General features: G+C 41.7%; 2 protein-coding genes across 2 annotated transcripts; both read right to left on the reverse strand.

The window, feature by feature from the left end:
* Positions 1–13018: 13018 nt before the first annotated feature.
* Positions 13019–25545, reverse strand: LOC129857904 (putative monooxygenase p33MONOX). Its single transcript, XM_055926590.1, has 4 exons — positions 25381–25545; positions 15243–15382; positions 14881–15071; positions 13019–14605 (listed from the first exon to the last, which is right to left on the reverse strand). Exons 2-4 carry the CDS (start codon positions 15371–15373, stop codon positions 14397–14399), a joined length of 531 nt encoding a protein of 176 aa, XP_055782565.1. The 5' UTR covers positions 15374–15382; positions 25381–25545; the 3' UTR covers positions 13019–14396.
* A 9851-nt stretch (positions 25546–35396) lies between these two features.
* Positions 35397–36857, reverse strand: LOC129856716 (C-X-C motif chemokine 11-1-like). Its single transcript, XM_055924445.1, has 4 exons — positions 36626–36857; positions 36343–36460; positions 36138–36215; positions 35397–35936 (listed from the first exon to the last, which is right to left on the reverse strand). Exons 1-4 carry the CDS (start codon positions 36687–36689, stop codon positions 35855–35857), a joined length of 342 nt encoding a protein of 113 aa, XP_055780420.1. The 5' UTR covers positions 36690–36857; the 3' UTR covers positions 35397–35854.
* Between the last annotated feature and the right edge of the window lie 35232 nt (positions 36858–72089).

A 72089-nucleotide genomic window follows, 5' to 3' on the forward strand; every position in this document is an offset into this window, starting at 1 on the left:
AACCTTTTCTAAGTTAAGATCATTTTCTAAGTCAAAATGCTAGCTGAGATCTACCGCTCAGATTTTTTTTTTAACATGACCTTGAACAATAGCCTATGTAACATCAACCAATTAAAAACAGTACTGTAGAAATGAGGTTTGTGCAGTGTAGGCCCAATACATTATCACCACATTTTGGCTTTGCTTGAATTGCCCTGCCAATGCATTGTTGTTTAGGACGTTTAAAAATATATATATTTCAAAATGTGATGTAGGCTATATGATCACACCAGTAATAGAGCCGTTATTGTATTACTTGTGAGGCACAGCTGAGTGAGCATACATTTAACCCTTGTGTGGTGTTCATGTCTTTGTTATTCACCCAATGTTCACGGGTCTGATGGACCCACAACATTATTGGGTTTTTAAAACAATACAGCCATAACAATTTACATAAAAATACTTAACCCTCCTTCGTTTCATGTTAATTCATTCTGTGTTCCTGGTCCAAAATGACCGCCCCCGTTATAGCTGATTATAAATCCATAATAATACATATATTATCACCTAATGTTGTGTTAGATCTTTTTATCAACTTAAGTTATTGTGAACATTACAAGGTTTGAACTTCTATTTGCTATTTATGGCCTGCAGGCCTCATTTACCTGAGCTCATACAACTCGTTTTTGAGTAAAAAAAGCATAATGTATGGATTATTTTGACTATATCAAATACTCAGATGAAACATATTGTGCTATTTATCACAGACTACTTTGTGTCAAAGTTTAACAAGGACATTTTTAAATAGTGTTTAAATAGTGGCACAAGATAACATCTGTTGTCTTTCCTGGTCAAAACAGACCGGTATGATTTTATTAGTAAAGAAAGGACATAGGCCCAAAACTACACATGAAAAATGTCTGAACACATTAAAGAACAACAGTAACAATAACAGTATTACTAACAATAACAAAAACATTAAAATGTTCACAATCTGTCAATCCATAGTGGTTACATTTTGTGTGTTCTCATGCACATGTTAGACAATACGTGGTGGTTGTTGCATGTGCCTTGCAAATATATGCACTGCTCGTTTTGACATCTCTTTGTGCACACGGATTGCACCTCTTCTTTTTGTACCTTCTGTCTCTGGTGGCCGTAGAGCTTGCTTCTGGCCCTTGTACATCTCTCATCAATCCAGTAGAGGATGGTGTTCGAGGAAGGTGTTGGCGCCTTTGAATGAGGGGTGCCACCATGACTTTCCCCAACTCTTCTAGGAATAGTCTCCTCTTGAAGAATTTCCCTTGCTTCCAGCCTGGATTCACCTCCATCCACACCACAAACACGTTGTAGCCCGACACATCTAGGATGTTGAAGAACACCACCACGGGCCAACGGGCCGTCATCCTCTTATGTGCCAGTAACCTGCAAAAGTGCAACCATCAGTAAATAAAATAATGAGTATATACAAGTGAAACTTCATGTCTTGCATAGTAACGTGAAAAATTGCATCAAAGTGTCGTTTTAATTTATCACGTCTAAAACATATTTACACATCAAATGTATGGAAATGACTCCATATTGTTCACAAATTCAATGAGCGTTTCGCCAAACAACTACATCTTATTTTTATGGTGCAGATAAAACAATCTGGTAATAGAAGAAAAAAATGGCATGAGACTTGAAAGATAAAAAGTAACATACCTTATCAAGGTTGTCAACTCCCCCTTTGTTCCTGTTGTAATGCAGGACAGCGTTGGACTTCCTGTCCTCCCTGGTACTCACCGCGGCATCCCTGCGCAGAGTTGTCATCAGGAGCACATTCTTCCTTTTTCTTCGGGCAGTAGGACACAAGAATGCGTGTATCGGTGAAGACAAATTTAGAGGAAAAATGATCCCTGTCCTTGGTAGTTAGTAAGGTAGGAGGCATCTCAGGCTTGTTCCTTCTGACCATCCCCACCGTGGTCATTTTATTTGGAGCAGCCCCTGACCATGAGCATATGAGGTGAATAAATTGTCACGTTATGTTGTGCCCTTGGAGACTTGCAGTCATTTCCAGGACCACCCGCTTCCCCTGGTTCCTTTCGGGAACACCGTCACAAGGTTTCCTAGTGTAAACCTGCATGTTCCAGGCATAACTTGTCCTGGCGTTACATGCTGCCCATATCTTCATTCCATATTTAGACGGTTTGCTCGGCATGTACTGTTTGAATGGGCAGCGTCCCCTAAAAGTGACCAGACGCTCATCCACTGTGATGTTTGGACTTGGGTTATAGATGAGTGGCAGGCGCTCCACCCACTTGTGCTAAATCTCTCTGATCGCTGCCAGCTTGTCTTGTTGATGGAGGCCTGGTCTTGTATCACGGGTGTCGAAGCGAATCACTCGTGACAACGCGTGAAATGTCTGGAGTGACATAGTGGCACGAAAAATTGCCCGACCAGACTCTGCATCCCATAAACTGGTGGTAGATTTGTTTCTGGATCTGCACACACCAGCCAAAATCAAGAGATTATGCTTGGACGTCTGTCCGGTCTACTTCCTGTTGTCTTTGTAAATGCGTCTCCCCTCCAAGTTGGTCATGTTTATGACTATAGTTTCGATTGACTCTGTCAGGAACAGTTCGAAGCAGGATTTTATGTCATCAACCCGGGATATGGCGTTTCTCGTTGGCCCTGGGGTAATCCTGATAACATTTTCAGCCGACAGCCGACCTTTCCTCTCAGGTGGGGATGAAGACCAGGACAAATTCCCATTCTTTGACCGGAATGTAACAACAACCTCAGCAGGGCCCTCTTCCTCATCACTTGATTGTTCCACATCGGTTGTCTCTTTTTCTGGATCATATTCTGTGTTGTCTTCAACTTCTGACACTTCCTCCTCTAATGCATCTTCACTGTCAGTTTCCTGGCTTCTCTCCTCCTCACCAGTGTCATGATCAAAGATATGATCAAGAGCCTCACATACAGTAAATCGTTTGGTCATTGTGCTGCCACAGAATAAATTACGAGCAAGGCCTCAAAAAAGCTTTATTTAACAGAGCTGCGAGAAAAGTTCAATATATTATTGAAACAATGTTGCGATTGTTTGTGAGAATGCCAACAGGTGTGGTTCTCGTGGGGGAAAGATTCTATTGGGTAAAGGTTCCCGTGGGGTTGCCATGGAAGCCAAGAATGGGAGTGAGGTGGGTGTGTGTGCTCAAACACACATGCATGTGGGGGTCTGGGAGAGGAGTGGGTCCATCTGATGAATGTGCCTGAACTCAATTGTATACACTAATTGTAATCTCACCCATTCATTTCTAATGACCGGTCATTTTTGACCGGGAACACCACAGGTTTACAAAAGTTAAATAAAACACCCATTTATGAAAATCATCAAAATTAATATTGTGTGTTCAGATGCCCTGTGTGGACAAAGTCATGGAACCTTATGACAATCAGATTAAATGAACTCCATTTTTCAGAGAGAAAACTTGTAAATCAGTCCAATTCGACCAGAACACAACAGGAGGGTTAATACTTAGATGTTGACTTATATCAATTACAAGCAATATAGACAGCACACATTGTTAATATTTGCCATTTTCTATCAGGAATCAAGGGAAGACCCAAGTGCAGACTGTGTGAAGTAACAATGTTTATTGTAACCACAGGGGCAGGCAAACGACAGGTCAAGGCAGACAGGGGTCGATAATCCAGAGCAGAGGCCAAGGTACAGGATGGCAGGCAGGGTCAGGTCAGTTAGAAGTCGGTAATCCAGAGGTTATAGCAAAGGTACAGGACGGCAGGCAGGCTCAGGGTCAGAGACAGGCAGAGGTCAGGCGGGCAGGTACAGGGTTAGGACAGGCAGAGGTCAAAAACCAGGAGGATGAGAAAAGAGCGACTAGGGACAAACAGGAGCTGAGACAAACTGCTGGTAGGCTTGAACAAACAAGACGAACTGGCAACAGACAGACAGAGAACACAGATATAAATACCCAGGGGATAATGGGGAAGATGGGTGACACCTGGAGGGGGGTGGAGACAAGCACAAGGACAGGTGAAACAGATCAGGGCGTGACATTTACCTCTGCTAGATCACATTTATCAATAAAAGCGCTATTCGTTTTTTAAATTACAATTATAATCAAGACATGGGTGGAATATATCATGTTGATCTTGAACAAATAGAAATGAAACAAGGTTTTCATCACTATTGACGTTTACTGCTTTGAACTGAACAAATTGGAAGGACAAATTTTACATAGTATTTTTTGGAATTGATAAAAATGTGTGTGTGTTGCAAATGTATTTCTTGCACTTGATGCATGCGTACTGTGTCTTCCTGTCCTTTTTGGGTCCACACACATCGCAGCGTTTCTTCTTGTTGCTACCGGCTGCAATCTAGAATGATGAAAACACTTAGTTCAGGAATTTTACTAACATCTCACTCACTCACTCACTCACTCACTCACTCACTCACTCATTCACTCACTCACTCACATATATAGTTTCAGCAGGGCAAGGTAGGAGAGTCAGACACACACATATGCAACAACATCACTCACACTTACTTCCGGTATTGGAGATGTTGGTTCTGTGGGTCATGCGGATGGGGCACCAGCATCCTCCTCCTGATGCCTGCAGAAGCTGGGATCCTTGGGATATGTTGCCTCCTCTGGATTTGAGGTCTTACCTATGCCTCGCCGAGCTCCTCGAGAAAGAGCCGTCTCCTCTGGAGCTTCCCTATGTTCCAATCTGGATTTAACGCCATCGAGATGACAAACGCGTTGTACAGTACTCCAAGACGTTGAAGAATATCACAAGTGGCCAGCGTAGGGTTCTTCTTTTGCAGTTGTAGCCAGTCAGTTTTATAAATTGTCCACCCCTCCTTTTGTGGCATTGTAATCCATTATGATTTCTGTTTTTTTGATGTTCCTGGCCACAGATTCTCCCATCCCGCATGAGTACCGCATTTTTGCCTCTCTTTGGCACGTAGGACACTAGGGACGTGTTGGCTGTGAACACAAACTTAAAGGAATTGATAGGCCTGTTCCGTGCATTCAACAGCTGAAGTGGGAGCTCTGGCTTGTTTTTTGTACTGTTCCTATCATCGTCAGCTTCCTCTTGAGGAGCTCCTGTCCCAGCTTGTGCGAAGTAAAAAAAGTTATTGCATGTGATGTTGTGGCGACGGAGTCCCTGTGTCACGTCCAGGACAACCTGCATCCCTTGGTTCTTCTCAGGGGCTCCTCCATCTGGCTTCCCCATGTACACTTGCAAGTTCCACGCATAGGATGAAGCAGTATCACAGGCAGCCCAGATCTTGATTCCATATTTTTACCGTTTAGACGGTATGTACTGCCTGCATGGGCAGCGACCCATTAGTGGCATAAGCTGCTCATCAACAGTAACATTGGGCCCAGGGTTGTAAAACAGGTGAAGGCGGTCCGCCCACTTGTCCCACACTGACCTGATTGCAGCTAGCTTGTCTCTCTACACTGACCTGATTGAAGCTAGCTTGTCTCTCTACACTGACCTGATTGCAGCTAGCTTATCTCTCCACAATGACCTGATTGCAGCTAGCTTGTCTCTCTACACTGACCTGATTGCAGCTAGCTTGTCTCTCTACACTGACCTGAGTGCAGCTAGCTTGTCTCTCTACACTGACCTGAGTGCAGCTAGCTTGTCTTTCTACACTGACCTGAGTGCAGCTAGCTTGTCTCTCTACACTGACCTGAGTGCAGCTAGCTTGTCTTTCTACACTGACCTGATTGCAGCTAGCTTGTCTCTCTACACTGACCTGAGTGCAGCTAGCTTGTCTCTCTACACTGACCTGAGTGCAGCTAGCTTGTCTCTCTACACTGACCTGATTGCAGCTAGCTTGTCTCTCTACACTGACCTGAGTGCAGCTAGCTTGTCTCTCTACACTGACCTGAGTGCAGCTAGCTTGTCTCTCTACACTGACCTGATTGCAGCTAGCTTGTCTCTCTACACTGACCTGATTGCAGCTAGCTTGTCTCTCTACACTGACCTGAGTGCAGCTAGCTTGTCTCCCTACACGGACCTGATTGCAGCTAGCTTGTCTCTCTACACTGACCTGATTGCAGCTAGCTTGTCTCTCTACACTGACCTGAGTGCAGCTAGCTTGTCTCTCTACACTGACCTGATTGCAGCTAGCTTGTCTCTCTACACTGACCTGATTGCAGCTAGCTTGTCTCTCTACACTTACCTGAGTGCAGCTAGCTTGTCTCTCTACACTGACCTGATTGCAGCTAGCTTGTCTCTCTACACTGACCTGATTGCAGCTAGCTTGTCTCTCTACACTGACCTGATTGCAGCTAGCTTGTCTCTCTACACTGACCTGATTGCAGCTAGCTTGTCTCTCTACACTGACCTGATTGCAGCTAGCTTGTCTCTCTACACTGACCTGAGTGCAGCTAGCTTGTCTCTCTACACTGACCTGATTGCAGATAGCTTGTCTCTCTACACTGGCCTGATTGCAGCTAGCTTGTCTCTCTACACTGACCTGATTGCAGCTAGCTTGTCTCTCTACACTGGCCTGATTGCAGCTAGCTTGTCTCTCTACACTGACCTGATTGCAGCTAGCTTGTCTCTCTACACTGACCTGATTGCAGATAGCTTGTCTCTCTACACTGGCCTGAGTGCAGCTAGCTTGTCTCTCTATACTGACCTGATTGCAGCTAGCTTGTCTCTCTACACTGACCTGAGTGCAGCTAGCTTGTCTCTCTACACTGACCTGATTGCAGATAGCTTGTCTCTCTACACTGGCCTGATTGCAGCTAGCTTGTCTCTCTACACTGACCTGATTGCAGCTAGCTTGTCTCTCTACACTGACCTGATTGCAGCTAGCTTGTCTCTCTATACTGACCTGATTGCAGCTAGCTTGTCTCCCTACACGGACCTGATTGCTGCTAGCTTGTCTCTCTACACTGACCTGATTGCAGCTAGCTTGTCTCTCTACACTGACCTGATTGCAGCTAGCTTGTCTCTCTACACTGACCTGAGTGCAGCTAGCTTGTCTCTCTATACTGACCTGATTGCAGCTAGCTTGTCTCCCTACACGGACCTGATTGCAGCTAGCTTGTCTCTCTACACTGACCTGATTGCAGCTAGCTTGTCTCTCTACACTGACCTGAGTGTAGCTAGCTTGTCTCTCTACACTGACCTGATTGCAGCTAGCTTGTCTCTCTACACTGACCTGAGTGCAGCTAGCTTGTCTCTCTACACTGACCTGAGTGCAGCTAGCTTGTCTCTCTACACTGACCTGAGTGCAGCTAGCTTGTCTCTCTACACTGACCTGATTGCAGCTAGCTTGTCTCTCTACACTGACCTGATTGCAGCTAGCTTGTCTCTCTGCTGCCGAGCTGGTCTGGTGTCTCGGTTATTGAAGCGGATAATCCTGGAAATAATGTGGAAGTTTTCCAGACACATTGTTGCACGTAAAAGTTATCTGCCAGTTTCTGCATCCCACCGGGATTCTGTGGATTCCCCATTGAATCTGAAAACACCAGCAAGGATAAGAACCCCAAAGTGCGCATGTACATGAGTTTGGTCCATCTCCTTCCATCTCTCTCCATAAAACACGCCTTCCCTCCAAATTAGTGCAGTCCAGAATTATTTTCTGGATGGTGTCTGGGAAGAACAGTTCAAAAGAAGACTTTATGTCCTGCACATGAGTAAACACCACCCGCATCGGCCCTGGTTGCATCCTTATCACATTAGCAGCCATGAGGTGTGGCTCATTCCTTGGGCAAGAAGAGAATTCAATATCATAATTTTTTTGACATCCATATTTCTCCTCTTGCAGGCTGCTGGTGACCTGGTCCTGATGGTCAATTTCACCCTCTTCTTCCAACTCACTGTCAGACTCCGAATTGACAGAGACATGATCCTCATATTAGGAAAATTCTTAATCTTCCAAAGTGGAAGACGCTCCTTCCACGCTAGCCCTCTGAGCAGAGATTATTTTTACCATACTGATTTATTGTGATAAGGGGCCACACATGCAAAGCTATTTATTTGTTGTTTCCTTCCCCCAATTTGCACCTGGCTGGGGTAGAGTGAAGGAAAATACTGAATATTTTACAATTTATTGAAATAATTTATCGAAATAACATTGTGCAGGTTCCCGCTAGACATTGTGTAGTTTCACACACTACAAAGAGTAAAGAGTGCAAGAAAAGCGGGAGACAGGCAGACAGGCAGGAAGACAGACAGGATATTGGTGCTTTGTTGATACAGCAGGCCCAGGGAGGAGGAAGACAGAGTGAAGGCACACAGCAAACCTTTTCGTAAATGTTTTACTTGTTTTCACCTACACACACACTTTCCACACTTTTATTACCCTCGGGTCCAGTGGACCCGAACACCACATATGTAATATAAATGTGTAGGGGAGTGCACAGTGTAAACATTGAAAATGGGTCCCAACGACCCGAACACCAGACAAGGGTTAAATAATTTGCTTTTTATTTTACTAGGGTGATGGTGCCTGCATTGGCGGTCTGTCTCAGCTGAGGGAGAGAGCAGCAGACTGAGGGTCCGACTCTCAACATCACTCAGCTCTCCCTTTCCTCCACTGACCAAAAAGGGACACCGTCTTCCAGCTGATGGCGAAACTCGAGGTGCACCACATTAATTCTGCCTCATGCACAAATTCATGTTGTTACTCCTATGAAAATAGGAAGTGAAATATTCCTCGATATTTAAAAAAAATACCCAAGCCGCGAATAATAACAACAAAGCAAGCCCATAGATACACTTTCCTGCTCATTCATTACTGCTGCAGTGCTTGTTGTAGCGCTGAGTGGAAATAGGAAGAGCAAGCATTTTATGGTTTATAAAAGTGTTGAATACAAAGTGTTGACAGTGCTGAGCAAGAACTTAAACATGAACTCACTCGTAAACACAGCAGCTCTTTGCTGTATTCGTTGACAGTCTCTCTCTAGTCATGGTTTTAAAAGTTTGAAATCTTACGGTATCAACTTCACTGTAGCTTTCTTTTATGCCTGCTATGTTACTGCAGACACGTTAATTAAGCTGAGCCATTTGATTGGCCAGCGATAGGCCTGTAGTGCACTTGATTTGCACTCTGGGCTCGCCAGGAAGGTGGAGTTTGTACCTTCAGACACATAAAATGGTTCAAAATGGCAACAGTTCGCCTACACGGCGCAGGCAGCTGGATCGGGTGCACCTACCGCCAACAGCCAAAGACAAATTGACCTGGTGACCACTGGTCTAGAAAGTTGAGTGAAGTTCAATCTCATGCTTCTCTCTTTGGGCTGATATTTACTCTGTGCTGCAGTCCCAGGGGAGCTGTGTGGCAGTCTCGGCTACGCATGTGCGCAGTTTAGAGGGAACATTGCTCTATACCCACTAGGTTTTCTGACTGTAACCAGAGCACACCTGCAACCTATTTGTCATTTCAAAGTGTATAAATGCACCAGTCTGACAGGGACACACCCTCCTGTAGTCCATTTCCTTGTGTTAAAGGGCAGAATCCCTTTCCTTCTCAGCCTGACTGAAACATGAGCTATTCTGTTTATTTTTATTTATTTAACCTTTATCTAACTGGGCAGGTTTATTTTATTTATTTTTTACTTCACCTTTATTTAAACAGGTAGGTCAGTTGAGAACAAGTTCTCATTTACAACTGCGACCTGGCCAAGATAAAGCCAAGCAGTGCGACAAAAACAACAACACAGAGTTACACATGGGATAAACAAACGTACAGTCAATAACACAACAGAAAAATCTATATATAGTGTGTGCTAATGTAGTAAGATTACAGAGGTAATGCAATAAATAGGCCATAGTGGCGAAATAATTAAAATGTAGCATTAAAACTGGAGTGATAGATGTGCAGATGATGATGTGCAAGTAGAGATACTGGGGTGCAAAAGAGCAAAATAAATAACAATATGGGGAAGAGGTAGTTGGGTGGGTTATTTACAGATGGGCTGTGTACAGGTGCAGTGATCGGTAAGCTGCTCTGACAGCTGATGCTTAAAGTTAGTGAGGGAGACATACAGTTGAAGTCAGAAGTTTACATACACCTTAGCCAAATACATTTAAACTCAGTTTTTCACAATTCCTGACATTTAATCCTAATAAACATTCCCTGTCTTAGGTCAGTTAGGATCACCACTTTTTTTAAAGAATGTGAAATGTCAGAATAATAGTAGAGAGAATAATTTATTTCAGCTTTTATTTCTTTCATCACATTCCCAGTGGGTCAGAAGTATACACACACTCAATTAGTATTTGGTAGCATTGCCTTTAAATTGTTTAACTTGAGTTAAACGTTTTGGGTAGCCTTCCACAAGCTTCCCACAATAAGTTGGGTGAATTTTGGCCCATTCCTCCTGACAGAGCTGGTGTAACTGAGTCAGGGTTGTAGGCCTCCTTGCTCGCACACGCTTTTTCAGTTCTGCCCACAAATGTTCTATTGGATTGAGGTCAGGGCTTTGTGATCTCCACTCCAATACCTTGACTTTGTTGTCCTTAAGCCATTTTGTCACAACTTTGGAATTGTGCTTGGGGTCATTGTCCATTTGGAAGACCCAAGCTTTATCTCCCTGACTGATTTCTTGAGATGTTGCTTCAATATATCCACATAATTTTCCTTCCTCATGAGGCAATCTATTTTGTGAAGTGCACCAGTCCCTCCTGCAGCAAAGCACCACCACAACATGATGCTGCCATTCCTGTGCTTCCTGGTTGGGATGATGTTCTTCGGCTTGCAAGCCTCCCCCTTTTTCCTCCAAACATAACGATGGTCATTATGGCCAACTATTTTTGTTTCATCAGACCAGAGGACATTTCTCCAAAAAGTACGATCTTTGTCCCCATGTGCAGTTGCAAACCGTAGTCTGGCTTTTTTTATGGCAGTTTTGGAGCAGTGGCTTCTTCCTTGCTCAGCGGCCTTTCAGGTTATGTCGATATAGGACTCGTTTTACTGTGGATATAGATACTTTTGTACCTGTTTCCTCCAGCATCTTCACAAGGTGCTGTTGTTCTGCACTTTTCTCACCAAAGTACAATCATCTCAAGGAGACGGAATACGTCTCCTTCCTGAGTGGTATGACGGCTGCGTGGTCCCATGGTGTTTATAGTTGCGTACTATTGTTTGTACAGATGAACGTGGTACCTTCAGATGTTTGGAAATTGCTCCCAAGGAGTTTGTTTTTCTGAGGTCTTGGCTGATTTCTTTTGATTTTGCCATGATGTCAAGCAAAGAGGCACTGAGTTTGAAGGTAGGCCTTGAAATACATCCACAGGTAAACCTCCAATCTTTGGTCTTGGCCATAGTGGAGTTTGGAGTGCGACTGTTTGAGGTTGTGGACAGGTGTCTTTTATACTGATAACAAGTTCAAACAGGTGCCATTAATACAGGTAAAGAGTGGAGGACAGAGGAGCCTCTTAAAGAAAAAGTTACAGGTCTGTGAGAGCCAGAAATCTTGCTTGTTTGTAGGTGACCAAATACTTATTTTCCACCATAATTTGCAAATTAATTCATAAAAAATCCTACAATGTGATTTTCTGGATTTTTTTTCTCATTTTGTCTGTCATAGTTGAAGTGTACCAATGAGGAAAATTACAGGCCTCTCTCATCTTTTTAAGTGGGAGAACTTGCACAATTAGTGGCTGACTAAATACTTTTTTGCCCCACTGTATGTCCCTTAAGGTCCTTGTGTAATGTGATATTGTACCCCCTAGCCCAATTGTCCTTTGTATATTATTTATATATACTTGTGTTCCCACATGTACTTCCTGTATTGATTTGTTGTTATTAAAAAATATATTTAAAAATGTTTAAAAAATTGCAAGGTTCCGCATAGGATATTTGGATTGATGTGATTGGGTAAGACGCAGTCTCTTGTATTTGCATATATCCACGTGATTGAATTAGAAGGGGCACTAGTAGAGGTGAGCGTTGCGTAGAGAGAGAAAGACAATTGTGTCTGCTGCACCCGGTAGATTTTTTTTAAAGCTGTCTAAAAATTATTTTACTTTTATATAAAAAAGTGCGATGTTGTCCGGTCCGGATTGACCCTTCTCTGGTTCCGGACTCGGACCACCAGTTGTTTGGCTGGCCTACATTATGATCAAATAGCCACAGTAGCCTACATGGTCACTGTTAAAACTGTAACTTAAAGCAGGTACAGCCTGTGTTCACAGTAAACGCACACTAGAAGTTGCACAGAATTTTTACAACATTCAGGTTTGCGCTCAGCGGACCTTTTTTATTTATTCATTTATTTTACCGTTATTTTACCAGGTAAGTTGACTGAGAACACGTTCTCATTTGCAGCAACGACCTGGGGAATAGTTACAGGGGAGAGGAGGGGGATGAATGAGCCAATTGTAAACTGGGGATTATTAAGTGACCATGATGGTTTGAGGGCCAGATTGGGAATTTAGCCAGGACACCGGGGTTAACACCCCTACTCTTACGATAAGTGCCATGGGATCTTTAATGACCTCAGAGAGTCAGGACACCCGTTTAACGTCCCATCCGAAAGACGGCACCCTACACAGGGCAGTGTCCCCAATCACTGCCCTGGGGCATTGGGATATTTTTTAGACCAGAGGAAAGAGTGCCACCTACTGGCCCTCCAACACCACTTCCAGCAGCATCTGGTCTCCCATCCAGGGACTGACCAGGACCAACCCTGCTTAGCTTCAGAAGCAAGCCAGCAGTGGTATGCAGGGTGGTATGCTGCTACCTGAAATTTGTAGTGGCAAAAGAAATTAGAGGGAACGTTGGTTGAGTGCTATTGTTGATTTTTGCCTTTAGAATGTGCTGGAAATACAGAATCCTTTTAAACTATTGTAACAAATTCAATGGCCGTGTTCGAGAGCATCAAAACCTTGATGGATCATGGGGAAATTGTGACTGCCTGATCTACAAATCACTACTCATTATTTGTAGATCCGTCAGTCAATCACAATTTACCCATGATACATAAGAGTTTTGATCCTCTCGAACGCGGTTAAAAACACTGAATGTAAAAAATTAATGAGACACCAACAATAATATCTTTTGAGTCCTCTTTATTTCACCCTCAGAGCTTCTTGTGCCATCTAGTGTCCATAAGATGTAATGGTCAAATCAGCAACATTTTCAAAACTTTTATTTTTAACCCAACATTGTTTTCTAATGGGGGCAGGTATCCTAGCGGTTGGGCCATTAACCAAAAGGTCGCTGGTTTGAATATCCGAACTGACAAAATGAAAAATCTGCCAATGTGCCCTTGAGCAAGGCACTTAAACCTAACTTGCTCCTGGGGTAACGTACTATGGCTGACCCTGTAAAACAACACATTTACCTGCACCTATCTGGTGTATGTGACAATAAAAAATCTAAATGTGGGATGTTATAGTACTGTGCGACGTAAAATACACAAGCTAGTAACCCCATCCCAAAACACCATTTAATTCTTAGACGAAAGCTGGATCATAAACACATACAGTACCAGTCAAAATTTTAAGTGGCTTTCATATGGGGGGTGCCGGTCCTTTAAAGTTAGCAATTAAGATAAATAATTAACCAGAAACATTGGAATACTTTTGTTAGTGTTGAAATTATTTACAGCCAAAATCAGTGGACCAAGCTATAGTTATTGGAATTCATCTTGGAACATCTTGCAAAAACAAAACAGTATTCATTCTAAAATAATAGTCCATATAAAAAAGCTTTTAAAATGACAATTTCAAAGCATTGTACTTCATATCAATATATTCTTAAAGCATTACAGACTGATATGACAAATATCATGACACTTAAATACTAATAACAAACAATATCTGGATGTTATGAAGAAAAACAAATACAAATAATCCTGGTTAGCAGGAACCACTCACCTTTAAAAAAAAAAAAAAATGTCAACTGATGTGACCAAGATGCCAGAAGCAGGCTTAGGCACAACATCAGTAAAACCACACTCACTGTTAAATTTGTAAAAAAAACTAAAGCATCAGAGACGATTGAGTATAGTTGAGTGAAATGACACTGGCTGGGTACTGTACAGTGCTTTAAGTGAAAGTGAGTTAGATATAATGAGCTTGGGGGTTTTCGCCAAAGCAGGGGACTCATGAGACATCAAAACCACAATTTCTATTTCAAGACATCACTGAGAAGCAGACGACAACAGGGCATCGTATGACAAAGCACCCCTCCAAAAAAGTGCCCCTCTTGAGGCGGATGGAAATGCCCCGTTTGGTGCTTTAATTGAGGAGAAGTGGGGGGAGCAGGCATAGGGTCATATAAAACATCAGGGTTCAGGGAATATGGGGATATAGTTCTGTAGCTCGTCCTCCATCTTTTCCAACTCGGTGTTCCACAGAAGCTGAGGAGGTTTAGGAGACAGAAGAGGGTAGTAGACCTGCTATTGGCCAACAGGGAGGCAAGAGTATCAGAATCCAGATGGTGTCAGGACGTTCATGTCCCGGGGTTTAAGTTTGTGTGGGCGGGTCTGGAGGGGTCTGTTGCCCTCGATGCTGCTGATCTCGATCTTGGGGGGGTTGAATTTGGCAGGGTCATCCACCATGAGGTTGACCTGGGTCTTGATTTCCTCCATGGTGGTAGACTTCTGCACGCCAAAGTATGACTTTAGTGTGAAGCCTGAGGAAGAGCAGAGGAGACAAGGATGTTAACGCATCTGACAAAAAGGTATAGCATCAGCCAAGCAAAAAAGATGCAACGTCCATTACATTTTAAGTTATTTTTTAGAATCCGAAATGCTGACTTGACCATGACTATAGAATACTATTATTCACACATTCTCTCTTGGGAACACAAAGTCTATTCTTCTTTTCTTTTTTTCTCCTTTTTTTTTTACAAAGAAAGCTCAGCCAACAGTTCTAATAATTGAAACTCCTGAGGGACTGATTTCTCACCTGTGTTGGTTTCTGAACCGGGGTCAGTAGTGGACTTCTGTACTACCGGGCGAGAAGTTCCAAATAAGCTCCACCTCTCCCCTCCCGCTCCACCTCCTCCCTCGTTGCCTCCCATTTCAGGGCTGAGGTTAGGACTACTGAGTTCTGTGGAAGCGAGAAATGGTGCAAGACTCTGGCTGTTGAACCAGCTCCTGCATGTCCACACACAACAAAGCTATTAGAAACATGGAACAATTGAACCTAATGTGCCATCTGAAAATATTACTCATATTTGAATCTAGTGCTCATTCAGAGGGGAGTGGACGTCTATTCTACTACAGGATCTATTCCAAAATAGCCAAAAATAGCCATTTGATGCATACCTGCGGTTGAGTATCGGTGATGAGTGGGGGCTGATGCTGGGGGTAACACAGGGGGTGCTGGAAGGGGTGCCACAAGGGGTGGTTTGAGCTGATGTCGTAAGCCTGTCCTCCTTGAAGTCCCCGCTTGGCATTCTCAGCTTCTGCAGAGACAAAGAGGTAGAAAGATGCAGCTTAGAAATGTGTTGTTCAGTAGCACTCTTGTCTGCAGCCCATGAGGGAGCGAGAGGCATGCGTTTTGCATGGTAAATTTGAAAACTGTTGACTGCAGTCAGTGCGAGAGATGAGTGATTAACCTAAGGGGGCCACTGAACAGAAGATTATCTGGCGGCCCACCAGGCTACACAAAGTCCATTTGACTGGTGCCCAGACTAATGATCTTCTAAGACCCCTCTCTATGCAGGAATAACATTCTTGTCTGCAGTGGTAAAGAGTACTTAAGTTTTAAAAAATACTTGAAAGTACTACTTACGTAGTTTTTTAGGGTGTCTGTACTTTACTATTTATATTGTTGACAACTTTTACTTTTATTTCACTATATTCCTAAAGAAAATAATGTACTTTATACATTTTCCCTGACACCCAAAAGTACTCGTACCCTTTTGAATGCTTAGCAGGACAGGAAAATGGTCTAATTCACACACTTATCAAGAGTACATCCCTGGTCATCCCTCTGCCTCTGATCTGACGGACTCACTAAACACATGATTCGTTTGTAAATGATGTCTGAGTGTTGGAGCATGCCCCTGGCTATTCGTAAAAATAAAATAAAAAACATGAGTTGCTTTATATAAGGAGTTTGAAATGATTTATACTTTTAGTATATTTTAGCAATTACATTTACGTTTGATACTTAAGTATTTTTAAACCCAAATACTTTTAGACTTACTCAAGTAGTATTTTACCGGGTGAGTTTTACTTTGACTCATTTTCTATTAAAAGGTATCTTTACTTTAACTCAAGTATTACAATTCTGTAATTTTTCCACCACAGCTCGTCAGTCCAAAATTATATGATCACTGCATGCCACGTATTTTCATTATACATAAGCATATAACTCAGAGGCATCAAGCCAGGGAGTGTTTTCCCCAGGCCAAATAATAGACAGGCAGACCACAACTGTCCTGCACCCACCAACACAAAGTCAAGACCTGTCACCAAACAATCCCTATTCCCTATATAATCCATAGCAGGGTACCCAGAGTCAAATAAGGTTTACCAGCTAGGTATCAATATTCCCAGAAGACTCAGCCTAGTCTCCTATCTAGAGTTTCCCAGCTAATGAAATCCATAGAACCATGATAGGCTAGTGAAAATGCATTCTACCCAAGCTCCAATCTTACCTTTTTGAGTCTGTTGATTTTGGTTACTACTATCTCTGGAACGATATTCTCTATGTTCCATCATTCTACATTCCTTCTGGGAATGTTGAGATGAATATCCCATACTTCTGTGTGTATTATGCTACTGCATTCTCGGTCTGTCCTCACTTTTGCAATCCTTTCCTTTCAAGTTCTGATCACTGTAGTGCTCATCACTCGAATGCAGCACATACACTATACCCTCTTAGACTGTTAGGAGCAGAGAAAACTATCTAGAGGTTTCTTCAAAGGTGTCAGCATCACACCCAAACATCTTTGGAACCCTGCCCTTTCGAAACCAAATCTGGTGTTCAGCACGGCACCAGCCGGTTGGGGACCACATTTTGATGTCATACAACCACTTAGCCCTTGATCATGACTCTCAGTTCCATTAAATTACAGAAGAGTCATGGTGAAGAAGACATCTTCTGTATGGGGGAGTTTCAGAGCCCAGGCACTCCGTCTGAACAGTAACACGCATTGCTTGCGGTACGGTTTTGGAAGCATAAAGGACCTTATCTTTCATATCAGTGAGAAACAATTTACAAATAAACAGAACGTTGAAATGACACACACCTTTATAGTAGGGATGGACGATAGAGTCGGTAAGCATATCGTAATCGGCCAATATTAGCAAAAAATGCTAACATCGGCATCGGCTCTATGTATAGTTTAACACCGATGTGCAAAACCGATGTCAAAGCTGACGTGTATACCTGTATAACGTAGGTAGATGAGGTAATGACGCCACAAAAAACACAGCATTCCTAACCTAGCCCACAATGTCTGCTGTGCGGATCTATTTTGAAGTTTCAAAGGAAGATAACAAAAAGACCATATGCAACGTTTGTGCTGCTATTATTTCCCATGGACCGGAGAAAGTTTAATCTTTTAATACCACAAACCTAATTACTAATTTGAAAGTGCATCCCCCCCAGACGTTCAGCGGCTACTTCGTTTTTTTCTGATTTTGTTCTAAGCGCACACTTCCAACAACTAAACAAGTTCAAGTCCAGCAGTCATTTGAAAGAGTAAGAACATTTCAGCGAGACAACTCAAAGGCAAAATTCATTAACACCAAGATAATGGAATTCATTTCCCTTGACAATCAACCGTTCTGTCATGGATGATGTTGGCTTTCGCCGACTGGTCGAGCACCTCAAGCCCCGGTACACACTACCAAGTAGGCGATATTTTTCAGATGTTTCCCTACCGGAGTTACAAAGTATTGTTGAAACGCACATCCATGAGCTACTTGCTATGGGGGTCACTGCTATTAGCTTCACAACTGAAATTTGGACCAGCAATGTCAGTCCCATGAGCATGCGGAGTCTGACAGCACAGTGGGTAGACGAGGATTTCGTACTGAGGAAAGCCGTATTGCATGCTCAAGACTGTGCTGGTTCTCATACTGCTGCTGCCATTTCAATGGCATTTGAGAATATGTTTGAAACTTGGAAAATCCCCAAGAACAAAGTACATGCTGTGCTACGTGATAATGCACGTAACATGACAAAGACTTCGGAAGAATGCGGAGTCGCCAGTTTGCCCTGCATGGCACACACTCTGCAACTGGCTGTGAACGAAGGTGTTTTGGCCCAACGCAGCATATCTGACAGTGGCAACAAGTAGGGAGATAGTGGGTCATTTTAAACACACAGCTAGCATACAGCCGCCTGCAAGCAATACAGGAGCAGCTTGGAGTGAAAACAAAAAGGCTTAAGCAAGACGTTTCCACCCGATGGAACAGTACTTTTTACATGATGGAGAACCTGCTGGAACAAATACGAGTGCTTGGCGGGTACACAGCCGACTATGAGTTACCTGCAATAATCAGTACAAACCAGTGGACTCATTGAAAACATGAACACACTCCTAGCTCCATTCGAACAACTGCGTCTGCAGCAGACGTGGTACCCTCTTATGGCATTGAAACGCCTGCTCAACAAAACTGCCGACACAGATTGCAGAAGTACTCTACTAGAGGCGGTGAACAAGCGATTCGGTAGCATTCTCTCTGAGCCTCTTTACTGTGTCGCCACCATGCTCGATGCTAAGTACAAGGATAGCTACTTCGATGCAGACAAGAAACAGGGTTTACGTGAAATGTTACAGACACAGCTGGACAAGATGGAAACGGACAGTGCGCACCGAGGAAGAGGACCCACGACAGAAGAGACAGACAGAGTTGAAACTTCACTGCTTGACGAACGAAACAGCACAGCAAGTAAGTGAAATAAATAGGTTTTGATTGTTTTACTGGTAATGGAGACATAGAGTTGAAGTCGAAAGTTTACATACACTTAGGTTGGAGTCATTAAAACTTGTCTGTGGATTTATTTCAAGGCCTACCTTCAAACTCAGTCTCGCTTTGCTTGACATCATGGGAAAATCAAAAGAAATCAGCCAAGACCTCAGAAAAACAATTTCAGACCTCCACAAGACTGGTTCATCATTGGGAGCAATTTCCAAACACCTGAAGGTACCACGTTCATCTGTACAAACAATAGTAAGTAAGTATAAACACCATGGGCCCACGTAGTAGAGGTCGACCGATTATGATTTTTCAATGCCGATACCGATACCGATTATTGGAGGACAAAAAAAGCCGATACCGATTAATTATTATTATTATTATTTTATTTTTTTTAAATATATATCATACACACACACACACACACACACACACACACACATTTTTGTAATAATGACAATTGCAACAATACTGAATGAACAATGAACACTTTTATTTTAACTTAATATAATACATAAATACACACACGCACACAGCTCTGAAGTGACAATGATACTGAAGAGTCTGCCTAGGAGACAAATACTCTCAACTGTTTGAATAAAAATAGAGTTTAAGTTACCTGTGATGAATGTTGAAAACAAAAACTTTAATTTCTATATGCAGGAAATCCTATTTTAATAATGGGCATGGTAAGAATTGACAACCAAAGTGCGAGTCATAATTCCCATGACACCTAGCAAAATCTGAAAAGCGGTTCCTTCATTTATTCCATAGGATATTTTTAGATTCACTTAAAATAAGGTCTGTGTTTCGTGTAGGCTTACATCACCGTGCCAATTTTATAACTGTGTAGATATCCATAGGACAAGGTAACTCTGATCAATATTGGCTAAATATAAGCGAAGATAAAAATAATTGTAGAATGGATTTATGAAAATATGTTGACAAACGTTACCTTATCCTAGTGAGATTTACACGGGTATCAAAACGTCGAGGCGGTTTAAGCCTGCACGAAACACAGACCTTATTTGAAGTAGATCAAGACATTCTCTATGGAAGACATGAACGGTAAAATAATGAAGGAACCCCTTTCAAATTCAGCCGTAAGTTATTACAGGAATTATAACTCGTCGACTATTTCTCTCTAAACCATATACCTTTGACTAATAAGGAAACTATCACCTCGAAAACAAAACGTTTATTCCGTTCCGTATTTTATCTAACGGGTGGCATCCATGAGTCTAAATATTCCTGTTACATTGCACAACCTTCAATGTTGTCATAATTACGTAAAGTTCTGGCAAATTAGTTCGCAAAGAGCCAGGCGGCCCAAACTGTTGCATATACCCTGACTCTGCGTGCAATGAACGCAAGAGAAATGACACAATTTCACCTGGTTAATATTGCCTGCTAACCTGGATTTATTTTAGCTAAATATGCAGGTTTAAAAATATATACTTGTGTATTGATTTTAAGAAAGGCATTGATGTTTCTGGTTAAGTACACATCTGCCCCTAGGCCGTCATTGAAAATAAGAATGTGTTATTAACTGACTTGCCTAGTTAAATAAAGATTAAATAAAGGTGTAAAAAATAATAATAATAAACATTTTATTTTTATTTTTATTAAATAAATAAATAAATTCGGCAAATCGGCGCCCAAAAATACCGATTTCCGGTTGTTATGAAAACTTGAAATCGGCCATTCCGATTAATCGGTCGACCTCTACCACGTAGCCGTCATACCGCTCAGGAAGGAGATGCGTTCTGTCTCCTAGAGATTAACGTACTGTGGTGCGAAAAGTGCAAATCAATCCCAGAATAACAGCAAAGGACCTTGTGAAGATGCTGGAGGAAACGGGTACAAAAGTATCTATATCCACAGTAAAACGAGTCCTATATCGACATAACCTGAAAGGCCGCTCAGCAAGGAAGAAGCCACTGCTCCAAAACCGCCATAAAAAAAGCCAGACTACGGTTTGCAACTGCACATGGGGACAAAGATCGTACTTTTTGGAGAAATGTCCTCTGGTCTGATGAAACACCATCTCAACCGTGAAGCACAGGGGTGGCAGCATCATGTTGTGGGGGTGCTTTGCTGGAGGGGGGACTGGTGCACTTCACAAAATAGATGACTTCATGAGGGAGGAAAATTATGTGGATATATTGAAGCAACATCTCAAGACATCAGTCAGGAAGTTAAGGCTTGGTCACAAATGGGTCATCCATATGGACATTGACCCCAAGAATACTTCCAAAGTTGTGGTAAAATGTCTTAAGGACAACAAAGTCAAGGTATTGGAGTGGCCCTCACAAAGCCCTGACCTCAAACCTATAGATAATTTGTGGGTAGAACTGAAAAAGCTTGTGTGAGCAAGGAGGCCCACAAACCTGACTCAATTACACCCAGGAAGAATGGGCCAGAATTCACCCAACTTATTGTGGGAAGCTTGTGGAAGCGTTTGACCCAAGTTAAACAATTTAAAGGCAATGCTACCAAATACTAATTGAGTGTATGTAAACTTCTGACCCACTGGGAATGTGATGAAATAAATAACAGCTGAAATAAATAATTCGCTATACTATTATTCTGACATTTCACCTTCTTAAAATAAAGTGGTGATCCTAACTGACCTAAAACATGGAATTTTTACTAGGATTAAATATCAGGAATTGTGAAAAACTGAGTTTAAATGTATTTGACAAAGGTGTATGTAAACTTTGACTTCAATTGTATGTAAATGCAAACTAAACTTTTATGTCAGTGTGTGTGTGTGTGTGTGTGTCTCAGAGAGAGAGATACGCGTTGTATTTTCATTTTCTGTTACGACGTCGGCCAACATTTGCCAATGTAGACCTATGCCTAATAAAACTTTGGAATGCAAGAATAATGCAATATGTTGTATTACACGTACTAACCCCCCCTTTCCCATTATTTTCAGATACTAGCATACCTGACACAACCTTCTATTCCCAGGAATGAAGATTCACTTGGATACTGGAGAAGTAACAAGCACCGTTTCCCCATCCTAGCTAAAGCTGTGCGCAAATGCATTTTAGTTTAAACCAATATTTCTTTCAAAGCATTTTTAAGTTTGTCCATACAGTCAAGATTGGATAGTAAGAAGAGCCAACTTAACTTCTCTAAGGCAGGGGGCAGCATTTTCACATTTGGATGAAAAGCATACCCAAATTCAACTGCCAGTTACTCATCCCCAGGGGATAAGATATGCATATTATTAGTAGATTTGGATAGAAAACACTCTGAAGTTTCTAAAACTGTTTGAATCATGTCTGTGAGTATAACAGAACGTATTTATCAGGCGAAACTCCGAGGACAAACCATTCAGATTTTTTTTTTTTTGAGATCACTGGCTTTTCAATTAGATTTAATTGGGAAACCAGATTTCTAAGCGAATTGCTTGCAGTTCCTACGGCTTCCACTAGATGTCAACAGTCATGAGAAATAGGTTGAGGTTATTCCTTTGTGTAATGAAGAAATACGGCCATCTTGAAGTCGAGGCACCCCAGGTGTCCTGGACATTCGCTTCAATCAAACAGAAGGCATGCAACATTTCGTTTTAATCCTGTATTGAACACATATCCTCCCGTCTTCAATTTTATCGATTATTAACGCTAAAAAATACCTAAAGTGGTATTACAAAAGTAGTTTGACATTTTTTGGCAAAGTTTACAGGTAACCTTTGAGATATTTTGTCATCACGTTTGAGCAAGTTGGAACCGGTGTTTTTCTGGATCAAACGCGCCAAATAAATGGACATTTTGGATATATATCAACGGAATTAATCGAACAAAAGGACCATTTGTGATGTTTATGGGACATATTGGAGTGCCAACAACAGAAGCTCGTCAAAGGTAAGGCATGAATTATATTTTTATTTCTGCGTTTTGTGTCGTGCCTGCAGGGTAGAAATGTTCTCTCTTTTTTGTTTACTATGGTGCTATGCTCAGAAAATAGCATCGTATGCTTTCGCTGAAAAGCCTATTTGAATTCTGACATGTTGGCTGGATTCACAACCAGTGTAGCTTTAATTTGGTATCTTTCATGTGTGATTTAATGAAAGTTTGATTTTATAGTAATTCTCATAGTAATTAATTTTAATGTGGCGCTCTGCATTTTCTCAGGCTTTTTGCCAAGTGATACAGTAGTGTCTTGCCTAAACTCAGATTTTTGGATATAAATATGAACTTTACCGAACAAAAAATACATGCATTGTGTAACATGAAGTCCTATGAGTGTCATCTGATGAAGATTATCAAAGGGTAGTGATTCATTTTATCTCTATTTCTGCTTTTTGTTACGGCTCTCTTTAGCTGGAAAAATTGCTGTCTTTTTCTGTGACTTGGCTCATACATAACATAATCGTTTGGTGTGCTTTCGTCGTAAAACCTTTTTGAAATCGGACACTTTGGCTGGATTTACAACAAGTGTAGCTTTAAAATGGTGTAAAATACTTGTATGTTTGAGGAATTTAAATTATGGGATTTCTGTTGTTTTGAATTTGGCGCTCTGCAGTTTCACTGGCCGTTGACGAGGTGGGACGCTACCGTCCCACATACCCTAGAAAGGTTAATTATCTTTGTAATGTGGGGCAGCTAAAATATTTGTAATGAATATCTGTTGTGCGATAAAATGCATTCATGGATTTGTCATTTGTCATTTACAAGTTATTTAAAAAATCTGTTACTAACTGAACATATGTTACTTTGTTTCAACTATTTAACTGTACTAGAATGCTTAAAAAAAAACGCACATTTTTTAAATATTGGTTATCGGTATCTGTGTCAGGTTTTTTGGCAAGGAAAACATTGGAGATCGGTATCGACAAAAATGTCATATCGGTGCATCCCTACTTTATAGGGTTAGGGTTAGTTCCCACACGCCCATATATCCATGTTACAGCACTTGTTTCCAGAAGACCGACAGAAGACAGAGGGACCACCTGTATTAATTAGCTACCTAGCATGAACACCTGTGTGCAATGTTCCCTCTAAGCTGCATGTGGGCTCGCAGCTCCACCGTGACTACCGTGCAGAAGAAATATCGCAGAGAAGCACGAGATTGAACTTTCACTCAACTTTCTAGAGTTATCCCCGTTAATTAAAACTCTCAACGTTTCCCTTCACTGTGGTAATTGTGATCGAATCAATGCAATATTAGCCACTTTCAATGCAACATACCAAAACAAACTATGCAATTGATTTTGTTGTGGGCAGAACGCATCAGAGTAGGATTCTATTGCATTGACAGACACCACTCAGATCCGTACTCTACACAGACCGGTGCGCCATAACAATCAGAGCTACAGTAGGCTGTGCCATTCACTTTGAACTGGACTTTATACAGCATGAGCGGTCATGCTTGTTTTGAGATCAAAGCGAAAGCTACACGTAGTAACGTGAGCACATTTGTACATATCCTTTGTTAGTGAGGTAATAGCCTAGTTATAAATAATTTGTAGTCAGCATTGGGGGAATGTTGCTTCCTACAAGAGCACAAAACATTGGCATTTCTAGACACGTTTGAAAAGCAAATCGGGTAAATAACCTTTTTTTGTTGTCTTAATTAAAGTCCTTGTGTAATGTGATATTGTACCCCCTAGCCCAAATGTCCTTTGTGTGTGTATATATATATACACACACACACACCGTGTTCCCCATGTACACACACAAAACTAAAAATGCATATATATATATTTACTTCCTTTCCTTGCCCCGCAAGTGTATACTCGTCAGACGTCAGAAGTGTCCACTTAATTTGAGGGCTGAGGGGATAGGATGTCTAAGTGTTTGGAAAGCAGCCAGGGTTTCCCAAACTCGGTCATGGAGGCCGCGTTTTGGTGTTTTCCCTACCACTACTACACAACTGATTCAAATAATCAAAGCTTGATGAGTTGGCTATCAGCTGTGTAGTGCTACGGCAAAAAACAAAACGTGCACCAAGGGCCGAGTTTGGGAAACCAGGTCTAAGAGGTGTGCTAATGGGCAATTGGTAATTTCCGAAACATAGCAACGTTACAGGCCAAGGGCTAATTATTTGTTAAGCTCGAAATGACAACTAACCATGTGGCTTGACAAATCTTTTTGAGTTGGCTAAATAAACAACACTTTAGCTAGCTAACCTGCCACCAAGTCAACTCCCTAAAGTTACCCACGTAACGTTAGTGTAATGTTTCTTTGACGACAACCACAAAAACATAGCTGGTAGCTAACGCGTTAGCTAGCCCAGTAAAAACGCGGATATTGCATGGACCAAACTGGCTCTAGCCTGAGCAGCGGTAAACGTCGGCTAGCTTAAACTAAGGTTAATGATGTTAGCTTTATTTAACATACAATGATTACAAAAATAACGTTACTTTGCTGTGCTGATACGATATCGGCAGAATAAACGTAAAGAGGTACACTTTGTGCTAGCTAAATTAACTACGTTGACGTTACGTAAATGTCGGTTAACTAGCCAAGTGTTAGGCCTTGACAAATAGCAAGATATGGCTCTGATCAAATACCTTTTCATGGGAAGATTTCTTTGACTCTCCAGGCCAAGCCACTCTCTCATTTTATCCATTATTCGTTGTTTTTCAAGTGTAATAAACAAATACAGCACGGAGGTACAATGCGTATTGCAGCTACGAACCTAAAAATGGCTTCATTCTCCCTTTGTTACAGGTGTTCTGATTGGTTGTTTTAGGAAAACGTGGGCTCGTCTCATTTAACTGTGTTGCCTAGCAACATGCACAGCACAAATAGCACTCAATTGTAGAACAGACATTTCTTTAATCCTCCTGTTGTTTTACTAAAAAAACAAGTTGTATGAGCTCAGGTCAATGAGGCCTACAGGTCATAAATAGCAAATTGAAGTTCACAACTTGGAATGTTCACAAGAACTTAAGTTGATAAAAATATCTAACACAACATTAGGTGATAATATATGTATTATTATGTATTTAAAATCAGATCGAATGGGGGCGGTCATTTTGGACCGGGAACACATAATTAATAACATGAAACAAACCCAACATGAGGGTTAAACCGCATTACGTATTTACACACATAGAACCTGGCAGTAAGTCAAATGATCTAAAAACAAATACACTGCTCCAAAAAATAAAGGGAACACTAAAATAACACATCCTAGATCTGAATGAATGAAATATTCTTATTAATTACTTTTTTCTTTACATATTTGAATGTGCTGAAAACAAAATCACACAAAAATAATCAATGGAAATCAAATTTATCAACCCATGGAGGTCTGGATTTGGAGTCACACTCAAAATTAAAGTGGAAAACAACACTACAGGCTGATCCAACTTTGATGTAATGTCCTTAGAACAAGTCAAAATGAGGCTCAGTAGTGTGTGTGGCCTCCACATGCCTGTATGACCTCCCTACAACGCCTGGACATGCTCCTGATGAGGTGGCGGATGGTCTCCTGAGGGATCTCCTCCCAGACCTGGACTAAAGCATCCGCCAACTCCTGGACAGTCTGTGGTGCAACGTGGCGTTGGTGGATGGAGCGAGACATGATGTCCCAGATGTGCTCAATTGGATTCAGGTCTGGGGAACGGGCGGGCCAGTCCATAGCATCAATGTCTTCCTCTTGCAGGAACTGCTGACACACTCCAGCCACATGAGGTCTATTATTGTCTTGCATTAGAAGGAACCCAGGGCCAACCGCACCAGCATATGGTCTCACAAGGGGTCTGAGGATCTCATCTCGGTACCTAATGGCAGTCAGGCTACCTCTGGCGAGCACATGGAGGGCTGTGCGGCCCCACAAAGAAATGCCACCCCATACCATGACTGACCCACCGCCAAACCGGTCATGCTGGAGGATGTTGCAGGCAGCAGAACGTTCTCCACGGTGTCTCCAGACTCTGTCACGTCTGTCACATGTGCGTGTGAACCTGCTTTCATCTGTGAAGAACACAGGGCACCAGTGGCGAATTTGCCAATCTTGGTGTTCTCTGGCAAATGCCAAACGTCCTGCACGGTGTTGGGCTGTAAGCACAACCCCCACCTGTGGACGTCGGGCCCTCATACCACCCTCATGGAGTCTGTTTCTGACCGTTTGAGCAGACACATGCACATTTGTGGCCTGCTGGAGGTCATTTTGCAGGGCTCTGGCAGTGCTCCTCCTTGCACAAAGGCGGAGGTAGCGGTCCTGCTGCTGGGTTGTTGCCCTCCTACGGCCTCCTCCACGTCTCCTGATGTACTGGCCTGTCTCCTGGTAGCGCCTGCATGCTCTGGACACTACGCTGACAGACACAGCAAACCTTCTTGCCACAGCTCGCATTGATGTGCCATCCTGGATGAGCTGCACTACCTGAGCCACTTGTGTGGGTTGTAGACTCCGTCTCATGCTACCACTAGAGTGAAAGCACCGCCAGCATTCAAAAGTGACCAAAACATCAGCCAGGAAGCATAGGAACTGAGAAGTGGTCTGTGGTCACCACCTGCAGAACCACTCCTTTATTGGTGTTGTCTTGCTAATTGCCTATAATTTCCACCTTTTGTCTATTCCATTTGCACAACAGCATGTGAAATTTATTGTCAATCAGTGTTGCTTCCTAAGTGGACAGTTTGATTTCACAGAAGTGTGATTGACTTGGAGTTACATTGTGTTGTTTAAGTGTTCCCTTTATTTTTTTGAGCAGTGTATATCACACAAGAAAAATAGCTCTGCTTTGTTATCGGTGACAATTTATATATCCAGTATTGTTTCATAAACTTTAGTAGTGGTGTTTGTTTAACACAGAGTAACATTTCTATAAAGCTATTGAGCCATTAAATGTGTTGATTGAAATGAGTCAACCATATGTGGAAATCATTCACCTATAAAATGATTATGTTGTGATTATGTTTATAGTTCAAACATCTCTGTGTCCTGTTGAATATGAGTTGATACATTAATTAATATGTGTTACATGGTTGGTTATGCCTCCACTTGCCACTTCAGAAATATGTAAGCAGAGGAGGGAACATGCCCCAATCCATATCAACAGGGCTGCAGTAGATAGTCAGCAGTTTTAAGTTCCTCTGTGTCCACATCACCAAGGACTTGTCACGGATCAACAAAACCACCACTCTTGTCAAGAGGGCGCAACTGCGCCTGTACTTCCAAAGACGGCTGAAGAAATTCATGATGCCACCATAAGTACTCTCCAAATACTACCTTTGCAGCACCGAGATTGTCCTGACCGGTTGCATCATGTTCTGGTACGGGAAGTGCTCCATCCATGACCGCAAGGCCCTCCATCCCTGTGAAATTGAGCTCAGGTGCATCCTGTTTCCATTTCTCATCCTTGAGATGTTTCTACAACTTGATTGGAGTCTACCTGTGGTAAATTCAATTGATTGGACATGATTTGGAAAGGCACACACCTGTCTATATAATGGTCCCACAATTGATAATGCATGTCAGAGCAAAAACCAAGCCATGAGGTCGAAGGAATTGTCCGTAGAGCTCAGAGACTTGACTGTGTTGAGTTACAGGGAAGGGTACCAAAACATTTCTGCAGCATTGAAGGTCCCCAAGAACACAGTTGCCTCCATTATTCTTAAATGGAAGAAGTTTTGAACCACCAAGACTCTTCCTAGAGCTGGCCGCCCAGCCAAACTGAGCAATCGGGGGAGAAGGGCCTTGGTCAGTTAGGAGACCAAGAACCCGATGGTCACTCTGACAGAGCTCCAGAGTTCCTCTCCCTTATTTTTGAGCTACAGCCATCTTCGTTCCCTTCGGACCGGTGGAAGATAGCGTATACTTACAAATTACTCAGGAGTCGAATAGAGGAGGAGTCGAATAATGGAACACACAATACTAGCCACGGTAGGGATTGTAATAATAAAAAAATAGATGGAAAAGCAATGAAATAAAATAATTGTTAAATAAAGTACAACTACACTGTACCTTTCAAGATAGGGAATGTTGTAAAATAATTAGTATTCAATTTTCCATTTATAGTATTTTATAAATGGATAAGACGGCATTAGAAGAAAGGATAACTGGTGAAATAACACATCTTCAAATATAGCTAATTGTAACACAAAAGTACTCAATCAACATGGTGGGAATAAAAATACAGAAGACATAGAAGGCACAGTATGTAGGTATGTGTGGATGTATTGTGATGGAAGATGTGGTGTGTGTTTTTGGTGTTTGGAAAAGTGTGGCGTTAAGTGAGTGAGAAAGGAAATGGTTGTCCTATCATGATGGAACGGTCCACAACCCTATACCCTATACACCCACCTGAACGACCCATACACGGAAGAGAAGTCCCTATCTGTTTTATGGGCCTGCTGTAAGCTGCCTATATGCAGCCAAAACAGAAAGATACATTTGGTCAGAGACCTACCAGAGCAATACCGCCCCCTCAAGATTCTGTGCCTGCCTGGCAGAGTTGGTCCTTCAAAGCCAGAGCCCCCTGATGGGAGAGCACAATATACAAGGACATTCTCAAAGCTACTAATGAGAACCTTAACGACCTTGTACCTAGCCTTTTGAAAAGGACTTTGATTAAGTATGACTATAATTTATATGTAAATGCCTGGACAATTTTCATTTTGGAGAATCTCTTACACAATGGGTAAAAATTAGGGATGCACAATATATCGGTGAACATATCTAATATTTTAACGCCGATGTGCAAAAAGCTCACGTGCATACCTATATAACGTAGGCATATGCCATAATGACGCCATGTAATATTTTGCGCTATACGTGCAACACAGCATTCATAACCTTGCCCACAATGTCTGCTGTGTGGATCGAGCAGTCAACAAGTCGAGCAGTCATTTCTGCGAGACAACTCAAAAGGCGAAATCCATTAAAGGCAAGATAATGGAATTAGTTGCCCTTGCCAATCAACTGTTCTCTGTCATGTGTGATGTTTGCTTTCGCCGACTGGTCGAGCACCGGTACACACTACCAAGTACGCTATTTTTCAGATATTGCCCTACAGGAGTAACGCCGACTGGTCGAGCACTGGTACACACTACCAAGTACGCTATTTTTCAGATGTTGCCCTACCAGAGTTACACAGTAATAGCGTCACTGCTATAAGCTTCAAAACATACATACTCTTTGCTTGTCAAAAAAATATACAGTAGCACTGTCAAAGCTGTACAAAAAAGTCTGCAAACAAGCAAACACCGGCCACGAACGATGTGTTTACAATACCGCGTTGGTAATAAAGCATAATTTGTTCGACCGCAACTTCTAGGGTAGATAGATTTTAGCTTGGTACCTAGCTAGTACCAAAACAACCAGCCTGAAAACAATGACCAGTAGAAACTGCAGTCATTTTCATTACTCTTAGCAATTATTTAAGAATCCTTGTGAGTAAGTATTAGCTAGGTTGCCACTTGTTGTTCGCCTATTGAAATTGAACTAAAGTTCATGAAAATAAATAGCTAGCCAGCTACTTAACCCTGTTGCCCAAAGCTAACTTTATAAGTAGCCACCTAGCTTCATCTGGCTAGTGAGGCTCGACCGGACTTGGTTATATGTTGTGAAGCTAGCCACAATAGGGAATAGAGGAATTTGCGGTTTGTCTTCAAAATAAAAGTATGTAATTGACAGTGATGCAAATTAATACAAATAGTAGAATGATGCCATATTTTTTATTTTGAAGGCTTACCGCAAAGTCCACTATTGTGGCCAATCCTTATTATGGCTAGCTTCACATAGATGGGTCCGAACACCATTTAATCAAATAAAAACTGTCTTATAAATTAGGGTTATTTTAGATGATGACACCTAGCTATATAGATAGCTAGCTAACTATAGCTACTGAAACAGATTGTCATTTTGCTATGTTTTTGGGGAAAAACATTGTTTGCATTCATGAGCAAGCTCGATTTTTTTATGACCAGCACTGTAGGTGCGTGAGACAACTTTCCCAGCATCGATGAATCATTGTGACATGAAATAATAGTGATTTTGTAATCAATGTGTAATAACAATGTAAACAAATTATGAACGCGTTAAATTGTTATGTGACGTGCAGTCATATTCACGTCCTGATTGGTCAACAAGCTTATTTGACACGTCAAATAGTGTTATCTACTGGTCATTGTTTTCTTTTTTGACACGCAAAGACCCAAACGGCGTTCCATAGCAAAGACTCAAACCAGATCCATAGAAACCCTGGTTGAGAATGAAACGACTGAACAAATTAACAACGATTAACAGCACAGCAAGTAAGTTAAATAATTAGGTTTTGATGATGTTTTACTGGTAATGGGGACATACGTAAATGCCAACAAAATAACTTTTTGGTTTTAGTGGTGTGTGTGTGTGTGTAACCTTTATTTAACTAGGCAAGTCAGTTAAGAACAAATTCTTATTTACAATGACGGCCTACCCCGGCCAAACCCGGACGACACTGGGCCAATTGTGCGCCGCCCTATGGGACTCCCAAACACTGCCAGATGTGATACAGCCTGGATCGAACCAGGGACTGTAGTGACGCCTCTTGCACTGAGATGTCGTGCCCTAGACCACTGCATCCATGTGTGTGTGTGTTAACTATTTAACTTTACTGGAATGCTTAAAAGGCCGCAAAATTTTTAAATATCGGTTATCGGTATCGGGTTTTTTGGGCAAGGAAAATATTGGATATTGGTATCGGCCAAAAATGTCATATCGGTGCATCACTATTAAAAGTTATGTATAGTAACACCAAGTGTAAAATAGTAAATAATGGTTACTTCTCAGAAATAACTGAACTGTCAAGAGGAGTTAAGCAAAGCTGCCCATTGTCTCCATATCGATTTGTTATGGCCATAGACATTTTAGCTATTCAAATCAGATCCAAAAATAATATCAAGGGGTTAAATATTAGGGGTTAAAACCAAACTGTCAATTTATGCCGATGATTCAAGTTTTGTCTTAAGTCCACAATCTGGATCCCTGCAAAGTCTCACTAGATAATTTTTCTCTTGACTAAAACTTAAGTATGGTAAGTGCACCATATTACGTATTGGATCATTAAAAGACCCAACTTTTACATTACCCCATTGCAACTACGGAGAGGTAAATACCTGTCTATTTATGGAAAAATCACACTGATTAACTCTTTAGTCACATCGCAGTTTACTTATGGCGCTGCCTACTCCAGACAAATATTTTTTCTAATTATACAGTGCCTTGCAAAAGTATTCACCCCTTGCTGTTTTTCCTATTTTGTTGCATTACAACCTGTAATTTAAATTGATTTTTATTTGGATTTCAAGTAATGAACATACACAAAATAGTCCAAATTGGTGAAGTAAAATGAAAGAAATGACTTGATTCAAAAAATTCTAAAAAATGTAGGACTGAAAAGTGGTGGGTGCATATGTATTCACCCCCTTTACTATGAAGCCCCTAAACAAGATCTGGTGCTACCAATTACCTTCCGAAGTCACATAATTAGTTAAATAAAGTCCACCTGTGTACAATCTAAGTGTCACGTGATCTCAGTATATATACACCTGTTCTTAAACGCCCCAGAGTCTGCAACACCACTAAGCAAGTGGCACCACCAAGCAAGCGGCACTATGAAGACCAAGGAGCTCTTCAAACAGTTCAGAAACAAAGTTGTGGAGAAGAACAGATCAGGGTTGGGTTATAAAAAAATATCAGAAACTTTGAACATCCCACGGAGCACCATTAAATCCATTATTTAAAAAAATGGAAAGAATGTGGCACCACAACAAACCTGCCAAGAACAGACCAGGCAAGGAGGGCATTAATCAGAGAGGCAACAAAGAGACGACCAAAGATAACCCTGAAGGAGCTGCGAAGCTCCACAGTGGAGATTGGAGTATCTGTCCATAGGACCACTTTAAGCCGTACACTCCACAGAGCTGGGCTTTACGGAAGAGTGGCCAGTAAAAAGCCATTGCTTAAAGAAAAAATAAGCAAGCACGTTTGGTGTTCGCCAAAAGGCATGTGGGAGACCAAACATATGGAAGAAGGTACTCTGGTCAGATGAGACTAAAAGTGAGCTTTTTGGCCATCAAAGAAAACGCAATGTCTAGCGCAAACCCAACAACTCTCATCACCCCGAGAACACCATATTTTTCAGCAGCAGGGACTGGGAAACTGGTCAGAATTGAAGAAATGATGGATGGCACTAAATACAGGGAAATTCTTCAGTCTTCAGTCTTTCAGTCTTCCAGAGATTTGAGACTAGGACGAAGGTTCACCTTCCAGCAGGACAATGACCCTAAGCATACTGCTAAAGCAACACTCGAGGGGTTTAAGGGGAAACATTTAAATGTCTTGGAATGGCCTAGTCAAAGCCCAGACCTCAATCGAATTGAGAATCTGTGGTATGATTTAAAGATTGCTGTACACCAGCGAACCCATCCAACTTGAAGGAGCTGGAGCAGTTTTGCCTTGAAGAATGGGCAAAAATCCAAGTGGCTAGATGTGCCAAGCTTATAGAGGCATACCTCAAGAGACTTGCAGCTGTAATTGCTGCAAAGGTGGCTCTACAAAGTATTGACTTTGGGGTGGTGATTAGTTATGCACGCTCAAGTTTTCAGTTTTTTTGTCTTATTTGTTGTTTGTTTCACCATAAAAAAATATTTTGCATCTTCAAAGTGGTCGGCATGTTGTGTAAATCAAATGATACAACCCCCCCCCAAAATCTATTTTAATTCCTGGTTGTAAGGCAACAAAATAGGAACAATGCCAAGGGGGTGAATACTTTCGCAAGCCACTCTATGAGCAATTTTTTTTCATAATTTGGAACAGTAAGCCAGACAACATTAATTCCAGTTTCACCCCCCCCCCCAAAAAAAATAAATAACAAATATAAAAAATATATACTATATATTATATTATATAACTCAAATATAATGATAAAATTACATTATTGACAGAAAAAATCTGTAAAAAAATTATTATTTGTTAATTATTTTATGAGTAGGAATGGTGGAGTTATGTCACACCTGCAGTTAACTAAAATATATGGAAAATGTATGCTCTATGCAAAATTACAATCAACTGACTGCAGCATTACTGCAAAAATGGAGAAGGCAGGTGGAATGGGGAGAAGGTATGGAGCTTGTTTGTCTGCCCTTTATTAAAGACCAACATTGGCATAAATAGACAATATACCAGTTTAATTTGAGTACCAAAATGTTGACAGCGGCATCATACAGATTGCAAAATGGCTGAGAAGAGATTTTTGATATTCCGATTCCATGGCACATGGTTTATGAACTGATACACAAAACAACACATGATTCAAAACTTTTTTTTAAGTTAAATTATACATAATTCTTTCCACCAACAGAATGTTACGTATATTGGGCATTCAGCACAATCATCTCAGCTCTGCAGATTTTTCTGCGAAGAGATACAATCATTTGAGCACTTATTCTGGTATTGCCTCTATGTAGCTTGTTTCTGGTCACAGGTTCAGGAGTGTCTGTAAAACCACAACATTTACCTGAAACTAACCCTACAAATAGCACTGTTGGGAGATTTGGAAAGCCATAGTCAACCAATCAACCATATAGTAACACTCTTAGTAAAAAATATTTATCATTAATTTACATTCTGTAGATTATCAAGGTTTAGAATGTACATGAAACAGCACAGTTGAAATATACACTATGTTACAACATGAAGGACACCTTCCGGATATTGAGTTGCTTTAGCCTCTCTACTACTAGTGCATAATGTTGTTAAAGGCAGCACACACAGTTAGTCACGAAATAGTTTCCCCAATGCACATGACTGGGGAATTTTCAGGCATCATAAATAGATGTACACCCTCTTCTCAGTTAACTGCAAGGAATCCAGATGACATTACAACCTGTCAAAACATGGATTGGACCCAACATAGTATATACAGTAGCAATAGATTCATAGATTTCAGCTACTTTGGATGAATTTCCTCGCAATGCATGTTGTTTAGTTTGGAGTGGACAAGACAACTAATCTCTAAGATAGCAACCGATTTGCACCAAAAAGTGAGGAGACTATTACTGTATTTGTGTGTGGTCTGTATCTGGGGACCATGGGGTGTAAAGTAAACTCAGAGACACACCCCTACACCATGGAATGGAAACATAGTCTAAACATGGTTCATATCAACCCAAAAATAACCACAGCCTCACAATGATCAATCGGTCTGTCTCGCTGGATCATGTTGCCGATGATACTTTAATTGTGAGCATCAGTAGGAGCGTCTAGGACCATGGCATGTGATAGTCCTCAGGCAGAGGAACGTTTATGCAAGACGCAGAGAACACATAGATTTATTAGAAGCTGGAAAGGACATCCGTAGTATAGGCTACCATTTTTGTCTACAGTGTACCTGCAATGTGGCATGAGAGTACAAGCTTTCCTTCTGTAAGCTAGACCTCTCAGGCATCTCTATTTACGTGGAATGCTTTGCTCTTTTGCAGCCACAAGATGGCACTATTTACAAGATTCCAGGTTCAGAACAGTTAACAATGTTCCTTCTCATTTGATACATTTTGCTTTATAACAAAATTATCCAGTGAAACTCATAAAAAATCATGAGAAAATAGATTTATTCAAGTATTTTAAATAATTTGAGACAACAACTGTGCAAAACAGAACACAATAAAAGCATAACATCCCAACACAGACATATGAAATTTAAAAAAAAGTACAAAATAGAAGTATAAAGTTAATTAGAACAAGAAGCTTCTGCATTAAACTGCTTTGACATTGACTTGGTCTTAAACATTCAGAGTGGGACAGGATTTACAGGATAAAAACATATTTGTTGTGAGTCAAAGCTGGTCCAATGTGGCAGGGTTTCCCAAACTTGTTTTTGCCCTAGCACTACACAGATGAATCATATAATCGAAGCTTGACTGTGAGTTGGTTATTTGAATCAGCTGTGTAGTGCTAGGGCAAAAATCAAAACGTGCAGCAAGTGGGGGCCCCAGTACCGGGTTTGGGAAACCCTGCTAAATAGAGTCGTAGAGGGAGTCTGAGACAGGGAATCAGATATCAGCAGAGTCAATGCTTCTCTCATTAGAGATGGCCTCAATTGGAGTGGGGACAGTTGGGGGAGAGGACTTCTTCCTGTGAATTAAGCAATTGGACACGATGGTGAGACAAGCCCATGGCACCTTTCACTCATACGTCCTCAACAAACTGTTGTACTAAATAATAAAAAAATGAATGCAACAATGTTAGTTCTTTAAAGAATGATTTAATCTTTTGTACAGTAAATTATGACACTCCTAAATTGTAAACAGAAAAAAAATGGTTTACATGACTCACATCAGGCGAGTGAGAAGTCTCTGCACCTTCTTCATACTGGGGTCCAGGCAATACTGCACTCCATTCTTAAGGCTAACACTACCAAGATATAGAATGATTAAATGGCTATTCTATTTTTGATATACTTCGCAATGACTTTAATATGAATTGATGTGGTCATATTATCATCATACTCATCCTAACTGACGAGATTATACATGCTCACATGATCTCCAGCCGGTCACAGGAGGGAGTTGGCGGATAGATCTGGATGTCCTCAACAGTGTTTGGAGCTCCAAAGCTGTTCCGCACCTTCCGACACAAACATCGCTGGCTCACAGGACCTATACAGAGAATCAGTGGGCAACGAATTGAGTACAATCGAGCTACTTGGAATGACTAAAATTGCAATACAAAAAAACAATTACCATGCTGAAAAATGTAAACATCATGTAATAAACGTTCCATACCATAGTAATAACAATTATGGTAAAAAGAGGTAGACTCACGCTGGGCGACTGTGATACAGATGGTGACAGCAAGGAGCAGGAGTATTCTGGTGTTCATGGTCATGTGTTCAAGCTGCTGGTACAACTGTTGGCAGAGATGAGTCTGTCTGGTGTGAAGAGATGGAGGACTGGAGATAAGATTTGAGTGTGTGAAGAGATATACGAGGTGAGACGAGAGAGAGAGGTACTGCGAGGAGTTGAGAGAAGGGGCCCCTTATATACACAGCCTTTATCGTTCCAGCGATCAGAAGAAATTTCCCTTTATAACGGAAACTGAAACTAACTAGCCACTGCAAGAAAATGCCCCCCGCTCTTATCCACCCACCGTTCACTCTGCAACCTCACTTAATTATTACATTTTAGTGTGGATTATAATACATCTGGCTTTTCAAGATTCATAGTAATTCAATTGGCTTTGAGTCGCTGTTTTAAAATTCTAGTTAAATATATCGTTTAAGTCAGAGGAATGGTGACATAAATACAATTTCTATAGATCAGAGGAATTAACTAAATCCATTTATGTGATGTGGTTAATCTCCCTAATCCGAGTATCTGGAAAATATGTATATTCCTTTATTAAATAATATTATTATTTATTATTTCTCATTCTCTGTGGAAAATTATTTTTCAGCTTAGTGGGCCTATTACAATGTTATGTTAATTTAATCTGTTTAGTAGTAACTGAATAGAATAAATTAGGAAGTGAAATAATGGATAAAAATAGAATTTCATCCCCTAGAACTATCTTTGTCCGGGATGCATTTTCAATCATCATTTGCTGTATTTTTAATGTCATACATCAAACAATTGTTTCAGAGATGCGGGGGTTAAAATGTATTGTGTTTGTTGTGTGCGTGCATCTTTATGTGACGGAGGAGGGTGGGTATTAAGGGGGTTCACACCTTTCCATTGCGAAGGAAGTCTTTGCCGAACTGCTCTCATCACACATCATTTAACACATGTAGTATCTCTGCAGATGAACCTCATCTAATATTTCCAGTGTAAGAAGCTTTCTAATTCTCACCTTTCTGTTCCCCATCAAAAAACATGTCACACATTTTTTCCACCAACTGTACATTTGCTGAGTTATGTGGTCATTGACAAACTGAGTTTTGTCTCTAGGGCTCCCGAGTGGCGCAGTGGTCTAAGGCACTGCATCACAGTGCTAGAGGCATCACTACAGACGCTGATTCGATTCCAGGCTGTATCACAACTGGCTGTGATTGGGAGTCCCATAGGGCAGTGCACAATTGGCCCAGCGTTGGCTGGTGTTGGCCGTCATTGTAAATATGAATTTGTTCTTAATTAACTGACTTGCCTAGTTAAATAAAGGTTAAATAAATTAATAAACATAGATCACATCACGTGTGTAAGCTTGATCAGTTGTAATTGCGATAAAGAGACTTTATGAAGAGATGGGCTTACCATTTTTTTTATTGCATATTCTTTCATCGGGACTAATTATAGTGCCTTCAGAAACTATTCACACCCCTTGACTTTTTCCAAATTTTGTTGTGTTACAGCTGACTTTAAAATGGATTAAATTCAGATTTTGTGCCCTTGAACTACACACAATACCCCACAATGTCAAAGTGGAATGTTTTTTTTTCAAATTAATAAAAAATTGAAGCTGAAATGTCTTGAGTCAATAAGTATTCAACTCCTTTGTTATGGCAACCTTAAATAAGTTCAAGAGTAAACATTTGCTTAACAAGTCACACAATAAGTAGCATGACTCACTATTTAAGAAATAATTCTGGTTAACATGATTTTTTTATGATTACCCCATCTATATACCCAATACAGTGCATTCGGAAAGTATTCAGACCCCTTCACTTTTTCCACATTTTCTTACGTTACAGCTGTATTCAGTAATGGTGTCACGACTTCCGCGGCGTTCGGCGGCGTTCGGCGGTCGACGTCACCAGCCTTCTAGCCATTGCCGATCCACTTTTCATTTTCCATTTGTTTTGTCTTTGTTTTACACACCTGGTTTCAATTCCCAAATTACATGTTCTGTTTTCCCCATGGTTTTTGCGCGTGATTGTTTTATGTATGTTCGGTCCGTTATTATGGGCTCGGTATTACGACATGTTATTGGAATATTTGAGTAAAGTTACTTGTGGTTCTCATCCCTGCTGTCCTGCACCTGACTCCTCTGCACCAGCTACACCCAGACCATTACAAATGGATTAAAACGTTTTTTATTTTATTATTTCATCAAGCTACACACAATACCCCATAATGACAAAGCAAAAACTTGTTTTTAGACATTTTTGCAAATGTATAATTTTTTTACATTTACATAAGTATTCAGAACCTTTACTCAGTACATTGTTGAAGCACCTTTGGCAGTGATTACAGCCCTGAGTCTTCTTGGGTATGACGCTACAAGCTTGGCACACCTGTATTTGGGGAGTTTCTCTGTCAGGTTGGATGGGCAGTGTCGCTGCACAGCTATTTTCAGGTCTCTCTAGAGATGTTCGATCGGGTTCAAGTCTCAGGCTCTGGCTGGGCCACTCAAGGTCATTAAGAGACTTGTCCCCAAGCCACTCCTGCGTTGTCTTGGCTGTGTGCTTAGGGTCGTTGTCCTGTTGGAAGGTGAACTTTTGCCCCAGTCTGAGGTCCTGAGCGCTCTGGAGCAGGTTTTCATCAAGGATCTCTCTGTACTTTACTCCGGTCATCTTTCCCTCGATCCTGACTAGTCTCCCTGTCCCTGCCGCTGAAAAACATCCCCACAGCATGATGCTGCCACCACCATGCTTCACCGTAGGGATGGTGCCAGGTTTCCTCCAGATGTGACGCTTGGCATTCAGGCCATAGAGTTCAATTTAATTTTCATCAGAACAGAGAATCTTGTTTCTCATAGTCTGGGAGTCCTTTTAGGTGCCTTTAGGCAAACTCCGAGCGGGCTGTCATGTGCCTTTCACTGAGGAGTGGCTTCCGTCTGGCCACTCTACCATAAAGGCCTGATTGGTGGTGTGCTGCAGAGATGGGTGTCCTTCTGGAAGGTTCTCCCATTTCCACATAGGAACTCTGGAGCTCTGTCAGAGTGACCATCGGGTTCTTTGTCACCTCCCTTACCAAGGACCTTCTCCCCCGATTGTTCAATTTGGCTGGGCTGCCAGCTCTAGAAAGAGTCTTGATGGTTTCAAACTTCTTCCATTTAAGAATGATGGAGGCCACTGTGTTCTCGGGGACCTTCAATGCTGCAGAAATGTTTTGGTACCCTACCCCAGGTCTGTTCCTCAAAACAATCCTGTTTCGGAGCTCTACAGCCAATTCCTTTGACCTCATGGCTTGGTTTTTGCTCTGACATGCACTGTCAACGGTGGGACCTTATATAGACAGTTGTGTGCCTTTCCAAATTATGTCCAATCAATTGAATTTACGACAACTTTTAGAAACATTTCAAGGATGATGAGGTTGGTTCTACAACATTGTAGTTACTCCACAAAACTAACCTAAATGACAGAGTGAAAAGAAGGGGAAAAATGTCTAAACATGCATACTGTTTGCAATATGGCACTAAAGTAATACTCCAAAAAATTGGGGCAAAGAAATGTACTTTCTGTCCTGAATACAAAGCATTATGTTTGGGGCAAATCCAAAACAACACATCATGGACTACCACTCTTCATATTTTAAAGCATGGTGGCGGCTGCAACATGTTTGGATATGCTCGTCATTGGCAAGGGAGTTTTTTGGTGGGAGAAAAATAAACAGGATAGAGCTAAGCACATGTAAAATCCTAGAGGAAAACCTGGTTGCGTCTGCTTTCCAACAGACACTGGGAGACAATTTCACCTTTCAGCATGACAATAACCTAAATCTCAAGCCCAAATATACACTGGAATGTCTCACCAAGACGACATTGAATGTTCCCGAGAGGCCTAGTTACAGTTTTGACTTATATCGTGTTGAGAATCTATGGCAAGACATGGAAATGGCTGTTTAGCAATGACTAACAACCAACTTGACAGAGCTGGAAGAGTTAAAAAAAATAATGGACAAATATTGTACAATCTACAGTAGGTGTACAAAGCTCTTTGAGACTTACTCAAAAAGACTCACAGCTGTAATCGCTGCCAAAGGTGCTTCTAACATGTATTGACTCAGGGGGTTGAATACTTATCTAATCAAGATATATTAGTGTTATTAGTGTAGTGTTATTTTTCATTAATCTTTAAAAAATGTTAGAATTTTTCATCTTTGACATTACAGAGTATTTTGTGTATATCATAAAAAAGTAGACAATTACATCCATTTGAATCCCAATTTGTAACACAACACAATGTGGAAAATGTCAAGGGGTGTGAATACTTTCTGAAGGCACTGTATACACACCATAGTTAATGATTTGGAGCTACTTAGGGGAGATTCCACCCCCCTTGTCACTTTTGTTTTTTCCACCTTTTTTCTTTTGTTTTCACTCTCCCTTTCCCTTTCTTTAACAAAGTATGTTTTTCTTGTAAAAGTGGTACTGTCACATTTTAAAGATCAGTTTAACCAGAAAGATGAGGCAATGCTAGTTTCAGGTCCTGTTTGGGTCCGTAGCAGCAGAGTGATCACAGTTCCAGGCTAAAATGGAATGTCCCTGTCTGGATGTCATGGTGGGTGAACATGAGTTTGGAGCACACTATGGGAAGTGAAGTATATAGTTTACAGGAAGTGACATGACAGTTTAGAGAAATTCAAATGAGATGGGCTTGAATATGATAAAATAGAATTACATCAGCGTGTCTATCTCTGGGAGAAGGGATAAGGCTTGGTTAGTAGTTTCAGGGTCAAATGCATTTCAGTTTAGTCAATGTAGAACATGCCTGATGTCTTTGGAGGTTATGTACGAGGTCAACCAATACCAAGCTTATGGGAGAAGTTGGGTAAGAGAGCTATGGCCAACTGATAATGTGCAATGTTGAAGTAAATGTTAACGTCATTTAGTAGGCGAGTTTCAGTGTATGCAAGATCAAACCCATAACTTGGTGATGTAAGCAACAGGGTTGAGCTCAATTCTGGAATTGATTCGAATTCAATTCATGAGGTGATTCTAACATGTTTTGACTCAGGGGGTTGAATACTTTTATATTAGTGTTTTTATTTTTTTATTATTTTTTTTTTTTACAAATGTTAGACATTTTCTTCCACTTTGACATAAGAGTATTTTGTGTAGATTGTTGACAAAAAAATGACAATTAAATCCACTTTAATCCCATCATGTAACACAACAAAATGTGGAAAGGTCAAGGGGCGTGAATACTTTCTGAAGGCAATGTAAGCTAATGAAAGAGCAATTTTGCCCAAGAGTCCTTGCATCCAAAGCCCTGTTAGTGAATTTGAAGGTGGTGATTAACATTATTCAGATCACATCTCTAAGCTTTTTGTGACAGGGCTGTCATTTTGTGTTGATTTTCAAATTATGGAAAATATTGTATTTTGAAAATATAATAACTTGGAATATTTCCATACAGGTTTTGTCCTGAAAATCAGTTGTTTCAACAATATTTTACATGTATCTATTTAACTATTTATTTTATGTTTAAGATCTACATTTGAGTGTCTTTCCAAAATGCTATATATCCATTTTCAGAAATGTTGGTAAATCAGCTTTTATTGTTTCATCTTAAGAGTCTATTGGTTCAATCTAAATAACAGAATAAAAACATCCCCATCAAAATCTGTCAATTTAAACTAGAAATACAGTGCATTCTGAAAGTATTCAGACCCCTTTTTGTTATGTCAGTCTACACACAATATCCCATAATGACAAAGCAAAAACAGATAAAAAAACAAATACCTTATTTACTAATTTACATAAGTATTCAGATCCTTTGCTATGGGACTCAGTCACGAGCCGGCTACCACTAGGTCAACCCTGCACCTTCGAAGCCTCATGTACATAGACATGAAATCACTGGCCAATTTAATAATGGAACACTGGACACTAATAATGTTTACATACTGTTTTACTAATTTAATATGTATATACTGTATTCTAGTCAATGCCATCCTATTCAACTATTGCTGTATATATACTATATCATCTTACATATTCTACAGATATACCATATATTCTATCCGCATACTGTCCATAATGTACTGTCCGTGCTTCTACACCTGCATTCTAGCTGTTTGGGGTTTTAGGCTGGGTCTCTGTACAGCACTTCGAGATATTAGCTGATGTACGAAGGGCTATATAAAATAAACTTGATTGATAATGTTTATACAATCCCGTCACATATATACAGTACCAGTCAAAAGTTTGGACACACCTACTAATTCCAGGGTTTTTCTATATTTTTACTATTTTATACATAGAATAACAGTGAAGACAACAACAAGATCTGTATGTAAAACATTTGCATTTTACATTTAACTAAAATGGGGCCGGAAGAAATGGCAGCAGTTTTACGGGCGTCTAACCAAATGTGCTATAATGTGTTTTTTTCTCCGTTATTTGTAACTTATTTTTTACATAATGTTTCTGCCACCATATTTTACGGCAAAAAAAGAGCTTCTGGATATCAGGACAGTGATCACTCACCTCGGATTAGACAAAGATTTTTTCTTCAACAAGCAGGAAGAACAGGATATACTGCGAACACCCGACAAGGCCGACATCCCCATTATTGGCAAGAGAAAGTGACGCAGGTACAGAGGACACAGAGCGGGCTGCCTCATAAGGTTCTGGAGAAGGCGAGTGGGAATGCTGCCATTACCATCAATATTACTCACCAACGTACAATCATTGGACAATAAATTAGACAAGGTACGATCACAAATATCCTACCAGCGGGACATCAAAAACTGTAGCATCTTATGTTTCACGGAATCGCGGCTGAATGATGATGTGGACATTCAGCTAGCAGGATATACGCTGCAACGGCAAGATAGAACAGCACACTCCGGAAAGACGAGGGAGGGGCGGTCTGTGCATATTTGTAAACAACAGCTGGTGCACAAAATCTAAGGAAGTCTCTAGATTTTTCTCACCTGAAGTAGAGTTTATCTTATGATAAACTGTAGACCACACTATTTGCCATGAGAGTTTTCATCTATACTTTTCGTGGCTGTTTATTTACCACCACAGATGGATACTGGCAATAAGACCGCACTCAGTCAGCTGTATAAGGAAATAAGCAAACAGGAAACACATCACCCAGAGGTGGCGCTCCTAGTGGGCGGGGACTCTAATGCAGGGAAATTTAAATCAGTTTAACCTAATTTCTATCAACATGTTAAAAAAAAAAACTAGATTGTCTGTACTCCACACACAGAGATGCGTACAAAGCTCTTCCTCACCCTCCATTTGGTAAATCTGACCACAATTCTATCCTCATGATTCCTGCTTACAAGCGAAAATTAAAGCAGGATGCACCAATGACTCGATCTATAAAATAGTGGTCAGATGAAGCCAGTGGCGTGCCGTGGGCCTGGGGCCTGGGCCTTCAGTGAGGTACTACACAGTCCCACCCGAATTAATCCACCTCATTATGATGCCATGGCTCTAGAAACTATACATTTAGACAGAAACGCAGTATAACCAGGCGTTGCGTCACCTTGAAATTGACAAATTGACATTTTTGGGTAAACAGTGTTTACCCAAAAACATGACACAATCAATGAGTCTTTTCAATATTTCCCTTCACTTTGGTGTCTCGTTGCTGCCTTGGTTAGACAACTCAAGTTTGCAAAGCCAGTGTGGCTCCAAACACCAAATCGATCACTTGCAAATAATAGGCATTCCCAGCAGTACAGTTTTCAGTGCTTCTCGGAGCCAAGGAGCCTGTGAGCCATTGACAGCGCTCGTAGTTGAAACTTTGAAAGTGGCGAGCGAACAAAGCACTTTCCCGCCTGTAACAGGCTTTGTGGCGTCGTGCGACCTCTCCTTACAATGTCTACCTTTTCTTGAAAAGTTCGTCTTGAGAATGGCGATATAATTATATCCTCGACCAAATCGATATCTTCTCCTCCTTCCGCCATTGTGGGTTGAAAAAACAGCTTAGTAGTACACGAATTAATTCGTTTATCAAATTCAGTTTCCTAGATCTCCATAGGACCTGCCTCTCAATATTGGTAATCCAATCTAAAGATGTGCACGCACTACGCCTGCTAGCTGGCTCCTGTGTAACACTGGAGCCAGCCAGAAGGCGTAAAATAGCCAACTCTAAAGCTGATTGGTTGACACTACATTTTCATTTCCATTCACTATAAGCTACAAGCGCCCGCACTGTTGATTCTGAAGGCCTGAGGGCAGATTTTAGACCCCTGGCAACACATGATGGCTGAATATGATTGCATAAAAGATCTAACATAAAGACCAGCCCTCAAAATCTCAACCTGGGGCTGGAAGCAGTGCAACCAAGAGGAAAGCTATGAAATGAAGAGTATAACTCTTACTCTGGGGAATAATTTAATACATATTTGTGGGAAAATATATTTAAAAAATATATATATTCTGATGATGTTTAGGCCAGCAGAGAAGGCCTTGCAGGCCCTGACGGCCCACCACTGGATGAAGCAGATGCTAAACTACAGGACTGTTTTGCTATCACAGACTGGAACATGTTCCGGGATTCTTCCGATGGCATTGAGGAGTACACGACATCAGTCACTGGCTTTATCAATAAGTGCATTGATGACATCGTCCCCACAGTGACTGTATGTACATACCCCAATCAGAAGCCATGCATTACAGGCAACATTCACACTGAACTAAAGGGTAGAGCTGCCGCTTTCAAGTTGCGGGACTCTAACTCTGAAGTTTATAAGAAATCCTGCTATACCCTCCGATGAACCATCAAACAGGCAAACAGGGCTAAGATTGAATCTACTACACCGTACTACATCTTATGTGGCAAGGCTTGCAAACTATTACAGCCTAGAAAGGGAAGCACAGCCGGGAGCTGCCCAATGACACAAGCCTACTAGACGAGCTAAATCACTTCTATGCTCGCTTCGAGGCAAGCAACACTGAGGCATGCATGAGAGCATCAGCTGTTACGGATGACTGTGTGATCACGCTCTCCGTAGCCGACGTGAGTAAGACCTTTAAACAGGTAAACATTCACAAGGCCGAGGGGCCAGATGGATTACCAGGATGTGTGCTCCGGGCATGTGCTGACAAACTGGCAGGTGTCTTCACTGACATTTTCAACATGACCCCGATTTATTCTGTAATACCAACATGTTCAAGCAGACCACCATAGTCCCTGTGCCCAATAACACTAAGGAAACCTGCCTAAATGACTACAGACCCGTAGCGCTCACGTCCGTAGCCATGAAGTGCTTTGAAAGGCTGGTAATGGCTCACATCAACACCATCATCCCAGAAACCCTAGACACACTCCAATTTTCATACCGCCCAAACAGATCCACAGATGATGCAATCTCTATTGCACTCCACACGGCCCTTTCCCACCAGGACAAAAGGAACACCTATGTGAGAATGCTATTCATTGACTACAGCTCAGCGTTCAACATCATAGTACCCTCAAACTCAACACTAAGCTAAGGATCCTGGGACAAAACACCTCCCTCTGCAACTGGATCCTGGACCTCCTGACAGGTCGCCCCCAGGTGGTGAGGGTAGAGGGCAACACATCTGCCACGCTGATCCTCAACACTGGAGCCCCTCAGGGGTGCGTGCTCAGTCCCCTCCTGTACTCCCTGTTCACCCACGACTGCATGGCCAGGTACGACTCAAACACCATTTGCAGATGACACAACAGTGGTAGGCCTGATCACCGACAACGACGAGACAGCCTATAGGGAGGAGATCAGAGACCCCCCCTCAGAGTTACCAAGACTAAGGAGATGATTGTGGACTACAGGAAAAGGAGGACCGAGCACGCCGACATTCTCATCGACATTCTCACCCACCACCCGCCAACCGCTCTTTTACACTACTGCTACTCTCTGTTTATCATATATGCATAGTCACTTTAACCATACCTACATGTACATATTACCTCAATTAGCCTGACTAACCGGTGCCTGTATATAGCCTCGCTACTATTATAGCCTCGCTACAGTTATTATTCACTGTCTTTTTACTGTTGTTTTTTATTTCCTTACTTATCTATTGTTCACCTAATACCTATTTTTTACTTAAAAATTGCACTGTTGGTTAGGGCCTGTAAGTAAGAATTTCACAGTAAGGTCTACTTACACCTGTTGTATTCTGCGCACGTGACAAATAAACTTTGATTTGATTTTTAGTAATTTAGCAGATGCTGTTATCCAGAGCGACTTACAGTAAGTGCATTCATCTTAAGAAAGCTGCGTGAGACAATCACATATCACAGTCAAATATATAGCAGGGGAGAAAGGGGTATTTGAGCCACCTTTTTTTCTAGGAAACCATACACAAAATTAATAATTTGACCCCAAATTTAGAAGAGGTCATCATTTCATCAAGGAAGAAACCACATGGGAAAAGTGGTAAGCAAGTTAGGTCCCCCAAAAATATTTTATTTTGTTACAGGTTTCAAGATCCTGGTATCTAAACCAAAGTATGTCATTTTAAGATTGTTCTATACATCACTTCGTGTCTCTATAAGCTTCAATATTATGTCCTAAATCCAGCAATAAAGTGCATCCTTGTAGCTGTGTGGGCTAATACTGTCAACATTTTTGCCTTGGGGTAAGTTGAGCCACTGGTCAGCCAATGGCAAGATGAGAAAATGGCAGTTTTTTCTTCCCAGGTGAAATGCAGGGCATTCTCACAGGGATATGAGGTAATAACAGGGCCTGGCCTATGTTGAAAGAGTTAAAAAAAGTACAAATTGTTATATGTTAAGCTTGTGTTAAAAAATGCTTAAAATGCTTAAAACATAAAAAAGTGATTGTGCTGTATTTGGGAAATAAAGATACATATGGTTTTAAAAAGGTAGTGGTAATATGTATTCAGTATAGAAATATGTAGGTTGCTTAACATACCTTGTTCTGCAGCTCAATGTACCCCATACCCCGGGACAGTGGTGTAAAGTACATAACCTCTTTGGGCTGGGGGGCAGCATTTTCACGTCCGGATAAAAAAGCATGCCCAGAAGCTAAGATATGCATATTATTAGTATATTTTGGATAGAAAACACTCTGAAGTTTCTAAAACTGTTTGAATGATGTCTGTGAGTATAACATAACTCATATGGCAGGCAAAAACCTGAGAAAAATCCAACCAGGAAGTGGGAAATCTGAGGTTTGTAGTTTTTCAAGTGATTGCCTATCCAATATACAGTGTAAATTTAGTCAGATTGTACTTCCTAAGGCTTCCACTAGATGTCAACAGTCTTTAGAACGTTGTTTCAGGCTTCTATTGTGAAAGGGGAGCGAATAAGAGCTGTTACAACCAGGGGTCTGGCTGAAAGCCTTTAGTATAGTCATGCGCGCAGCCATGAGCACGAGCTCCGTTCCCTTTCCTTTCTAAAGACAAAGAAATTGTCCGGTTGGAATATTATTGAAGATTTATGATAAAAACATCCTAAAGATTGATTCTATACATCGTTTGACATGTTTCTACAAACTGTAATGGAACTTTTTTGACTTTTCGTCTGGATTTAGTGCCCGCACCTTTTTTGAAGTAAAAATACTTTAAAGTACTATTTATGTCGTTTTTTGGGGTATCTGTACTTTACTTAACTATTTATTTTTGTTGAAAACTTTTCCTTTTACATACACTACATTCCTATACAAAATAATGTACTTTTCACTCCATTTTCCCTGACACGCAAAGTACTTGTTACATTTTGAATGCTTAGCAGGACAGGACAATAATCTAATTCATACACTTATCAAGAGAACATCCCCAGTCATCCTTACTGTCTCTGATCTGGCAGACTCACTAAACACAAATGCTTTGCTTGTAAATTATGTCTGAGTGTTGAAATGTGTCCCTGGCTATCCATAAATAAAAAAATCAAGAAAATCGTGCCGTCTGGTTTGCTTAATATAAGGAATTTGAAATGATTTATTCTTTTACTTTTGATACTTAAGTACATTTTAGCGATTACATTTACTTTTGATACTTGAGTACATTTAAAGCCAAATACTTGTAAATGTACTGCAGACTTTTACTCAAGTAGTATTTTACTGGGTGACTTTCACTTTAATTGAGTCATTTTCTTTTAAGGTATCTTTACTTTTACTCTAGTATGACAATTGGGTACTTTTTCCACCACTGTCCCAGGGTAAGTTGTGCCAATTAGACCACTTTTTTGGGAAAGCTATGTTTTCAAAACTATAATGTTTACATATATATTCAGATTATTTCCAGGGATAGACAACATCCTGAAATATATGTAAATATATTTGTTAGAAATATTACTATATTTCCCTTGACTGAGTGATGAATGTAAAAAAATCGGCTCAACTTACCCCACTCTTCCCTCTACAAACATTCCATTCCAGCTAAACAATGGATATATAGTGTTTTGCTAAAAAAATAATTTGAATATATACCCAAAATCTATGAATAAAAAATCTGAGAACAGTAATATTTTACACACACATGAAAGTACCCATAAGCAATCATTTCTGATAAAAAACACGTGTGAAGAAAAACAAACTTAATTTGTACAGACTACACCTAATATAGAATAGAAGAGGCATTTGCATTTAATTGAATTTCACTGAATTCAATTCTACAGTATTTCCTTTAAGTCAAATTCGAATTGCAATTCGGTATCCTGTTTACTACTTCAATACACCCAACTGTAGTAAGCAAGCACCGTGACCATGCTTTGACCAAATGAGACATTGAGACATCAGAAATTGTCAGTGTGTCCCAACCTCTGTGGAGCAAAGTTCAGCGCCAGAGCTAGCTTTAGAGAAGTGGTTACTGTGTTGGATGAGACATCTCCACTGAGTCAACATGCACTGTGTAGGGTGAGGTAAGTCTAGCCACCAGCCACACACTGCCTTTATAAATGTAGGCTAGTTGGGGCCTCCCTTATGCAAAAATCACTGAAGCTGGAGACCCATATCTTCCTCACTAGCTTTAAGCACCAGCTGTCAGAGCAGCTCACAGATCACTGCACCTGTACATAGCACATCTGTAAACAGCCCATCCAACTACCTCATCCCCATACTGTATTTATTTATTTATCTTGCTCCTTTGCACCCCAGTATCTCTACTTGCACATTAATCTTCTGCACATCTACCATTCCAGTGTTTAATTGCTATATTTGAATTACTTCCCCACCATGGCTTATTAATTGCCTTACCTCCCTTATCTTACCTCATTTGCACTCACTGTATATCTATATATAGACACACTACTGTGTTATTGACTGTATGTTTGTTTATTCCATGTGTAACTCTGTGTTGTTGTATGTGTCGAACTGCTGTGCTTTATCTTGGCCGGGTCGCAGTTGTAAATGAGAACTTGTTCTCAACTAGCCTACCTGGTTAAATAAAAAATGTAAACAATTAAAAAAAAAAAATGCTCTACCCCCTATGATGATATAAAGTAACTTAATTAACACACATAAGTGTGTTGGAATTTGGCATTAGAAGCTGATAGTAAACATTTTTCATAATAATTAAATGTCATTGTTGGTATTTTAAGACTTTCCATCAGAGCTACATTACAGACTGCGTGTGTAAATGGAGGGAGGATGTGTGTCGTAACTCGTGGTTCATGTGGTTTGGCTTTCCATCCAGATAGAAAAGGTGTTCGAGATTTGCTGTGGGCAGATCTAGCTGCAGATAACCCTGGTCTTTCTCTATCTCCACTGTAGGCAGCCTTCTGTCAGCTCCCACTTAAATATTTGATATGAGTGAACATTTAACGTTTTATGTTTAGTAATGCCGAGTGATGTATACGGCCCACCTTAGATAGGGAAAAGTGACACAATGTTCCCGCAGTCTCATTTTGATGAGAGAGGGGACACAATTTTCAAAAGGAGGATCAGGTCATACTTATTGTTTTATTTTCTCACCTACAGACAGGAAAGACGCTTGCACGCTTCCCCCTTCTTTTAGCTTTCTGCAGAACTAAAGCAGGATATTAACATCATGAAACGGCACATATTTCCAAACCACTAAACAGCAAAAGCCCCCTTCCTATACAGAAACCACAGAGAAACAGCTATAGCATCATCTTCTCTTCCCCCACAGACAAGTGAATATGACTGTGTAACTGATTTACTGTAAACTGGACTGACATTGGGTATTCATCTAATAGATAATGAATGATCAAAAACATAAGATCAGTCCATACACCAACGTAATGTATGTCAGTCACTTTATCTCATTTGTTTTTCAGACAGGGTCGACCAGGTTGCACAAACAGTGTGTGCCTGTGTGCCAGTGCGGTTGTTGTCTCTGTGGTGTATGATTAGCATGGGTATGCTTGTGCATACATGTCTGTAATGCCTTAGCTTCGTGTCCACAACCCGGTTCAACCCTAACCCTATCCAAGCCATAACCCCAACCCTTACAAAAGCCTGCACACACTTCAGGTTATGGATTGATCACCACTGATGTAAAGGGAGTTTTGCCTGCATATTTAGGGCTCAATTCAATTCAACCCCCATTGCAGTATTTAAGCAGTGTACCTATTTTTCCAACAGGCAAATTAACTCATAGACTGGTCTTGGTTACTGTATAAAAACCTACAGCTTCTACCAGAGTGACACCCTCACATGCTTTCACTTTTCAGAATTCGGTAGGATTATAGGATTAATATTGTAAATAAAGACACTGCCTAAACATGGCTATGGAGGGTTTGAATGAATCCCATTCTTAGGGCTCTAATCAGTCTGTATCGCTGAAGCATTGCAGAATACCCTCTAGCAATGTAAAGGTAATTTCAGATTGAACTGACATATGCAGCGTTTACCGTGAATTTAGTCTCTGCTAACTCTGTAACATTGCCTTTAAATTTCAATCACTCTGTAATGCTGACTTTCCGCGATATGCATTGAATGGAGCCCTAACAGAAAATCCCATGCAGCCTTGTTTACAAGTTCAAACACTGGAATGTGAGATGTAATCCACAGCTCGATTATGCTGATAGAAATCCTCATTATTTAGTTGAATGATTTTCAATTTGAGCGTAACTATTTCTATGTAGCCTACACTTTCTCATTCTGAACTTCTAACTGGAGTGGGGTGGGTGTGACTTCATGACAATGAGCAAGAGCAGCTGCTCACCAATTTCACACTTCCAATGCAGTTACTCCTACCCCCCAGACACCGACCAAAACATCAGTTCCCCGGGTGTCTGCTATCGCCGGTTAACGCTCAATCTGATTGAATCTAGGGGCTCTATTTAATCACTGAGATTTGACTGCATGAATTTTACAACAACCTTGTGATCGAAGGTCATGAAGTTCCAAACCAAATCAAATTGTATTGGTCACATACACATGGTTAGCAGATGGTATTGCGAGTGTAACGAAGTGATTGTGCTTCTAGTTCCGACAGTGCAGCAACATCTAACATGTAATCTAACAATTTCACAACAAATACCTAATACACATAAATCTAAGTAAAGGAAATTAATCAGAATATATACACATAAATATATGGAGGAGCAATGACAGAGCAGCATTGTCAAGATGCAATAGATAAAATACAGTATAAAATACAGTATATAGATATGAGATGAGTGATGCAAGATATGTAAACATTATTAAAGTGACATTATTAAAGTGACTAGTGATCCATTTATTAAAGTGGCCAATGACTTCAAGTCTGTAAGTAGGAAGCACCCTTGTGGGGCCCCAGTGTTGAGGATCAGTGAAGTATAGGTGTTGTTTCCTACCTTCACCACCTGGTGGCAGCCCATCAGGAAGTCCAGCACCCAGTTGCACAGAGCGGGGTTGAGACCCAGGGCCTCAAGCTTAATGATGAGCTCGGAGGGTACTGTGGTGTTGAATGCTGAGCTATAGTCAATGAACAGCATTGTTACATCGACTGCAGTCCACTTCAATATTCTGCATTTGCACCTCACCAGCTGTCACCTGCATTGTGGAAGGCACTCTTTGTCAACCAGTCACCAGTGTTTTCGTTCGACTGCAACGTGACCAAAGACATGACTAAACAGGAAGCAACTTTGGCTCAATTCTTATGCATGCAGTGGATATGTACAAATGAATGTGATATTTGAGTCTCTCTCTCTCCAATTGATAGTATAATGTTCACATATATATTTACAGTTTGTGAGTGTGTGATATGGGGGTTAGAGACATGTTTACTTGCTTACAGAGCCGCAAGATGAACTGCCCCTCTCTACCTTCAGGTTATGCTCAAACCCTACACCCCAACAACTCTGGTCTCTTGGTCCTCCCACCCCTATGGGGTGCAGCTCCGTCTCAGCCCAGTCCAAGCTCTTCTCTGTCCTGGCGCTCCAATGGGTGGAACCAGCTTCTCCCTGAAGCTAGGACAGCAGAGTTGCTGCCCCGTAGGGTTGGGCAGTATCTATATTTTCATATCGTCATACTTTCCTATATACGGTATATACGGTATTACTGGCTTAGTGCACAAGGGGGCGCCAAAAAAAGCGCAAAAAAGCCAATTGGTTGTCTATTACCAGAATGCTAACATAATTAGCACAAGTAATAGTGAATGTCAATTGAAGCTTTTAGCTAAATATGCGAACAAGCACTGATGAAAATAAACGAATTGCAAAGACAGGCAATACAGCTCATAAAGTTATACATATATAAGTCAGAGCTACCGAATGCCATTTTTTGGTGAGTTTGGACATTTACAAGCGAATGTGAATGAGACATTGTGCAAATGAACAAGGTTTTGATGTGTGATTATTATTATTTGACCATGCTGATCATTCATGAACATTTAAACATCTAGGCCATGTTCTGTTATAATCTTCACCCGGCACAGCCAGAAGAGGACTGGCCACCCCTCATAGCCTGGTTCCTCTCTAGGTTTCTTCCTAGGTGTTGGCCTTTCTAGGGAGTTTTTCCTAGCCACCGTGCTTCTACACCTGCATTGCTTGTTGTTTGGGGTTTTAGGCTGGGTTTCTGTACAGCAATTTAAGATATCAGCTGATGTAAGAAGGGCTTTATATATACATTTGATTTGACTTGATGCATGCTTGTCTGAAGGAAGAACAGTACTGGTTCTGCAGCAGCATGTGTAGGCTACATGCTGTGTGGAGAATGGAGTCGCTAGGGCAATGGACCTGCCTGTCCTGGCTTGGAGAAGCGGGGCGACAGGCCGAGAACAGAGAGGAGAAAAAATGCAAGGAAATTAAGATAGTGGCAAATGTACAAATAACTAATCCTAAGGGCTTTGACTTCTCAAACACGGCAGGAAGCTAAGACAATATGATGCTCCGTCACCTTATTAATTCAGGCATTTACTTAGATTAAATAGCAAATTCAATTTAGGGGTTGAGTTAATGCAGAATTCTGTGTTTTTCACGCAGGAAAAAATAAATAAAACGCATATGAGATGTCTTGCAGTATTTTTATTAAATGCAGATGTAAAATGCTTCTTATTGTAATATCTGCTCGGCTTCAGACACATTTCATGCTCCAGTTGCACTTTTGCATTCAGATGAGAATGCACAAATGCACATTCTATCAGGAGAGCGCTCTGACTGATGTGTAGCCAGCCTACTTTTCTCTGTAAAATGCAAGATTAACATGAGGAAATGTAGTTGGCAACATTCTTTCTATAATAAACATTAGAAGTATGATGGACATTAATCGTTTTTGTGCCGAATGTGTCACAAGATGACTGTCTTTCAATTGCTGCAGACTATGTATTTTTCAGAAATGTTTTATGATGAGTAATTAGCTATTTGACGTTGGTGTCTGTAAATATTATGGCTGCTTTCGGTGCAATTTCTGATTGTAGCTGAAATGTAAACTATGGTTTATACATGAAATATGCAAATTTTTCGAACAAAACATATGCTATACAATAAATATGTTATCAGACTGTCATCTGATGAATTTGTTTCTTGGTTAGTGGCTATTTATAACTTTATTTGGTCGAATTTGTGATAGCACCTGATGGAGTAAGAAACTGATGGAGTTAGAAAAGTGGTGTCTTTTGCTAACGTGGTTAGCTAATAGATTTACATATTGTGTCTTCCCTGTAAAACATTTTAAAAATCGGACATGTTGGCTTGATTCACAAGATGTGCACCTTTCATCTGGTGTCTTGGACTTGTTAATGTGTGAAAGTTAAATATTTAAAAAAATATATCTTTTGAATTTCGCGCCCTGCACTTTGAGCTGGATGTTGTCATAAGTGTACCGGTGTCGGGCTGCCCCCCTAACAGGTTAAACAGCTTAGAAAATTCCAGAAAATGATGGCTTTAGAAGCTTCTGATAGGCTAAATGACATAATTTGAGTCAATTGGAGGTGTACCTGTGGATGTATTTAAAGGCCTACCTTCAAACTCAGTGCCTCTTTGCTTGACGTCATGGGAAAATCAAAAGAAATCAGCCAAGACCCCAGAAGTCTGGTTCATCATTGGGAGCAATTTCCAAATGCCTGAAGGTACCACGTTCATCTGTACAAACAATAGTATGCAAGTATAAACAACATGGGACCACGCAGCCGTCATACCGCTCTGGAAGGAGACACGTTCTGTCTCCTAGAGATGAACGTACTTTGGTGCGAAAAGTGCAAATCAATCCCAGAACAGCAGCAACAGACCTTGTGAAGATGCTGAAGGAAACAGGTACAAAAGTATCTATTTCCACAGTAAAACGAGTCCTATATCGACATAACCTGAAGGGCCGCTCAGTAAGGAAGAAGCCACTGCTCCAAAAAAATTCCAGACTACAGTTTGCAGCTGCACATGGGGACAAAGATCGTACTTTTTGGAGAAATGTCCTCTGGTCTGATGAAACAAAAATAGAACTGTTTGGCGATAATGACCATCGTTATGTTTGGAGGAAAAAGGGGGAGGCTTGCAAGCTAAAGAACACCATCCCAACCGTGAAGCACGGGGGTGGCAGCATCATGTTGTGGGGGTGCTTCCTGCAGGAGGAACTGGTGCACTTCACAAAATAGATGGTGTAGGAAAATTATGTGGATATATTGAAGCAACATCTCCAGATATCAGTCAGGAAGTTAAAGCTTGGTTGCAAATGGGTCTTCCAAATGGACAATGTCCCCAAGCATACTTCCAAAGTTGTGGCAAAATGGCTTAAGGACAACAAAGTCAAGGTAATGGCCATCACAAAGCCCTGACCCCAGTCCAATAGAACATTTGTGGGCAAAACTGAAAAAGCTTGTGCGAGCAAGGAGGCCTACAAACCTGACTCAGTTACACCAGTTCTGTCAGGAGGAATGGGCCAAAATTCACCCAACGTATAGTCGGAAGCTTGTGGAAGTCTACTTGAAGCATTTGACCCTAGTTAAACAATTTTAAAGGCAATGCTACTAAATACGAATTGAGTGTATGTTAACTTCTGACCCACTGGGAATGTGATGAAAGAAATAAAAGCTGAAATAAATCATTCTCTCTACTATTATTCTGACATTTCACATTCTTAAAATAAAGTGGTGATCCTAACTGACCCGAGACAATTAATTATTATTAGGATTAAATGTCAGGAATTGTGAAAAACTGAGTTTAATGTATTTGGCTAAGGTGTATGTGTCACGTCCTGACCTTAGAGATCCTTTTTATGTCTCTGTTTTGGTTGGTCAGGGCGTGAGTTTGGGTGGGCATTCTATGTCTGGTGTTCTATGTTGTCCTTGTGTTGTATTTCTATGTCTGGCCTGATATGGTTCTCAATCAGAGGCAGGCTGTCATTCATTGTCTCTGATTGAGAATCATATTTAGGTAGCCTGTTCCCACCTGTGTTTGTGGGTGGTTATTTCCGGTTTAGTGTTTGTTTCACCTTTCTGGACTGTTAGTTTGTCGTGTTTGTTGTTTTTATTTAGTGTTACGTATTGTAATGAAAGAATATGAACACTTACAGCGCTGCACCTTGGTCCTCTTCTTCTCCTCCAGACGACAAGCGTTACAGTATGTACTTCCGACTTCAAATGTTTATGAAACCCTACCTCTTCAAAGAGTATTTTAAATAATCCCACCACCCTACAAAAAACACTCACACTTGACTTTACCCTCCTTACTAGCTCTAACTTTGCTGATAGCTACTCTATTGAGAAAAAATGGACTTAATATGACTATGATATGTGTTTGTCCCACTGAGCTATCTTAAGATGAATGCACTAACTTTAAATAGCTCTGGATAAGAGCGTTTGCTAAATGACTAAAACGTGAAAATGTAAATGCTTATTTCGACATTACAAAGAAATACATTCATAAACAATGGCAACACTGCCATGTTGCACTGTTGCACTTAGCCATGCTGTTGGAACTACTGTTCCCTGAAGGAGGGAAGCAATGTACTGTTGGGGAGTTGCACTCACTCAATTCAAATTTTATTGGTCACGCACACATAAACTGGGTATACAAAACATTAGTTGCACCCCCTTTTGCCCTTAGAACAGCCTCAATTTGTCGGGGCATGGACTCTACAATGTGTTCCACATGGATGCTGGCCCATGTTGATTCCAATGCTTCCCACAGTTGTGTCAAGTTGGTTGGATGCCCTTTGGGTGGTGGACCATTCTTGATACAAACGGGAAACTGTTGAGCGTAAATAAACCCAGCAGCGTTGCAGTTCTTGAAACACTCAAATCGGTGCGCCCTGCGCCGTCTCACCCTCTGAATCGTACACATACACAATCCATGTCTCAATTGCCTCAAGGTTTAAAAATTCTTCATTAACCTGTCCCCTCCCCTTCATCTATATCGATTGAAGTGGATTTAAAAAGTGACGTCGGTAAGCAATAATGTTTTGTACACTCAGTGTACATATGAAGGAGGTAAAACCCGTGTTGTGTTCAAGACCACCTAAAGCGAGACTTATTCAAGACCACGACCGGAGAAAATCGAGTCCGAGTCATGACCAAGACCGGAGGGGGACAAGGGGTTCGAGACCGAGTCAAGACCGATACTAGAAAAATGTGAGTCCAATTCTATCAGACCTCAGGATAAGATCCAGATGCAGACAGTTCTAAGTAACAAAAGTTTATTACACAAACAGGCAGCAGGCAAATGACAGGTCAAGGGCATGCAGAGGTCAGTAATCCAGGGCTGTGTCACAAGGTACAGAACGGCAGGCAGGGTCAGGGCAGGCAGAATCGGGAAAACAAGAGAACAGGTATTAGGACAAAAACAGGAGTACGGGAAAACTGCTGGTAGGCTTGACGAGACAAGATGAACTGGCAACAGACAAACAGAGAACACAGGTATAAATACACAGGGGATAATGGGCGAAATGGGCGACACCTGGGGGGGGGTGGAGACAAGCACAAAGACAGGTGAAACAGATCAGGGTGTGACAAATTCGAGACCACGATTGTAATTTTGTCAAATCACCACCATAATAAGAGTTCAAAATGTCCAGTATTTCTGTGTTCATATTTCAGAACAACAAAGGGATTTTTAGACATTCAGAATAGTGAAAAAATGCATGCTGAGGGAAATTATTACTAACCCAAACATAGAGTGGAGCAATGGGCCTTTACTCCTTCAGAGAGGGGCTAAGGATTTATACAATTATTATTATTATAATGATCTATTCATAATTATAATTATATTATTATTTTCAATGATGTTCTGATTTAATCTCTTTCATTTTTGTTGGAAAGGAAAGGGTTAACAGAGAAAAACATATCCAATCAGGATTTTTCTTTGCTGGTCTCAGGGGTGATACATCTAGCTAGCTAAGTCAGTGATTGACTAGGCCATCAGAAGCTAGATAAAGGCATCTGCCATTCAACTATTAGGGCAAAATTTGGGAGTGAATGGAATCAACCAATCTCATTGACTTTACAAAAAATTATGGAAACTTCTGCCTTCAAGTCCAACAGGTCACTGGGCAATATAAAATCAAATCAAATGTTTCTATAAAAGCCCTTTTTACATCAGCAGATGTCACAAAGTCACCAGGCTCTGAGGGGTGGCTAGTCCTCTTCTGGCTGTGCCGGGTGGAGATTATAAGAGTACATGGACATTAAGGCCAGATCGTTCCTCAAGATTCAAACGGTAATAGATGACCAGCAGGGTCAACAAAATAATCACAGTGGTTGTAGAGGGTGCTACGGGTCAGTACTTCAGGAGTAAATGTCAGTTGGCTTTTCATAGCCGAGAATTCAGAGGTCGAGACAGCAGGTACGGAAGAGAGAGAGAGAACAGCAGGTTCGGGACAAGGTAGCGCGTAGGTTGAACAGGTCAGGGTTCCATAGCTGCAGGCAGAACAGTTAAAACTGTAGCAGCAGCATGACCAGGTGGACTGGGGACAGCCAGGAGTAATCAGGCCAGGTAGTCCTGAGGCATGGTCCTAGGACTCAGGTCCTCCCGGAGGGGAGAGAGGGAGAGAGAATTACAGGGAGCATGTGCCTTTTGTTCGGAAAAGATTTAGAAACCTGACTTCTTCCACATTTTCTTACGTTACAGCCTTATTCTAAAATTGATTTTTTTTTTTAAATTTCATCAATCTACACACAATAACCCATAATGACAAAGCGAAAACAGGTTTTTAGAAATGTTTGCAAATTTATTAAAATACAAAACAGAAATACCTTATTTATATAAGTATTTAGACCCTTTACTATGAGACTCAAAATTGAGCTCAGGTGCATCCTGTTTCCATTGATCATCCTTGAAATGTATCTACAACTTGATTGGAGTCCATCTGTGGTAAATTAAATTAATTGGACATGCTTTGGAAAGGCACACACCTGTCCTGTCAATATAAGGTCCCACAGTTGAAGGTGCATGTGAAAGCAAAAACCAAGCCATAAGGTTGAATTAATTGTCCGTAGACCTCTGAGACAGCATTGTGTCGAGGAACAGATCTGGGTAAGGGTACCAGAAAATGTGTGCAGCATTGAAGGTCCCCAAGAACACAGTGGCCTCCATCATTCTGAACCTGATGGTCACTCTGACAGAGCTCCAGAGATCCTCTGTGGAGATGGGAGAAACTTTCCAGAAGGACAACCATCTCTACAGCACTCCACCAATCAGGCCTTTATGGTAGAGGGGCCAGACGGAAGTCACTCCTCAGAAAAAAGGCACATGACAGCCCACTTGGAGTTTGCCAAAAGGCACCTAATGGACTCACAGACCATGAGAACCAAGATTCACTGGTCTGATGAAACCAACATTGAACTCTTTGGCCTGAATGCTAAGTGTCACGTCTGGAGGAAACCTGGCACCATCCCTACGGTGAAGCATGGTGGAGGCTGCATCATGCTGTGGGGGTGTTATTCAACGGCAGGGACGGGGAGACTAGTCAGGATCGAGGGAAAGATGAATGGTGCAAAGTACAGCGAGAACCTTGATGAAAACCTGCTCCAGAGTGCTCAGGACCTCAGACCTGAAAATAGCTGTGCAGTAATGCTCCCCATTCAACCTGCAAGATCTTGAGAGGATCTGTAAAGAAAAACAGTAGAAACTCCCCACATATAGGTGTGCCAAGCTTGTAGCGTCATACCCAAGAAGACTCAGGCTGTAATCACTGCCAAAGGTGCTTCAATAAAGTACTGAGTAAAGGGTCTGAGTACTTCTGTAAAATGTGATATTTCAGTTTTATATTTTTTGTAAATTTGCAAAAAAATCTAAAACCTGTTTTTGCTTTGTCATTATGGGGTATTGTGTGTAGATTGATGAGGGAAAAAACGATTTAATCAATTTTAGAATAAGGCTGTAACGTAACAAATTGTGTAAAAAGTCAAGGGGTCTGAATACTTTACAAATGCACTGTACTTAAATTCACATGCATAACATTTTCTTCCCTACCTTTTTTCTTATAGATTTTTGTCACGCCCTGGCCTTAGTATTCTTTGTTTTCTTTATTATTTTAGTTAGGTCAGGGTGTGACATGGGGAATGTTTATGTTTTGTTGGTTTTGGGTGTTTCTATGGTAAAGGGGTTATGGGGTGTAGTATATGGGTTTGTGTTGAGTTCAGATGTCTAGCGTTGTCTATGTATGTTTAGTTATCTAGGAGAGTCTATGGTTACCTGAATGAGTTCCCAATTAGAGACAGCTGATTTCGGTTGTCTCTGATTGGGAGCCTTATTTAGGGTAGCCATAGGCTCTCATTGGTTGTGAGTAATTGTCTATGTGATACGTTTGTAGCCAGTGTGTGCACATCGTTATTTAGCTTCACGGTCGTTTGTTGTTTTTGTTCGTTTTGTTAAAGTGTTTCGTGTCGTGTTTATTTTTCGTCATCTTTAAAAAATAAAAGAAGATGGCTTACTTTTCAAAAGCTGCGTTTTGGTCCATCAATCCGCCAAACGATCGTGACAGAATTACTCACCAATACAGGACCAAGCGGCATGGAAAGCGGCAACAGGACCCACCTACACAGGATTCGTGGACATGGGAGGAGATACTGGATGGTAAGGGGCCGTGGGCACAACCGGGAGAATATCGCCTTCCTCGTGAAGAGCTGGAGGCAGCTAAAGCCGAGAGGAGGCGATATGAGGAGGCGTTCAAGGGAGCCAGTACGCCTGCACGGTCCGGTATTTCCGGCGCCACCTCCCCGCCCCAACCCAGTACCACCAGTGCCTCCTCCACGCACTACCTATATGGTGCGTGTCTCCAGCCCTTTACCACCAGTGTCTAAACCACGCACCAAGCCTCCTGTGTGTCCCCAGAGTCCTGTGCGTCCTGTTGCTGTTCCCCGCACTAGCCCTGAGATGCGTGTCACCAGCCCGGTGCTACCAGTCCCGGCACCACGCACCAGGCCTACAGTGCGCCTCAGCCGGCAGGAGTCTGCCGTCTGCACAGCGATGACTGAACTGCCCGTCTGCCAAGCGCCATCTGAGCCATCCGTCTCCCCAGCGCCATCTGAGCCATCCGTCTCCCCAGCGCCATCTGAGCCATCCGTCTGCAATGAGCCTGCAAAGCCGCCCGTCTGCCATGAGCCTGCAAAGCCGCCCGTCTGCCATGAGCCCACTGAGCCGTCCGCCAGACAGGAGCCGCTAGAGCCGCCAGCCAGACAGGAGCCGCTAGAGCCGTCCGTCAGACAGGATCTGCCAGAGCCGCCAACCAGACAGGATCTGCCAGAGCCGCCAACCAGACAGGATCTGCCAGAGCCGCCAACCAGCCAGGAGCAGCCAGATCAGTCAGCCAGCCATGAGCAGCCAGATCAGTCAGCCAGCCATGAGCAGCCAGATCAGTCAGCCAGCCATGAGCAGCCAGATCCGTCAGCCAGCCATGAGCAGCCAGATCCGTCAGCCAGCCATGAGCAGCCAGATCCGTCAGCTAGCCATGAGCAGCCAGATCCGTCAGCTAGCCATGAGCAGCCAGATCCGTCAGCCAGCCATGAGCAGCCAGATCCGTCAGCTAGCCATGAGCAGCCAGATCCGTCAGCTAGCCATGAGCAGCCAGATCCGTCAGCTAGCCATGAGCAGCCAGATCCGTCAGCTAGCCATGAGCAGCCAGATCCGTCAGCTAGCCATGAGCAGCCAGATCCGTCAGCTAGCCATGAGCAGCCAGATCCGTCAGCTAGCCATGAGCAGCCAGATCCGTCAGCCAGCCATGAGCAGCCAGATCCGTCAGCCAGCCATGAGCAGCCAGATCCGTCAGCCAGCCATGAGCAGCCAGATCAGTCAGCCAGCCATGAGCAGCCAGATCCGTTAGCCAGCCATGAGCAGCCAGATCTGTCAGCCAGCCATGGGCCGTCCCTCAGTCCGGAGCTGCAGTCCCTCAGTCCGGAGCTGCAGTCCCTCAGTCCGGAGCTGCCATTCCTCAGTCCGGAGCTGCCATTCCTCAGTCCGGAGCTGCCCCTTACCCTGGTGCTGCCCCTTACCCTGGTACTGGCCCTTAGTCCGGAGCTGCCCCTTAGTCCGGAACTGCCCCTTAATGCAATGGGGTTAATGTGGAGGGGGGTCATTTGGAGGAAGCCTAGGAGGTGGTTAGGGACTGTGGTGACGTGGGGACCACAACCTGAGCCGGAGCCGCCACCGTGGATGGAAGCCCACCCAGACCCTCCCCTAGACTGTGTAATGGTGCGCCCGGAGTTCGCACCTTAAGGGGGGGGTTATGTCACGCCCTGGCCTTAGTATTCTTTGTTTCTTTATTATTTTAGTTAGGTCAGGGTGTGACATGGGGAATGTTTATGTTTTGTTGGTTTTGGGTGTTTCTATGGTAAAGGGGTTATGGGGTGTAGTATATGGGTTTGTGTTGAGTTCAGATGTCTAGCGTTGTCTATGTATGTTTAGTTATCTAGGAGAGTCTATGGTTACCTGAATGAGTTCCCAATTAGAGACAGCTGATTTCGGTTGTCTCTGATTGGGAGCCTTATTTAGGGTAGCCATAGGCTCTCATTGGTTGTGAGTAATTGTCTATGTGATACGTTTGTAGCCAGTGTGTGCACATCGTTATTTAGCTTCACGGTCGTTTGTTGTTTTTGTTCGTTTTGTTAAAGTGTTTCGTGTCGTGTTTATTTTTCGTCATCTTTAAAAAATAAAAGAAGATGGCTTACTTTCCAAAAGCTGCGTTTTGGTCCATCAATCCGCCACACGATCGTGACAATTTTTCAGATTTTCTCTCTCAAAATTACACTTATTTTTTATTGAAAAAATAAACAAAATTGATGGTCTAAGTCCACAACAGTGCTTAAACCACACCAGTCTGATTGGGTGGATCTGTCAGGGCCTGGCTCCCCAGTGGGTGGGTCTGTATCCACCTAGGCCCATCCATGTCTACACCCCTGATGCAGACAGCACATGATGACAATTACGCATCACAAATAGTCTACTAACCAACACTTCAGACCAAACTTTTTCAATACCTGGTTTGCATACCTATTGTTGCCTTAGCATTTCCTGGGATATCATAAGTTGAAACGTCTTTCCTACCCTAACATTCTTCTGTGAGCTGCTCCATGCCAGAACCAGTTGAGCGCTGTACACTAGCTGCCTGCGTATGATATTCCATTGAAACTAAGCTATGTGTGCGGCGCACATGTTAAAACCTCTTAGCGCTAGGGGTCAGAATTTGTTTATTTTTTTAAATAACGTGCCCAACGTAAACGGACATTTTCTCTGGCCCAGATCGTAGAATATGCATATAATTTACAGATTAGGATAGAAAACACTCCAAAGTTTCCAAAACTGTCAAAATATTGTCTGTGAGGATAAGAATACTTATTCTGCAAGCGAAAACCTGAGAAAATGTAACCCGGAAGTTATTATATATATATTTTTAAATCTGTGTTCCCTGGTCCGTCTAACCTCCATTTAAAGGGGTATCAAACCAGATTCCTTTTCCAATGGCTTCCTCAGGCTGTGACCAGGCTTTAGACATAGTTTCAGGCTTTTATTATGAAAAATCAACGAGTTTTTTCAAAACTAGTCCATGTCCTCGGAATATTTCCTGCGAGCGAGAGAGGAGCTCACCATTTTCGTTTGTCTCTTATTGAATAGGTTATGCTCCGGTTGAAATATTATCGATTATGTTTGTTAAAGACAACCTGAGGATTAATTATAAAAACATTTGAAATGTTTCTACGACCATTTCGGATACTTTTTGGAATTTGTCGAACGGAACACGGCTTTTGTTTTCTCAACATAATGTGCAACCCAAATGGCGTTTTTTTGTGATAAAAGGAATATTTATCGAACAAAAAGGAGATTTGTTGTGTAACTGGGAGTCTCGTGAGTGGAAACATCCGAAGATTATCAAAGGTAAGCGATTAATTTTATTGCTTTTCTTACTTTCGTGACCAAGCTAACCAAGCTAATATAAGGCTAAGCTGTTGTAGCATTGAAAGCTAAACTCACAAAAGCTTGGATTTCTTTCTCTGTAAAATATATTTTCAAAATCGGACATGATAGGTGGATTAACAACAAGCTAAGCTGTGTTTTGGTATATTTCACTTGTGATTGCATGATTATAAATATTTTTAGTAATATTATTTAATCTGATACGTTTGGAAATATTCATCTTCCTTTCAGGACTGGAACAAGGTTGTAGTTTTCTCATCATAACTTGCAACCCAAATGGCGTTTTTTTGTGATAAAAGTAATATTTATCGAACAAAAATAACATTTATTGTGTAACTGGGAGTCTCATGAGTGCAAAGATCCAAAGATTATCAAAGGTAAGCGATTAATTTTATTGCATTTCTGACTTTCGTGACCATGCTAATTTGGGGCTAGCTGTTCTAGCATTGATTGATACACTCACAAAAGCTTGGATTGCTTTCGCTGCAAAGCATATTTTCAAAATCTGACACGATAGGTGGATTAACAACAAGCTAAGCTGTGTTTGGTAAATTTCACTTGTGATTGCATGATTATAAATATTTTTAGTAATATTTTGTGCCCTGCAATTCAGCGGTTGTTTGGGAAAAGGCTCCCGCTAAAGGGATCCGTAGCGCAGAGAAGTTAATAAATCAACATACGAACATGGTTTCTTTTTTGTTTTCTTGAGTTATGCAGCTCCAAAATGTAGGCGTTTCAGCCATTGCTCAGTGCATTCTGTGGTGGTGGGGCAAGCCAGCAGAAAATACAGCGTGCTGCGCCATGATTGGATCAGTGTTCTAAGGGTAGAGCTGGAAACTTCTAGCACCTTGGGTGCTGCCATGGAGTTACATTAGATGTGCCCTTCCAAGAAGGCTTAAAGTCATTGGCCACAGATAAAATGATGTCAAATCACCTTATATGTACAGTAGCTTTAATTGGACTGATCTTATCAACATCGTACTTTCAAAATATTAGCTAGCAGTCATCATCATGAGTCAAGTCGACAATACTGGCAATCCTTTTTAATCCTTGTCATATGAAGAGAAATAATGAAGTGAGTGAGTGGTTTGGTGGTTTGGAAGGGATCAGTGACAGTGCCTAACTGCAAGCATTGCAAAGCAATCACTAGCCTGCTATTCAGCAGAGTGGCTGTGTGGTCCCAAATCTGTGATTAACGGTCTCTTTTCCAAGTTTAAAATGATAAACATTCAACATTAGCCATGCTGTCAATGAAGCATGATTTGTGCTACGCTCAAAACAACTGTTAACTTGGAACTGCAAAAACTGGACTCCAGTGAGTTCAAGACAACTGGGAAGTCGGGAATAAACAAGCTTTGACTGTGAAAATACAATTTGAACGGTCATCCAACTTGGAATTGTAAATCTGGCCTCTTTCTAGAGCTACGACCCGAGGATCATTGACGTCATCATGATTCAACCTTGTTTTCTTCTAGAGTTCCCAGTAGTTTTGAAAGCACAATAAGTCCGGAGAAGTCCGGTGACACTCTAGACCAAAACTGCTACAGACCCATATCTATCCTACCCTGTCTTTCTAAGGTCTTCGAAAGCCAAGTTAATAAACAGATTACCGACCATTTCGAATCCCACCGTACCTTCTCTGCTATGCAATCTGGTTTCAGAGCTGGTCATGGGTGCACCTCAGCCACGCTCAAGGTCCTAAATGATATCATAACCGCCATCGATAAGAGACATTACTGTGCAGCCGTAATCATAGACCTGGCCAAGGCTTTCGACTCTGTCAATCACCACATTCTTATCAGCAGACTCAACAGCCTTGGTTTCTCAAATGACTGCCTCTCCTGGTTCACCAACTACTTCTCTGATAGAGTTCAGTGTGTCATATCGGAGGGCCTGTTGTCCGGACCTCTGGCAGTCTCTATGGGGGTGCCACAAGGTTCAATCCTCGGGCCGACCCTCTTCTCTGTATACATCAATGATGTTGCTCTTGCTGCTGGTGATTCTCTGGTACACCTCTACGCAGACGACACCATTCTGTATACTTCTGTCCCCTCTTTGGACACTGTGTTAACTAACCTCCAGACGAGCTTCAATGCCATACAACTCTCCTTTCGTGGCCTCCAGCTGCTCTTAAACGCAAGTAAAACTAAATGCATGCTATTCAACCGATCACTGCCCGCACCTGCCCGCCCGTCCAGCATCACTACTCTGGACGGCTCTAACTTAGAATACGTGGACAACTACAAATACCTAATTGTCTGGTTAGACTGTAAACTCTCCTTCCAGACTCACATTAAGCATCTCCAATCCAAAATTAAATCTAGAATTGGCTTCCTATATCGCAACAAAGCATCCTTCACTCATGCTGCCAAACATACCCTTGTAAAACTGACCATCCTACCGATCCTCGACTTCGGTGATGTCATCTATAAAATAGCCTCCAACACTCTACTCAACAAACTGGATGCAGTCTATCAGAGTGCCATCCGTTTGGTCACCAAAGCCCCATACACTACCCACCATTGCAACCTGTACGCTCTCGTTGGTTGACCCTCGCTTCATACTCGTCGCCAAACCCACTGGCTACAGGTTATCTACAAGTCTCTGCTAGGTAAAGCACCGCCTTATCTCAGCTCACTAATCACCATAGCAGCACCCACTCGTAGCACGCGCTCCAGCAGGTATATCTCTCTGGTCACCCCCAAAGCCAATTCCTCCTTTGGTCGTCTTTCCTTCCAGTTCTCTGCTGCCAATGACTGGAACGAACTGCAAGAATCTCTGAAGCTGGAGACTCATATCTCCCTCACTAGCTTTAAGCACCAGCTGTCAGAGCAGCTCACAGATCACTGCACCTGTACATAGCCCATCTATCTGTAAACAGCCCATCTATCTACCTACCTCATCCCCATACAGTATGTATTTATTTATCTTGCTCCTTTGCACCCCAGTATCTCTACTTGCACATTCATCTTCTGCACATCTACCATTCCAGTGTTTAATTGCTATATTGTAATTACTTCGCCACCATGGCCTATTTATTGCCTTAAATCCCTCATCTTACCTTATTTGCACTCACTGTATATAGACTTTTTGTTTTCTTTTGTTCTACTGTATTATTGACTATGTTTTGTTTATTCCATGTGTAACTCTGTATTGTTGTATGTGTCGAATTGCTATGCGTTTATCTTGGCCAGGTCGCAGTTGCAAATGAAAACTTGTTCTCAACTAGCCTACCTGGTTAAATAAAGGTGAAATAAAATAAAAAGATATATAAAAAAATGCCAGAATATAATGACAAAATTTTCCCGCAAAGGACCACCGCACCACCTTCCTGTTCAAGTAAGCACAACAAGGTGAGTCCGAAGATGTATTGTAAGCTACTACATAAATGATGTAATATACCAGGGAGATATGTATACTATAGCTAAGAAAGTAATACTAAGTGTATTTTGTGTCAGCTTTCATTGTCTGCTTGTATGCCCCCTTCATTTATCCTACGGTTCTGACTTGTGTACAGGGAGAATATTGTACGAATGGCCCATGTTCTGAATTCTGTCACTGTACATTTCAAAAGTGCTAAACAAATAGTTATATTGACTACGTCTGTCCTAGCTCGCTGTCACGACTTCCGCCGAAGTCGGTCCCTCTCCTTGTTCGGACGGCGTTCGGCGGTTATCGTTACTGGTCTTCTAGCCATCGCCGCTCCACCTTTAATTTTCCATTTGTTTTGTCTTGTTTTCCCGCACACCTGGTTCACATTCCCTCATCAGACTAAATGTATATTACCCGCTGTTTCCCCCATGTCTGTGCGTGCAATTGTTCTTTGTGTAGGGTATTACGCTACAGGCTGGCTTGCGCTAGGTTTGTTTCAAACCTAGGTTTGTTTGTTTTGTTTAATCCGGTTCATGTTACCGTGGTTGTGCTTTGTGCTGCCTCGCCTGTGCCTTTTAGCCAGGGTGAATATTAAAGTTCTCCTGTTATCACCCATCTCTACTCTCCTGCGCCTGACTTCCCGGCAACCAGTCACTCACCCGTTACACTTGCCCATTAATGTCTTAATCGAAATTACGGTTTGCCTCTTATCCGCTTGCCATCCCCTTATGCCGTAGTTTGTACATCTCAATTGTCATTAGAAACCACATTTGTTTAAGCAAGTCAGCCACATAAGCTATGTTTTTTTTAAAGCAAGTAAATTAGGCTGAATGAACTGTTTCGCTGCCAGACAAGGCTCCGCTGATAGCCAGGTGTAGCAGTGGTAAGGTGTTGGGACTGCTGTTGGGACAGCTTTATGTAGGCCCTAACAGATTGTGGGCACCGTTTGTCAACGTTAAAGTGCAATTAATATATTGTTTAGTGTTGTGTAGTGGCTTTGCTGGCATGCATCCCACTTTTTTTTACATGCTAAAATCGCCTCTGATGGTGTATATTCAATTGATTTATTAGACTTTTTAAAACGTAACGTTCCAAAGGCGCTAAATGAGTTTATGTTCATTAATGGTCAATTAACGTGAGTCTGGCAGTCTTTTGCATGACAATAACTGGCTGACAAAACTTCATGACCTTCACAGCTCTAGCCATGCCTCCTGTAGATATGAGATCAAATATCTTTTGTGTGTGTCATTAGGACACATCTTGAGGATTTTCAGAAATGTATCATTTGTTGGGTTATGTCACGTTCCTGACCTTATTTCCTTTGTTCAGTCTTTGTTTAGTTGGTCAGGACGTGAGCTGGGTGGGCATTCTATGTTATGTGTTTCTATGTTTGGTTTAGGGTTGTCTAACTAGCCTGATATGGTTCTCAATCAGAGGCAGGTGTTTTACGTTGTCTCTGATTGGGAACCATATTTAGGTAGGCTGTTCTCACTGTTTGTTGGTGGGTGATTGTTGCCGTGTCTGTGTTTGTTCGCCACACGGTACTGTTTTCGTTTGTTTGTTCACATTGTTTTGTATTTTGTGAAGTGTTTTTCATCTTCGTTTAAATAATTAAAGTATGCATTCAAACCACACTGCGCTTTGGTCCGATCCTTGCTCCTCCTCAGACGAGGAGGATTACGACGGTCGTTACAAGTTAATATGTTGGATAGATGTCGAAAGAGGTTACAGAAGACAAAAGGCAAATAGTGTCCCACTTATTCACCAATTCGCCTTGTGATTTTCAAAAGCTGAATTTCTGCTGTAAGAATTGAATAGAGAGATAAGAGAAATCTCATGTAAGCCTTATTTAGAACTGCAATGCTGCTGGGTTTTTCAAACTCAACAGTTTCCTGTCTGTATCCAGAACTTGACACAACTGTGGAAAGCATTGGAGTCAACATGGGCCAGCATCCATGTGGAATGCTTTTGACATCCTGTAGAGCCCATGCCCCAAAAAATTGAGGCTGTTCTGAGGGCAAAAGGGGAGTGCAACTCAATATTAGGAAGGTGTTCCTAATGTTTTTTATACTCAGTGTATGTCGGCTTAATCGGAAATTACCTTTATATTTCTATTCCACAATCTGTAACGCTTCAGTGATACAGAATGAATAGAGCCCCTAGGCCTTAATCTGGAATAACCTCATCCAAATGATTTTTGTGCCCTTTTCAAATCAAATCAAATCAAACTTTATTTGCCACATGCGCCAAATACAACAAGTGTAGACTTTACCGTGAAATGCTTACCTACAAGCCCTTAACCAACAGTGCAGTTTGTGACCTTTTAACAGAGGGTAACAGACTTCTTGTCTGTTGGTTGGTTTATCCAGGATATTTGTTTGTGCTGGTTCCTTCTTCACACTCAGAATCAAGATGCCTCCATTTACCTCTTCGGAATCCCTCAGCAGTTGCCGTGGAAACCAGAAGAAACAACAGACTTCATGGAATATTGGGTTTCTGGTGTTTAATGTGCACAAAAACAAGTTATCATGCCTCTGTAAAGGGTCACAGGTTAATAATAATGACAGACAATGTATGAAAACCATGTTTTTTTTAATCAATTCAGTTATTTTGGCATCATGTAGAGTCCATGCCCCAAAGAATTGAGGCTGTTCTGAGGGCAAAAGTGGGTGTAACTCAATATTAGGAAGGTGTTCCTAATGTTTTGTACACTCAGTGTATAGTTCAGTGACATTTGTCATAGATCAGTATCTATATTTGCTGCCGTGTCAATTCAGCAGGTATCTGTCTTTTTTCTTGCGGGGGACTGTGGGAGGGGTCTCGAATGGTTGAGGGACAGCTATTGGGGAACTGTGGGGGGATGTTGGAGGGTTCAGGTTCATGTTTTCTGGCCTGGTGGGAGATCTGTCAACATGCCTTCGAGCAGGGCATTGACCCTGGATGCTTCTGTGTGTCGCTCTGAATGGGAGTCTGTTGGATGACTGGTATGATGTAGTTGTTGAGCGGCTTCACTGCAAATATATTGCATGTTTCGGATATTCAATTAAACTTTTTTTTTTTTAAACAAACAAAAAACATTTCAGCAGGTATCTACTGTCATAGTGAAACTGTCGTGTCATTGTACATATCCTGTCATATCCACATCAACGGTCTATGGACTGTTGATGTGGTTCTGGTGGCTTTACATATCTGCGATGGTGGGCAGAATGCAAGCTCGTACACGGGCCTCCATCCAGGAACCGGGACAATCTGACATCCACTGAGAGATCAGGGAATGTTTGACCGTGGACCTCTCCCTTTTTCTCTCCTCCTTCCTCTCTTTCCCTCTCTCTTCCTTCCCCTCGTTTTCTTTGTTTAACGGGCTACTTATCCTAGCCTGTAGCTGTTCTGCAGAGTCCTGTGTAGGTGTGCATGTCTGTGAAGGCTGTGTGGTGAGGTAAGAGAGAGAGGGGGCACAGTCATGGGGTGGCTGTATCACTGAACTTAGGACAGCTGCTCTTACGTTGCTGCTGGAGGTCAGAGGGGCAAGAGCGGGGTTAACTGTGTGCCCGTGGGCAGGACTGGCCCTCAGACACCGCCCAGTGTCTCCTCAAACCCAATCACTGCCTCCCATTCCCTGATTGACAGGTGGAGTGAGTGGGGCTGCTGTACAGGAATTCTAAAGGGTCTGACGCACCATGGCGACCAAACGCAGGCCTGCTGCAGTTGGAATCTTTCTCCTGTCCTCCGCACACAGTAATGAGGTCAGAGTACATCCCAGGCTCCACCCTGTCCTTACCATGAGCCTTTTCCTTGTGACAAAGTGCAGTGGTCTTTTGAGAGTTTTCATCTTGCACAGCGTTCCGCAGCAGCCTCGGCCTGTGGTGCAGCGAGTCCTGCTGGCAAGGGTTGATGATGTCATTGGTGGGAAGGGAGGTGGGGTGAGCCAGGTGGCATATGGACAGCAGGTAGTCCTCTGAGGAGAGAGTGTGTGGGCAGGGCCCTGGGTGAGTGGTAGGCTGGGCAGAGTGGAGGGTGTTGGACTGGTTAATCTGATTCAACTGGTTCATGTCTCTGACTAGGTCCTCGTAGCCCTCTCTGATGGTGGGAAGCTGTAGTCTCCTCTTCTGGGACAGGAGTTTGGATCTAGGACGCATGGCTGCTGGGACAGAAAGAGACAGACGTCTGTCAGCAAGAGGTAATGTTTGAATCATATCTGAGTGACTTTGTCCTCATGAACGCAGGGTCTGACATTTGGGAAATGGTATCTTATTAAATACTCTGATGAATCATATTTCATAACTGCTCCTTTCAACGGTCCCCACAGAACCACATCAACACCATTCTATACCTGGTAACCT

This window comes from Salvelinus fontinalis, chromosome 6 (assembly GCF_029448725.1).
Source record: "Salvelinus fontinalis isolate EN_2023a chromosome 6, ASM2944872v1, whole genome shotgun sequence".
Lineage (NCBI taxonomy): Eukaryota > Metazoa > Chordata > Actinopteri > Salmoniformes > Salmonidae > Salvelinus > Salvelinus fontinalis.

Excerpts from the sequence above, each read along its gene's own strand:
- LOC129857904 (XM_055926590.1), bottom strand. The coding sequence starts at position 15,373 with ATGCCAAGCGGGGACTTCAAGGAGGACAGGCTTACGACATCAGCTCAA. Across the intron at positions 15,072-15,242 it reads TCACCGATACTCAACCGCAG|GAGCTGGTTCAACAGCCAGA; the intron begins GTATGCATCAAA and ends GTGGACATGCAG. Across the intron at positions 14,606-14,880 it reads CGGTTCAGAAACCAACACAG|GCTTCACACTAAAGTCATAC; the intron begins GTGAGAAATCAG and ends GCTCTTCCTCAG.
- LOC129856716 (XM_055924445.1), bottom strand. The coding sequence starts at position 36,689 with ATGACCATGAACACCAGAATACTCCTGCTCCTTGCTGTCACCATCTGT. Across the intron at positions 36,461-36,625 it reads CTGTATCACAGTCGCCCAGC|GTCCTGTGAGCCAGCGATGT; the intron begins GTGAGTCTACCT and ends TTCTCTGTATAG. Across the intron at positions 35,937-36,137 it reads AGACTTCTCACTCGCCTGAT|GAAGAAGTCCTCTCCCCCAA; the intron begins GTGAGTCATGTA and ends CTTAATTCACAG.